The sequence below is a fragment of the Petromyzon marinus genome, chromosome 64 (assembly GCF_048934315.1).
Source record: "Petromyzon marinus isolate PM22_M1 ecotype Great Lakes invasive population chromosome 64, UKy_Petmar_22M1.pri1.0, whole genome shotgun sequence".
Lineage (NCBI taxonomy): Eukaryota > Metazoa > Chordata > Hyperoartia > Petromyzontiformes > Petromyzontidae > Petromyzon > Petromyzon marinus.
Genome location: NC_133730.1, coordinates 14,235,843 through 14,307,931, shown reverse-complemented (window position 1 = coordinate 14,307,931; position 72,089 = coordinate 14,235,843). Strand labels below are relative to the sequence as shown.

General features: G+C 42.6%; 1 protein-coding gene and 1 long non-coding RNA gene across 2 annotated transcripts; one reads left to right on the top strand and one right to left on the bottom strand.

Moving 5' to 3' along the window:
- Window positions 1-33,668: 33,668 nt before the first annotated feature.
- LOC142906384 (anoctamin-5-like) lies at window positions 33,669-52,546 on the bottom strand. The gene is made up of 15 exons (XM_076054041.1): window positions 52,536-52,546; window positions 52,391-52,504; window positions 51,813-51,947; window positions 47,063-47,168; window positions 46,244-46,304; window positions 45,070-45,215; window positions 44,329-44,403; window positions 42,810-43,035; window positions 41,252-41,418; window positions 39,792-39,889; window positions 38,799-38,929; window positions 37,625-37,830; window positions 36,736-36,941; window positions 35,416-35,521; window positions 33,669-34,161 (listed from the first exon to the last, which is right to left on the bottom strand). Exons 1-15 carry the CDS (start codon window positions 52,544-52,546, stop codon window positions 33,781-33,783), a joined length of 2,169 nt encoding a protein of 722 aa, XP_075910156.1. The 3' UTR covers window positions 33,669-33,780.
- A 12,099-nt stretch (window positions 52,547-64,645) lies between these two features.
- Window positions 64,646-66,637, top strand: LOC142906360 (uncharacterized). Its single transcript, XR_012930206.1, has 3 exons — window positions 64,646-64,742; window positions 65,507-65,642; window positions 66,037-66,637. It is a non-coding gene; the product is annotated as an uncharacterized LOC142906360 (long non-coding RNA).
- The last annotated feature ends 5,452 nt before the right edge of the window (window positions 66,638-72,089 follow it).

Below are 72,089 nucleotides of genomic sequence, written 5' to 3'. Positions count from 1 at the left end.
ATTACAACAGATTCATTATAACAGAACTCCTCAATAGTGTAGATCCTATCATCTACTATTTTACTCATTATCCACCAAAATAACTACTCTTTGGTTCTTTCGGTAAAGTCACGTAGGTAGGAAAAATAAAATAAAAAATAATATATCACGACCATAAATGACGTCACGCGATTTTGGACGATTTTTGACCCCCCCCCCTCGTCACACGGCGTCACAAAAAGTCAGACCCCCCCCCTCAAGTATGACGTCACAAAGCTCTGCCCCCCCCCCCCAAAACCATATTTTCATTTTGAAAATAAAACATGCTTCAAATCGCTTTAAACTATTGTCATTGTATTTAATGTGGCGCTGCACTCTGATGTTGTAGGAGAAAACATTTATTAAAAAGTCTATTTAACTAAATAGAACATGTTGTCTATATTTATTTAAAGTTGCGCATTTTGATGTGACGTCACATTTCTCAAACCCCCCCCCCCATCACAAATGTCTGACCCCCCCCCTCCCCAGGTGCGTGACGTCATTTATGGACGGCCCCCATCGCCTTAAAACGCGAACTCGCGCTGGCAAACTGAAACGCGGAACTTTTTTTGTTCAGCAGCGCGATCCTCCGCGAGATGTAATGAGTCGTCCTCGCGCTGTGAGTGAGTGTGAGTGAGACAGCATCGTCCCCCACTCCTCCTGATGTCGAGGGTAAATGGGCGAGGTTTAGACCTGTGACTCATGCAGCTGCAATGGCTGCTTTGTGTACGCGGTCCAGACCGCCCCAGAGACCCTGGCCGACAGAGGAGGCGTTCAGGATGGTTGAGAAAAAGCAACAAGCCCACTCTAATCGTCTACAGCATCCCACGTCAGAGAATGAGGAGGCTTACCGCAGCCTTCGGTCGGAGGTTCGGAGAGACGTGAGGCGCTGCAAGGATGGGTGGTGGTCGCGGGTTGCTGAGGAGATGGAGTCTGCCTCAATGGCCCGCGATCACAAATCCCTATTTAACTCCATTAAAAAAGTAACCTACAGCGCCACACCTATTACCATTGTAGGGGTAATCGTCACTCACCACTCTGTGGGCTGGTAGCTTCCCCTTATCGTCAATAGGGGGCGGAAGCGCTATCACGCCAGGGCTAATGTCCATGGCCCAAAAAGGGGCCAAGACAATAAATATCGTGTTGCCTCATCAGAAGTTTCTTCGTCAATTTATACCCACTACACCATCATTAGGGGAACGAAGGGTGATCCAATCTCCGACCCCCAGCGACAGGTGTGCAGATTTGCTGAGCATTTCTGTGAGGTCCTGGGGGAGGGGGAATCCCTCAGCCTGGAAAACATCATGGGACAAAGTGGGGATGACTCTGCTGAGGATGCGGTGCCTCAAATATTGGAGGAGGAAGTCACCCTCTGTGAGTGGCTGGCTGAGGTACCATCCGTTGAGGAAGTACTGAGGGCGATCCAGAGTCTGAGAACAGGAAAGGCACGGAGCAGAGATGATCTCCCAAGCGAAATGCTGAGGGAGGGTGGCGTTTGTGCGTAGACTGCCCTACGTGACATCATAACAACAGTCTGGGCCACTGGACGGGTTCCGCAGGATTGGAAGGATGCCCTGGCGGTCCCCCTCTTTAAGAAGGGGGACCGCACAGACTGTAACAACAACAGGGGCATCTAACTCCTCAGTGTGCCGGGAAAGGTCCTGGCAAGGATTATTCAACATCGCCTTGCTAGGTACGCTAAGGAGAGGCTTGCGGAGCCCCAATGCGGTTTCAAGAAAGGGCGGTCCTGCAAAAATGTCATATTTTCTGTCCGTCTGCTACAGCAGAGGTTGAGGGAATTCCAACTAGACCTACATCTCTGCTTTATTGACCTGGTTAAGGCCTATGATACCATCAGTAGGCCTGGGCTCTGGGTTGTTCTTCGTGCTTTCAGAGTCCCTGACCCTCTGCTCACACTCATTAAGGACCTTCATGATGGTGAGCAGACCCGAGTAAAACTACATAGCCGGGAGTCAGAGCCATTCCCTGCGACAGGGATGTCCTCTGGCTCCAACATTATTTAACATCTATTTCGACCACATAGTTCGTGAAGCCTTCAGTAGCTGTACCAGAGGAATTTACGTCTGGTACAGATACAATGGGAGGCTGATCGATGCCCAGTTGCGGTCAAGGGATGTCTCCCTATTGGTCAACCACATTATGTATGCCGACGACCTGGTAATTGCTGCTCATTCAGAGGAGGAGTTGGAGGCGCTGCTGCTGAAACTGGAGTGTGCCACTAAGAGGTGGGGCCTTACCATCAGCCCCACCAAAACGAAGCACCTGCCTGGGTATTTTGTGCCATCGGGCACTCTACCCCCACAACTCCCAATCGGTGATGGGGCAGTTGGGGAGAGAGTGGAGAGTTTTCCATACCTGGGCAGTGTGCTCATGATCGGCTCCGGTTTAACAGCAGAGGTCTCACTCCGAATTAGTCGAGCGGCATTATCTTTTCATCAGTTGTGTAACGTTGTGTGGAAGCTACCTGGTCTGTCGCTCCGCATGAAGCTTCGGTTCTTCTCGGCCACAGTCATTCCCTCCCTTCTGTACGCTTGCAAAACGTGGACCCCCCTAATGCAGCATCTTCACCGGTTAGAAACATTTAGGCTGGCCTGCCTACGATCAATCCTGGGTTTAACCAGGCTGGATTGTGTGAGGAGCTCACAAATCCTCGAAAGATCTGGACAAAGTCCCATCGGTGAGCTCCTCCAGCAGGCAAGGCTGCGTTGGCTGGGCCATGTAGCCCGCATGCCCAATCACCGCATGCCCAAACAGCTTTTGTTCGGCCGGATCGAGGGAGCTAAACGGGCGTGGCACGGACTAGAGAAGAGATGGAGTGATGTGGTACAGGAGGATGTGGAGCTGAGTGGACTTGCCAATGACTGGTACCAGCGGTGTCTCTACTGGGCAGTTGGAGGCAGTCGCCCTCCAACAACAACGGAGGGCGGAGGAGCGACGCTCAGAAAAACGAGCGGAGCGTCGGGTGGCTAAAGCTCAGCAAGTTGGCACAGTAGGGGGCACAGGTGGTGCATCAGCCAGTAATCTCAGTCATCTCAGTCAGTCGACCAGTGGCACCTGGGTCTGCCCCGTGACCTCCTGCCAGCCGGCGATCGACACTTCACGTAGCCTCAAGGTGCACATAGCCTGGCATAAGCGTCGTGGTGACGTCACCGCCACTTAGTGGCGCATGGCGGTTGTTGTTTTGAGACAGTAAGAGAGTGTGAGGTCGACTCAACCTCAGATGAGTACCTGGTGCGGTGTGTCGTAAACATTGCTACTGGGGGAGACAAAGGCCGCCGTGGAGGAGAATCCTAAAATAATTAAAGCTTTTATTATAATAAAAGCTTTGATTATAATATGATATTATAATAAAAGCTATACTAAAAGCTTTTTAAATTAAAAATACAAAAAAAATTGAAATAATGAAAGCTTTTATTATTTAAAATTTATTATTTAATTTTTTAATTGGCAGAATCTACACGCCATATTCTTGGTTCTTCAGGTAAAGTCACGTAGATTTGAAAATAAAAATAATTACATTTAATTTAAAAATATAAATTTTAATATTTAAACTAATAAAAGCTTTATCATTTTCAATTTATTATTTGAAATTTTTAAATACAAAAAAATAAAATACAAATAATAAATTGAAAATAATAAAAGCTTGTATTATTTTATAATAAATTGAAAATAAAAGCTTTTATTATTTTCAATTTATTATTTTAATTGTATTAACAGGTCCCTGCAGGGTGGGCTGGTAGGGCAAGTCTCTGCGCTGCCTATTGCTGATTTTACACCCAACAGCACGAGATTTCACTTCGTTAAAGTATTGAAAGGGGACGGACGGACACATTCATCTATTGCAGGCTGGTACACTCAGTTTACAACTTCGTTCCTACCAGTATTATGACTTTACCGAAGGAAGCAATAATCTGGCGTGTAGATGCTGCCATCTGCTGGCCACCATTGTTGGGTGTAGATTGTGACTTAAAACTTTCGTGACTTCAGGAATTCATATTCTTGGTTCTTTCGGTAAAGTCACGTCCATAGAAAATAAAAAAATATCAAATCAAATAAAAATGTGAAATTTTAAATAATAAAAGCAAAAAACCCACATTCATATTCTTGGTTCTTTCGGTAAAGTCACGGAGATAAAAAAAATACAATTTTAAAATAATCAATTGAATAAAAGCTTTTAATATTAGTTAAGCTTTTGTTATATTCAATTTATTATTTTAATTTTTAAATTGGCAGAATCTACACGCCATATTCTTGGTTCTTCAGGTAAAGTCACGTAGAATGGAAAATAAAAATAATTAAATTTAATTTAAAAATATAAATTTTAATATTTAAACTAATAAAAGCTTTATCATTTTCAATTTATTATTTGAAATTTTAAAATACAAAAAAATAAAATACAAATAATAAATTGAAAATAATAAAAGCTTGTATTATTTTATAATAAATTGAAAATAAAAGCTTTTATTATTTTCAATTTATTATTTTAATTGTATTAACAGGTCCCTGCAGGGTGGGCTGGTAGGGCAAGTCTCTGCGCTGCCTATTGCTGATTTTACACCCAACAGCACGAGATTTCACTTCGTTAAAGTATTGAAAGGGGACGGACGGACACATTAATCTATTGCAGGCTGGTACACTCAGTTTACAACTTCGTTCCTACCAGTATTATGACTTTACCGAAGGAAGCAATAATCTGGCGTGTAGATGCTGCCATCTGCTGGCCACCATTGTTGGGTGTAGATTGTGACTTAAAACTTTCGTGACTTCAGGAATTCATATTCTTGGTTCTTTCGGTAAAGTCACGTCCATAGAAAATAAAAAAAAATATCAAATCAAATAAAAATGTGAAATTTTAAATAATAAAAGCAAAAAACCCACATTCATATTCTTGGTTCTTTCGGTAAAGTCACGGAGATAAAAAAAAATACAATTTTAAAATAATCAATTGAATAAAAGCTTTTAATATTAGTTAAGCTTTTGTTATATTCAATTTATTATTTTAATTTTTAAATTGGCAGAATCTACACGCCATATTCTTGGTTCTTCAGGTAAAGTCACGTAGATTTGAAAATAAAAATAATTAAATTTAATTTAAAAATATAAATTTTAATATTTAAACTAATAAAAGCTTTATCATTTTCAATTTATTATTTGAAATTTTAAAATACAAAAAAATAAAATAGAAATAATAAATTGAAAATAATAAAAGCTTGTATTATTTTATAATAAATTGAAAATAAAAGCTTTTATTATTTTCAATTTATTATTTTAATTGTATTAACAGGTCCCTGCAGGGTGGGCTGGTAGGGCAAGTCTCTGCGCTGCCTATTGCTGATTTTACACCCAACAGCACGAGATTTCACTTCGTTAAAGTATTGAAAGGGGACGGACGGACACATTAATCTATTGCAGGCTGGTACACTCAGTTTACAACTTCGTTCCTACCAGTATTATGACTTTACCGAAGGAAGCAATAATCTGGCGTGTAGATGCTGCCATCTGCTGGCCACCATTGTTGGGTGTAGATTGTGACTTAAAACTTTCGTGACTTCAGGAATTCATATTCTTGGTTCTTTCGGTAAAGTCACGTCCATAGAAAATAAAAAAAAATATCAAATCAAATAAAAATGTGAAATTTTAAATAATAAAAGCAAAAAACCCACATTCATATTCTTGGTTCTTTCGGTAAAGTCACGGAGATAAAAAAAAATACAATTTTAAAATAATCAATTGAATAAAAGCTTTTAATATTAGTTAAGCTTTTGTTATATTCAATTTATTATTTTAATTTTTAAATTGGCAGAATCTACACGCCATATTCTTGGTTCTTCAGGTAAAGTCACGTAGATTTGAAAATAAAAATAATTAAATTTAATTTAAAAATATAAATTTTAATATTTAAACTAATAAAAGCTTTATCATTTTCAATTTATTATTTGAAATTTTAAAATACAAAAAAATAAAATACAAATAATAAATTGAAAATAATAAAAGCTTGTATTATTTTATAATAAATTGAAAATAAAAGCTTTTATTATTTTCAATTTATTATTTTAATTGTATTAACAGGTCCCTGCAGGGTGGGCTGGTAGGGCAAGTCTCTGCGCTGCCTATTGCTGATTTTACACCCAACAGCACGAGATTTCACTTCGTTAAAGTATTGAAAGGGGACGGACGGACACATTCATCTATTGCAGGCTGGTACACTCAGTTTACAACTTCGTTCCTACCAGTATTATGACTTTACCGAAGGAAGCAATAATCTGGCGTGTAGATGCTGCCATCTGCTGGCCACCATTGTTGGGTGTAGATTGTGACTTAAAACTTTCGTGACTTCAGGAATTCATATTCTTGGTTCTTTCGGTAAAGTCACGTCCATAGAAAATAAAAAAAAATATCAAATCAAATAAAAATGTGAAATTTTAAATGATAAAAGCAAAAAACCCACATTCATATTCTTGGTTCTTTCGGTAAAGTCACGGAGATAAAAAAAAATACAATTTTAAAATAATCAATTGAATAAAAGCTTTTAATATTAGTTAAGCTTTTGTTATATTCAATTTATTATTTTAATTTTTAAATTGGCAGAATCTACACGCCATATTCTTGGTTCTTCAGGTAAAGTCACGTAGATTTGAAAATAAAAATAATTAAATTTAATTTAAAAATATAAATTTTAATATTTAAACTAATAAAAGCTTTATCATTTTCAATTTATTATTTGAAATTTTAAAATACAAAAAAATAAAATACAAATAATAAATTGAAAATAATAAAAGCTTGTATTATTTTATAATAAATTGAAAATAAAAGCTTTTATTATTTTCAATTTATTATTTTAATTGTATTAACAGGTCCCTGCAGGGTGGGCTGGTAGGGCAAGTCTCTGCGCTGCCTATTGCTGATTTTACACCCAACAGCACGAGATTTCACTTCGTTAAAGTATTGAAAGGGGACGGACGGACACATTCATCTATTGCAGGCTGGTACACTCAGTTTACAACTTCGTTCCTACCAGTATTATGACTTTACCGAAGGAAGCAATAATCTGGCGTGTAGATGCTGCCATCTGCTGGCCACCATTGTTGGGTGTAGATTGTGACTTAAAACTTTCGTGACTTCAGGAATTCATATTCTTGGTTCTTTCGGTAAAGTCACGTCCATAGAAAATAAAAAAAATATCAAATCAAATAAAAATGTGAAATTTTAAATAATAAAAGCAAAAAACCCACATTCATATTCTTGGTTCTTTCGGTAAAGTCACGGAGATAAAAAAAATACAATTTTAAAATAATCAATTGAATAAAAGCTAAAGTCACGTTGTTTCTCTTCAACGTGACTTTACCGAAAAAACTAAGAATATGAATTACTGCAGTCACGAAAGCTTTAAATCAAAATTGAATAAAAGCTTTTAATATTATTTAAAAGTAAAGTCACGGAGATTAAAAAAAATACAATTTTAAAATAATCAATTGAATAAAAGCTTTTCATATTATTTAAGCTTTTGTTATATTCAATTTATTATTTTAATTTTTAAATTGGCAGAATCTACACGCCATATTCTTGGTTCTTCAGGTAAAGTCACGTAGATTTGAAAATAAAAATAATTAAATTTAATTTAAAAATATAAATTTTAATATTTAAACTAATAAAAGCTTTATCATTTTCAATTTATTATTTGAAATTTTAAAATACAAAAAAATAAAATACAAATAATAAATTGAAAATAATAAAAACTTGTATTATTTTATAATAAATTGAAAATAAAAGCTTTTATTATTTTCAATTTATTATTTTAATTGTATTAACAGGTCCCTGCAGGGTGGGCTGGTAGGGCAAGTCTCTGCGCTGCCTATTGCTGATTTTACACCCAACAGCACGAGATTTCACTTCGTTAAAGTATTGAAAGGGGACGGACGGACACATTCATCTATTGCAGGCTGGTACACTCAGTTTACAACTTCGTTCCTACCAGTATTATGACTTTACCGAAGGAAGCAATAATCTGGCGTGTAGATGCTGCCATCTGCTGGCCACCATTGTTGGGTGTAGATTGTGACTTAAAACTTTCGTGACTTCAGGAATTCATATTCTTGGTTCTTTCGGTAAAGTCACGTCCATAGAAAATAAAAAAAATATCAAATCAAATAAAAATGTGAAATTTTAAATAATAAAAGCAAAAAACCCACATTCATATTCTTGGTTCTTTCGGTAAAGTCACGGAGATAAAAAAAAATACAATTTTAAAATAATCAATTGAATAAAAGCTTTTAATATTAGTTAAGCTTTTGTTATATTCAATTTATTATTTTAATTTTTAAATTGGCAGAATCTACACGCCATATTCTTGGTTCTTCAGGTAAAGTCACGTAGATTTGAAAATAAAAATAATTAAATTTAATTTAAAAATATAAATTTTAATATTTAAACTAATAAAAGCTTTATCATTTTCAATTTATTATTTGAAATTTTAAAATACAAAAAAATAAAATACAAATAATAAATTGAAAATAATAAAAGCTTGTATTATTTTATAATAAATTGAAAATAAAAGCTTTTATTATTTTCAATTTATTATTTTAATTGTATTAACAGGTCCCTGCAGGGTGGGCTGGTAGGGCAAGTCTCTGCGCTGCCTATTGCTGATTTTACACCCAACAGCACGAGATTTCACTTCGTTAAAGTATTGAAAGGGGACGGACGGACACATTCATCTATTGCAGGCTGGTACACTCAGTTTACAACTTCGTTCCTACCAGTATTATGACTTTACCGAAGGAAGCAATAATCTGGCGTGTAGATGCTGCCATCTGCTGGCCACCATTGTTGGGTGTAGATTGTGACTTAAAACTTTCGTGACTTCAGGAATTCATATTCTTGGTTCTTTCGGTAAAGTCACGTCCATAGAAAATAAAAAAAAATATCAAATCAAATAAAAATGTGAAATTTTAAATAATAAAAGCAAAAAACCCACATTCATATTCTTGGTTCTTTCGGTAAAGTCACGGAGATAAAAAAAATACAATTTTAAAATAATCAATTGAATAAAAGCTTTTAATATTAGTTAAGCTTTTGTTATATTCAATTTATTATTTTAATTTTTAAATTGGCAGAATCTACACGCCATATTCTTGGTTCTTCAGGTAAAGTCACGTAGAATGGAAAATAAAAATAATTAAATTTAATTTAAAAATATAAATTTTAATATTTAAACTAATAAAAGCTTTATCATTTTCAATTTATTATTTGAAATTTTAAAATACAAAAAAATAAAATACAAATAATAAATTGAAAATAATAAAAACTTGTATTATTTTATAATAAATTGAAAATAAAAGCTTTTATTATTTTCAATTTATTATTTTAATTGTATTAACAGGTCCCTGCAGGGTGGGCTGGTAGGGCAAGTCTCTGCGCTGCCTATTGCTGATTTTACACCCAACAGCACGAGATTTCACTTCGTTAAAGTATTGAAAGGGGACGGACGGACACATTAATCTATTGCAGGCTGGTACACTCAGTTTACAACTTCGTTCCTACCAGTATTATGACTTTACCGAAGGAAGCAATATTCTGGCGTGTAGATGCTGCCATCTGCTGGCCACCATTGTTGGGTGTAGATTGTGACTTAAAACTTTCGTGACTTCAGGAATTCATATTCTTGGTTCTTTCGGTAAAGTCACGTCCATAGAAAATAAAAAAAATATCAAATCAAATAAAAATGTGAAATTTTAAATAATAAAAGCAAAAAACCCACATTCATATTCTTGGTTCTTTCGGTAAAGTCACGGAGATAAAAAAAATACAATTTTAAAATAATCAATTGAATAAAAGCTTTTAATATTAGTTAAGCTTTTGTTATATTCAATTTATTATTTTAATTTTTAAATTGGCAGAATCTACACGCCATATTCTTGGTTCTTCAGGTAAAGTCACGTAGATTTGAAAATAAAAATAATTAAATTTAATTAAAAAATATAAATTTTAATATTTAAACTAATAAAAGCTTTATCATTTTCAATTTATTATTTGAAATTTTAAAATACAAAAAAATAAAATACAAATAATAAATTGAAAATAATAAAAGCTTGTATTATTTTATAATAAATTGAAAATAAAAGCTTTTATTATTTTCAATTTATTATTTTAATTGTATTAACAGGTCCCTGCAGGGTGGGCTGGTAGGGCAAGTCTCTGCGCTGCCTATTGCTGATTTTACACCCAACAGCACGAGATTTCACTTCGTTAAAGTATTGAAAGGGGACGGACGGACACATTCATCTATTGCAGGCTGGTACACTCAGTTTACAACTTCGTTCCTACCAGTATTATGACTTTACCGAAGGAAGCAATAATCTGGCGTGTAGATGCTGCCATCTGCTGGCCACCATTGTTGGGTGTAGATTGTGACTTAAAACTTTCGTGACTTCAGGAATTCATATTCTTGGTTCTTTCGGTAAAGTCACGTCCATAGAAAATAAAAAAAATATCAAATCAAATAAAAATGTGAAATTTTAAATAATAAAAGCAAAAAACCCACATTCATATTCTTGGTTCTTTCGGTAAAGTCACGGAGATAAAAAAAAATACAATTTTAAAATAATCAATTGAATAAAAGCTTTTAATATTAGTTAAGCTTTTGTTATATTCAATTTATTATTTTAATTTTTAAATTGGCAGAATCTACACGCCATATTCTTGGTTCTTCAGGTAAAGTCACGTAGATTTGAAAATAAAAATAATTAAATTTAATTTAAAAATATAAATTTTAATATTTAAACTAATAAAAGCTTTATCATTTTCAATTTATTATTTGAAATTTTAAAATACAAAAAAATAAAATACAAATAATAAATTGAAAATAATAAAAGCTTGTATTATTTTATAATAAATTGAAAATAAAAGCTTTTATTATTTTCAATTTATTATTTTAATTGTATTAACAGGTCCCTGCAGGGTGGGCTGGTAGGGCAAGTCTCTGCGCTGCCTATTGCTGATTTTACACCCAACAGCACGAGATTTCACTTCGTTAAAGTATTGAAAGGGGACGGACGGACACATTCATCTATTGCAGGCTGGTACACTCAGTTTACAACTTCGTTCCTACCAGTATTATGACTTTACCGAAGGAAGCAATAATCTGGCGTGTAGATGCTGCCATCTGCTGGCCACCATTGTTGGGTGTAGATTGTGACTTAAAACTTTCGTGACTTCAGGAATTCATATTCTTGGTTCTTTCGGTAAAGTCACGTCCATAGAAAATAAAAAAAAATATCAAATCAAATAAAAATGTGAAATTTTAAATAATAAAAGCAAAAAACCCACATTCATATTCTTGGTTCTTTCGGTAAAGTCACGGAGATAAAAAAAAATACAATTTTAAAATAATCAATTGAATAAAAGCTAAAGTCACGTTGTTTCTCTTCAACGTGACTTTACCGAAAAAACTAAGAATATGAATTACTGCAGTCACGAAAGCTTTAAATCAAAATTGAATAAAAGCTTTTAATATTATTTAAAAGTAAAGTCACGGAGATTAAAAAAAATACAATTTTAAAATAATCAATTGAATAAAAGCTTTTCATATTATTTAAGCTTTTGTTATATTCAATTTATTATTTTAATTTTTAAATTGGCAGAATCTACACGCCACGTTGGTGGCCGGCAGGTGGCAACATCTACACGCCGAATTCTTGTTTTTTTCGTTAAACTCACGTAGATTTTAAAATAAAAATAATAGAATTTGATTTAAAAATACAAATAATAAATTGAAAATAATAAAAGCTTTCATAATTTTCATTTCTTAATTTTATTATTATTTTCTATCTCCGTTACTTTACCGAAGGAAGCAATAATATGGCGTGTAGATACTGCCATCTGGTGGCCAACAACGTTGGCAGGTGGCAGCATCTACACGCCAGATTCTTGGTTCTTTGGGTAAAATAGAAATAATAAAAAAAGTAAAAAAATAATAATTCATGATTTAGTATTTTTTCATTTAATTCTATTATTTTCATTTTCAAATCTACGTTACTTTACCGAAAGAACCAAGAATATGGCGTGTAGATTCTGCCAATTTAAAAAAAAATACAAATTAAAATAATAAATTTAAAATAATAAAAGCTTTCATTATTTTCCATTTATCTTTTGTATTTTTCATTTAATTTTATTATTTTTATTTTCAACCTACATGGCTTTACCGAAAGAACCAAGAATATGAATCTGGATTTTGATTATTATTTTCAATCTATTTTATTTTTTAAATTGGCAGCATCTACACGCCATATTCTTGGTTCTATCGGTAAAGTCACGTCGATAGAAAATAAAAAAAAAATCAAATCAAATAAAAAGTGTGAAATGGAAAATAATAAAAGCAAAAAACCCGCATTCATATTCTTGGTTCTTTCGGTAAAGTCACAGAGATAAAAAAGAAAATGAAACAAAATTTTGATTTTAAAATAATAAATTGAAAATAATAAAAGCTTTTATTATTTTCCATTTATTTTTTTGTATTTTAAAATTGGCAGAATCTACACGCTATATTTTTAGTTCTTTGGGTAAAGTCACGTAGATAGAAAATATAAATAATAAAAGAAAAGTAAAAATTTAAATAAAATTTTTAAAAATATTTATTTTATTTTATTGTTTCCCTTCTACGTGACTTTACTGAAAGAACCAATAATATGAATCACTGCAGTCACGAAAGCTTTAAATCAAAATATAATAATAACAATTCATGATTTTCATTTAATTATTTTCTTTTTATTTTCAAATCTACGTGACTTTACCGAAAGAACCAAGAATATGGCGTGTAGATTATGCCAATTGAAAAATTACAAATAAAAGTAATTTTATTATTTCCGATTTGTTTTGTATTTAAATTTATTTAATTATTTTTAAATCTACGTGACTTTACCGAAAGAACCAAGAATATGAATCTGGATTTTTGCTTATTATTTTCAATTTATTATTTTAATTTTTCAATTTGCAGAATCTACACGCCACGTTGGTGGCCGGCAGATGGCAGCATCTACACGCCATAATCTTGGTTCATCTTCTTTGGTTCTTTCGGTAGTGTTACGTAGCATGAGAATAAAATAATACATTGAAAAAAGAAAATAACACAATAAAATTCTCACGACGTTTCGGCCACAACACAAGCGGCCTTCATCAGGTGAAGGGACGAGACTGTCTGGAGGACAGCGCTGGAGCGAACAAAGCCAAGCTCAGATCGAGACCTTTAAGCTGTGTGAGAAGGAACAAAGCGCCTTGACAAAGGAATTAGCATTGAATTTAGCATTGAAATGGCTGAGTGATTAGCTTGTGACTGGTCACAGATATGGCTATGTTAAAGTCAAAGCATACACATCCACAGAGGCACCCCTTGACAAAGGAATTAGCATAGAATTTAGCATTGAAATAGCTGAGTGATTAGCTTGTGACTGGTCACAGAAATGGCTATGTTAAAGTCAAAGCATACACATTCACAGAGGCACCTAGTAAAAATCAAACAGGAAAATTTAGCATTGAAATAACTGAGTGATTAGCTTGTGACTGGTCACAGAAATGGCTATGTTAAAGTCAAAGCCTACACATCTGAGCTATTAATAGTAACTGGGTCAGTGTCTACTTCAAATATTGTTCAGGCTCAGGAGACTTCCAAAGTTATTCGTGATGTTATACATTTGGTTCGTTTTGAGCATAATCGCGACCTTATAAAATTATTACGTGATACACACGCTGAATATACGCACACAAACATCGTGTACACGTGTGTCGTGTCCTCTATTGTCCACATAGACGGCTTGTGCTGACGAGAGAACGATCTTAACGTACAATGTCGTGACATGTATCAGCCCTTTGTCGATCCAGAGTTTTGATAGAGGCCTCCCCCACACCATGTCGTTCGTGGGAGTTGTTTAACCATACTTCACCATGCCGGTCAATGCGGGTTTGGTGAAGTGAGGAGGCCCAGAAACTTGTATATGCAGATACGAGTTTGCCTGTGCTTGCATCTGCATAATTACATTCTCACACATCTTCAAGTGTAGTTTAATACTTCTAAAAATGCATTTATTCTTGAGGATTCCATAAAGTACTGTGGTAAAAAGGAAACAACTTGATTTGAATAAATTTCGATTTAAAGCTTTCGTGACTGCAGAGATTCATCTTCTTGGTTCTTTCGGTAAAGTCACGTAGAAGGGAAATAATAAAATAAAACATAATAAAATAAAATTCTCACGACGTTTCGGCCACAACACAAGCAGCCGTCCTCAGGTGAAGAAACAGAACTGTCGGAAAGACAGCGCTCCAATGAACACTGCTAAGCTTGGCAGCGTATTTTAAGCTGGGTGGGAGGAGCAGAGCGCCTTGCCAAAAGAGTTTACATATCAACAGAATAATTTAGCATTGAAGTAGCTGTGTTAATGTGATAGATTAGCAGGATGTTAAAGTCAGAAATTAGCATGTAACTGGGAGATTAGCATGATGTTAATGTGAGGAATTAGCATGTAACTGGTCACGGAAGTAGCTATGTTAAAGTCAGAGTTTACATATCAACAGAGGCATTTAGTATATTGACGCTAAAGAAGTGCAACTACCCAACTATCATACAATAAACCGATGTGAAAGAACTAAATATAAACTACATCAATATAATCAATGTACTCAATATATTCTCCACTAAGCTGAGCTACTAACAATAAGTTATTATACATTAAACTTCTATGTCGCAAAAAATATTATAATATGCCTCCAAATAATATTTTTATTATAAACTGGCATAGACAGACCACAACATTGAATTATACACTGAGTTACTATACACTACCCTATACGTTAGATTATAATAATATTAGACTTGTAATATTACACTATGTATTATTTTACCAACCCTACTGTATACCACACTGCTATATATTGACTATACAATTACGATACTATATATTACCAAATAAATTATATTAAACTTTACACTGAATACTTTGTTAAACAAGGAATGCTTTGAGCTTGTGGGTTGAATCCATCTGTGTGAAGTTGTGTTATTTCCCCATATGCAAGGTGGGGTCTCTCTGGGTTCCACTCACACAAACATCTCAATGCAATGGGACCTTTCTGAAAATGCAGTACTTAGACTCAATGAAGCTTTCCTGGGTAACTAGTTAACATTGTAATAATTAGCATGAGAGATAATGACGTTCAGTTATAAGGGCCATTAATAGTACTATACTGTATTTTTATTGAAGACTATTTTACGTAGTTGTTTGTAAAAAAAAGTGTCCATTCTCAAAACTTTTGACGGGCCCTCGTACAGAAATGATATTACAATCTTATATGGAGATAGCGAGTCAGAGTGTTGTGAATAGTGGAGTGAACGTGTGGTGCCATCATTATATTGTTGGTGTGTATATACAGAAAGGCCTATTTGGTGGGTAACATTAGGAAAATGGAGGTAGTTCGTCATTGTTGTTAAACAAAATCTTATATTCTTAGTTTTTTCGGTAAAGTCACGTTGAAGAGAAACAACAAAATAACAAAATATATATAAAACAATAAAAAAATTCTCACGACGTTTCGACCATAACTCAAACGGTCATCATCAGGTGTGTCGGTTTCAACGTGACTTTACCGAAAAAACTAAGAATATGAATTACTGCAGTCACGAAAGCTTTAAATCAAAACAAAATCTTATTTGGGTGGATAAGAGGAGTAAAATCGTACATGATAGGAACTGCAATATTGTGGAGTTCTGGTATAATGAGTTGTAGTATATATGAATCTTATGTCACCTTAAGTATGCCTGTGTGAGTACACTCGTGACACGGGTGTCATGCGCGTGACCTTTGTCTTTTGTTTCAGATGTGCGAGAGCAACTCCGCTGCGAGTCAAGGTGGTGCTGGGAGAATTGCCTTCACCATTGATGGCACTTCACCAGCACCCATCTCAACCCCACCTCAATCCGGTAGAATTACAAGAACGAAAAAACTTATCTCTTGTGACGTCTGTGGGAAAAAATTCCAGCTGGCATGGTGCCTAGAAGCCCACGTAAGAACGCACAAGGAGACCCGTGATCAATGGTGCGGCATATGCGGAAAAAGGTTTGATCAGCTAGGAAAATTAAAAAGGCATTTGAAGACCCATGAGAAGGATTACATGATAAAGGGTGCAACAGGCTTGGTGATTAACGGCAGTTTTGCCAATGCGGTGTTGAATCCACCGTCGCCCTATGAGATATGCTCAGTCTGCGGATTTTTAAGTCCTATTGAAATCCTGAAAACTCATGAAAGTCTTCACGCACAGTTCTTGTACAGACCGAAGCCTGAACATGATTACACTTCGACAAAAGATAGCGGCGTTAAGATAAATGACATGAAATCCAATTTTCTTGAATGCTTTGGCCTAGTTCCACGTCAACAAACTGCTTCACCAGTCAGTGAGAATAAACCATACGCTGCTCTCGATCCTATGACGAGCATGAAAGTGTTGATGGCCTTGCAGCAGAAGAAGAAGGAAAAGCGAAGTAGACCTAAGCCCATTAGAAGAAAGAAGACCACCACCAGCGTCACCAATTGCAGCAGTAGCAACAGCCAGAATTCGGACATCAAGAGGATGGACTGCACGGAAGCAAGAGGCTGCGTGGAGCAGAGCATCCCCAAGGTGGATGAACCCAACCTGGCACCTTTAGGTACGTCCTAGTAATGCACACACTACATTTCATTTGGATGTAATTCATAATTTCACAAATTAGTTAATGTATGCATATGTTGACCATATCTGTATGCCTGCGCTGAGGAGTCTAGAGATCTGATGTGGTGCTGCTCGGATGTTGGGTTAAACCGTGAAACTCTGGGTTTCAGTCACCGAGCCATGATTAAACTGGCTTCTCATTGATGGTCTTATCCAGTTACCAAACACTTCTTCCAGCAAACACTTCTGATGTCGCGTGATGTGTAGGAAATTTCAATAACCTCCTAGTGGATAAAAAACGGTCACGAAGGGATGTCATGAGTAGTGCAATGATATCTCCTTCCACGAGCTGTTCTCTTACATGAGGTGGTTCACTGCTGTGTGAGAGTTGCACAGGGATACTTCATCTCATGACATGGAGGCAACAGCACCATTGGAAGGAAACTGAGCAAAATACATTGCTTGACAAATTCCAAAAAGTATCTATTTCTTAACCGGGGTAAATTTTACTTAAACAAGTGGGTAAATTTAGGGAACATTTTTGAATGTATAGACCGAGTCATTTCCACAATGGGAATTTCCTCTTCATTGTACTAACACCTAACTTCCATGTGTATTTACTCGTTCTATTGCAGGTAATTATTGTGTAATTAATGAGCTGTAATAGAATAATCTGGCTCAACCACCTCAATGTTAATTATAGTTGTTGCTCTGCATCAACATCAACCACACGAAGAAGTGCAAAATGTTGGGGCTTCAAAATAAGCCCCAAAAATGTATTATGATATTTTTCAGGAAATCAGTATCTTGCTTTTCTACTATTTGTACGTATGTTGAACTTCTTTCGTACCATACGTAGCCAACCGTGCTAATCAAAGGTATTTGTTGCTGGCCATTTGGCATTTTGGGCCTTTGGGCCTGTGGTCATCAACCGTGATTGATAAAACGTCCCATATACATTGTAATGCTATGGCATCCACTGCATGGTGATAAATAAATTATGTATTAGCGCGTGCGTGTGCTCAACGGTGGATGTCTTGTGTTCCAGAGGAAAAGCCCTTCCCGTGCAGTGACTGCTCGTACGGAGCGACGCAAAAGTCGAAGCTCAAGAGACACGTCCTGAGCGTTCACCACGTGCCCTTCGATAGCGCGCTGGACTCCGACTGCCCCAAGAAGAGAAGGCGGCTGGCTGGGTGCCGAGACCACGGCTCAACTCTGGATTTGGAGCGCGCACGATGCTCACGGAGAACTCCCTGATGATTTATTTCATCCTGAGGCTGAGGTACCACGTGTGGGGCGATGAACGGAAGGTTTTGTGCAGCGGACATTTCCATGATGAAATTTCGTCACGTTCACTGCTGCGAGGTTACATCTATTGCCGTATATGTTTAGTCAATTGCTGTTTTTTCTGGTATACAATATATTTAATAAATTGTCCAAATTTCATAACAAAGGTTTTTGGGTTAGATCGTGTAAGTATAAATGTGTCATAACCCTACACCACCTGACACAGCCAATTAGTAAGGAATTTGTCACGTAAACAAAACTCCACTTAGTTACTACTTCAGCCCACCGGTGTTTTGGAGAGGAAATCCACAAGATGAGTACGACGTTTCACTGGTAATTACATCCAGCATCATCGGGCGATTTGCCAGAATAGTGAAGCCATCCACCTGCTTCCGGTCTTAAATAGAGAAAGGCGATGTCATCACTGAACCCATCAGGTGCAGAAATCAGAGGCGGGGAGGGGGATTATTGAAATTATATAATTGATTAGTAATAATTAAATTTGTATGTTTCCTCTATAAGTAATGATAAATGTGAGATGTCTTCTTCTTCCACGCGTCTGTTCCACTCACGTGGGGTCCGCCGTCCTTGCCACCTTCTCCACACCGCCCCGTCCCACGCCATCTCTCCCTCCGCTACTCGGGCCACCACGTTCGACCGCATCACCACATCGCCCCACGTCTTCTTCTTCTGCCTTCATCTCCTCATCTTACAATCACAATAACTTAATAATACGCTTCCAGGCCGCACTAAGCCTGTAGCTGTCAGAGAGGTTAAAATAATAACATTTTTCTCAGTTTCAATGAATTCTCAAATTAGTCTTGGCCAGTAATAATTAGTTTTACACAACATCTTCTTTGGTTCTTTCGGTAAAGTCACGTACAATGAGAATAAAATAATAAATTGATAAAATAAAATAACACAATAATATTATTTTATCAATTTATTATTTTATTCTCATTCTACGTGACTTTACCGAAAGAACCAAAGAAGATGAATCATTGCAGTCACGAAAGCTTTAAATCGAAATTTTACACAACACTTCATCGTTATCAAAATCAATTAAGTGTTCTTGTTGGCAAGCATGTACTGCAACTTCCAACAGTTATGTTTGAGAGTGTTTAATATTTATTTGGTGTTCTTTTAGTCTTGCGCTAATGTTACATCCCGTCTGTGCAATATAACATCTGCCACATAAGCAATTAATCCGATACATACCATCTGTTGATGACTTAGGCAATTCATCTTTAGTACAAGATACAATTTTTTGAATTTTGTGTACCGTGCCAAATCGTACTTAGATTTTTAGCTTTTTGCTTTTCCAAAAGTCGAGCTAATTTGTCAGTCACTCACACGATATATGGTATTTTAATTGTTTAATAACCTGATCACTTTCAGCAGTATTGCTGCTCGATGTTGGTTTGGCATTCACTGCTCTGTTAATTTGAGCATTATTGTAGAAATTCAATCCTAGATTTGAAGCTTTCGTGACTGCAAAGATCCATACTCTTTTGTTCTATTCGGTAAGGTCACGTAGGTAAAAAAAATAAAGCAATGAAAAAATCAAATAAAGCAATAAAAACAAATTATAATGCTTTCTTTTATTTGTTTACCTATGTTACTTTACCGAATAGAACCAAAGAGTATAGAAATTCAATCGTCGCATTTCTTTGACATGTTTAATCTCTCTCCTCAGACTTTCACCATCTGACACTGTTTTAGCCAGATGTATGAGCATCGTGATGAGAGAGGTTTTCTGTGCGGGGTGATGATCCGAATCTGCATTCAGATAGGCATCAGTATGCATTCCCTTTCGGTAGATGCTGTGTGTGTTATTTTACCATTTAGACTTCGTCCGATAAATCACCTCTCCCAAGGAAATAAGTATTTAGAGGCCACACCGGACCGGGTGGGGGGGGGGGGAGTTTATTGTTGTGTCTGTTGCTGCGAGCAGACGGCGCGCAATGGAGAGCTTGCTCAGAGCGGAGCTGGGCACGGACTCAGCGAGGACGCTGGGCGCTTCGGCCGGTGGAGGCTGCATCAGCACCGGGCAGAGCTACGAGACGGGGCGCGGACACGTGTTCACCAAGATCAACGCCAAGAGCGGGGCACCCTCCTCTACGCCTCCTCTACACCTCCTCTACGCCTCCTCACTACGCCACCTCAACACCTCACCTCCTGTACCCTCCTCTTTGCCTCCTCTACACCATCTTGCATCCTCGCCTCAACCTTCATTCAGTCAGCCCTGTATCACTTTTTTTTCGCTGCGACTACTAGCACCACCGTGGTGAATGTTGCAGTGAACTTCCCCTCGTTGATTCCCCCCTACACACACGTTAAGGGACTCGGTCTACCAGACACTTTGACCGCTTCGTCTCATCCACTCCGCGTTCAACCACCGCGCCTCACTGCAGGTCACAAGAACGCACTCAACTAAACAACTCGGTCACCCACTCATCCAGTCACTAACTCAATCACCCTATCACACACTCATCCAGTCACCCACGCATCCAGTCGCCCACTCATCCAGTCACCCACGCATCCAGTCACCCACGCAATCACCCTATCATCCAGTCACCCACTAACTCAATCACCCTATCACACACTCATCTCGTCACTAATTCAATCACACACTCAGCTAGTCACTCAGTCAATCATCCTATCACACACTCATCCAATCACCCACTCATCCAGTCACCCATTCATCCAGTCACCCACTCATCCAGTCACCCACTCATCCAGTCACCCATTCAATCACGCACTCATCCACTCACCCACTCATTCAGTCACCCACTCATTCAGTCACCCACGCAATCATCCTATCACCTACGCATCCAGTCACCCACGCATCCAGTCACTCACGCATCCGGTCACTGACTCAATCACCCTATCACTCACTCCTCCACTCGTTTACTCAAACACTCACCCATTTACTCACCCACCCACTCACCACCATGCAGGTCACCTCACTCTTCTTTTCAGATTAATCAGTTTGCACTGCTCCACTCTGGAATCCACACCCGGTCTTCCTGTTTTCCCAAACTCTTGCAACAATAAACTTGATCCATTTAAGAAACACGTTTCTTTGATCTTAATGATCTAATTACTCATTGGACAGTTATGTATTATAATTTTTTGTTGTTGCTGGCCGCTTGCCGTTTTGTATTGTGTGGGGTGTGCATCGCTGTCAACCCCTTATCAGTGCCTACCTTATTACAGACCAATTCAGACCTTGTTGGTCACCCCGTGCCCCTTATAAATCTCAACGTTCATCCTACAAAGTCCCATCACAAGGGAGAAACACACTCATTTTCCCCCAACAGAATGCGGGTAAACCGTGTGGGTTGGCGGCTATGGGTTTTGTTGTGTTTAGGAGTCCAAGTTATAGGACTGCACCATGGGTTGTGCGTGGTTCTCATTGGTGGGAGATTCCCTTCGCTGTGTTGCACGCCAGTGGCTGGGGGCTGCCTGGGGCCAGAGACGTGTGAGCCGGTCCCAATGTGCACCGGCAAACATTTACCGCCAGGTGGCCCCAGTGTTTATTGCCCGTCCACACGTGGATACCTGAAGCCCATGTCAATCCACTGCTGGATGAGTCCCGCAATGAAGATACAATCAGTACATCCACTTAGCTTTTGGACTCCACCTGTTCCATTGGCGGCTGAATGCGAATATAAATGTGCATACGTTAGAGACTGGTTAATGCGCATAGAAATCAAACCAATTGACCTACGACCTTTGCCCCATCAACTTTTGTAGAATTTTAGATGTGCATTACAGCTACTTTAGCCGGGTGGTTGTGGTGGCTATGTATGCCTGTAAACCACCACTACGTGGAGGTGAGGGTTGGTGGATTACAAAAATATTGCGACAACTCCCACCCCTTGGTCGTCAAGGAGGTAGAGAAGGCGGTGTCGAATAATGTGGACTCCGCCTGTTCCATCTGTAGATTTGTGATAGAGCGTTGGCCCCCCCATTTGCTTGGATTTCTCCAGGTGCTCCGATTTCCTCCCACATGTAAACACTCATTAATCTTGATTTGAAGCTTTCGTGACTGCAGGAATCCTTACTCTTTGGTTCTTTCTGTAAAGTCACGTAGGTAGAAAAAATAATAATGGATCACGACGTTTCTATCGCCACACAAGCAATCTCACTGAGTCTCAAGACTCTTGTTCAGGAGGGGCCTGCCACCTTTTAGCAGGAGTAATTTGGATGTTTGGCTAGTACCAGTTACATTGTATGTTGTTGTTGTTTTGCCATGGGAGTAAACCCATACAGAGAAAGGGACCATAATTATAAAAGCGAAGCCAGGCAGTCCTTCAGAAGATGTCATGCACGGGCGTGACCACTGCACCACCCTGCCGCCCAAACAAATGTAATTTAAATAATGTACAATACTGGCAAATAAACCCTATTAGTATCAACTGAATTTCTGGACAATCTGGCATGTGTATAGCTGCATCGGTGTTTCTAAAAGTCGTGTTCACATTGCCTGAAATTAATAATATAAATAACAGGTTTCCCACCTCTGGTTTCGTTTGACTTACCGGTTGTCCTCATTATGTGTGTCACAGATAATATGGCAAGGAAAATATTACGCAGCACGAGTTTCAGGATTAGGGCAATTATGGTGACACACGTGACCCCCTCTACACAAGTAACAGCTGAGAGTCAATGCTGTGGTGCTGTGCGATTGGTGCAAGCGACCCATCATCGTGTTTTGATGTTGAGCTGTTAAAATTGCACTGTTGTGGGGTGAGGTCAAGGCCGATGACTGCTTCCAGCGGTGTCAAGATCAGCATTTTGAAGAGGCTCGCAGAGGAAGATACTGGGCACTAGGGTGCAGTCTCTCTCCATGAACAACAGAGGGCAGAGGAGCGACACTCACAACAATTATTGGCGGAGCACAAGGCGTATAAAACACAAATTTGGAAGAAAGTTTACCTCGGGGAGTTAACCCACAACACCTGGGTCTGTCCCGCGTGTTCACACGATAACGCGTTTTCACTACAACGCGTTTTCTTTACTTTAGGGAACGCTTTTCGCACAACGCGGAACGCGCTCCGTCACAACGCGCTTTCTGAGCCACAGTGTGTCTCTTAGTTCTTGCAAGCTAAGCTGGAGTGAGTCTCTCTCATTAAGGCCACATGGCCACACTGTGTCTCTTAGTTCTTGCAAGCTAAGCTGGAGTGAGTCTCTCATTAAGGCAACATGGCCACACTGTGTCTCTTAGTTCTTGCAAGCTAAGCTGGAGTGAATCTCTCATTAAGGCCACATGGCCACACTGTGTCTCTTAGTTCTTGCAAGCTAAGCTGGAGTGAGTCTCTCATTAAGGCCACATGGCCACACTGTGTCTCTTAGTTCTTGCAAGCTAAGCTGGAGTAAGTCTCTCTCATTAAGGCCACATGGCCACACTGTGTCTCTTAGTTCTTGCAAGCTAAGCTGGAGTCAGTCTCTCTCATTAAGGCCACATGGCCACACTGTGTCTCTTAGTTCTTGCAAGCTAAGCTGGAGTCAGTCTCTCTCATTAAGGCCACATGGCCACACTGTGTCTCTTAGTTCTTGCAAGCTAAGCTGGAGTGAGTCTCTCTCATTAAGGCCACATGGCCACACTGTGTCTCTTAGTTCTTGCAAGCTAAGCTGGAGTCAGTCTCTCTCATTAAGGCCACATGGCCACACTGTGTCTCTTAGTTCTTGCAAGCTAAGCTGGAGTGAGTCTCTCTCATTAAGGCCACATGGCCACACTGTGTCTCTTAGTTCTTGCAAGCTAAGCTGGAGTCAGTCTCTCTCATTAAGGCCACATGGCCACACTCTGTCTCTTAGTTCTTGCAAGCTAAGCTGGAGTGAGTCTTTCATTAAGGCCACATGGCCATACTGTGTCTCTTAGTTCTTGCAAGCTAAGCTGGAGTGAGTCTCTCATTAAGGCCACATGGCCACACTGTGTCTCTTATTTCTTGCAAGCTAAGCTGGAGTCAGTCTCTCTCATTAAGGCCACATGGCCACACTGTGTCTCTTAGTTATTGCAAGCTAAGCTGGAGTGAGTCTCTCTCATTAAGGCCACATGGCCACACTGTCTCTTAGTTCTTGCAAGCTAAGCTCGAGTCAGTCTCTCTCATTAAGGCCACGTGGCCACACTGTGTCTCTTAGTTCTTGCAAGCTAAGCTGGAGTGAGTCTCTCATTAAGGCCACATGGCCACACAGTGTCACTTAGTTCTTGCAAGCTAAGCTGGAGTCAGTTTCTCTCATTAAGGCCACATGGCCACACAGTGTCTCTTAGTTCTTGCAAGCTAAGCTGGAGTCAGTCTCTCTCATTAAGGCCACATGGCCACACTGTGTCTCTTAGTTCTTGTAAGCTAAGCTGGAGTCATTCTCTTTTCGACATGTCTCACCAAATTCTGTAATAATAATGTTCCAGTTTCTCTATATGTTTTTTTAATTTAGATTTAAATAAATCTACATTTTAAAATCCACAATTCTGGCTGCCTCCTGATGATGCTGGTTGTAATTACTGGCGAAACGACGTACTCAGATTGTTAATGTTGCGGCTTTGCTCTCTAACACACAACCGGTGTGTTGTACTAGTAACGAATTGGCATGTTCTGTTTAAGTGACAAACCTTACTAATTGGCTGTGTCGGGTGGTGGTGGGTTTACCGACATATTTTTATATTTATGCAATCTTACCCAAAAAACCTGTATTATGTAAAAATACATTTATTTTCCTCCTTTCTTTTTGGACAGTTTCAAATCTCTAACGTCTTTCAAATTGTTCTGATGTACAGTGCTACATTTCAAATTACTGTCATGTTTGCAACGGGTTGTTTAAAATATATTTAAATGGTGTAGATTCACGTTTAAACTCGCTTCGAATCTGCATTCATCATTTTCTTCTTTAGCAGTCCGTAACCACAATTGGTACATCGATGCATGACCCATTTGATTATGGTTTGTTGGTCTTAATTTATCAATTAAAATGTTATTGAGTGTGCCAAATCCTAAAGAGTGGCGTTTGAGTCGACGTTATTTATTTTATATTCACATGTGAAACGCCTGTGCACATGAATGTAATCCAGTTACACACTCTCCTACTTGTTCATCAACTCTCTTCGTGGTGTAGATTTGATGGCTTGTATAGCAACCATAAACAAACACAACAAGTCCGGGTGACTCATGATCCATGATTCACGATGCCAGTGGGCCAGGTTTCACTCTCAACTCTCTACCTGTGTGGCATGAATAAAACGCACCTGTAAATTTGACCTGAAATGATTGCACAACAATTGCCCCGCCTTCATGCGATGTTTATCCTCCACTGTTTATCTGGCTTTGACCTGAATTATATAAAAGTGCGGCTCTGCAACTGCTGTAGAGTCACATTTGTAAAAACGCATTTTACGATATGAACAGCGCATTGAAAACGCGTACTATTTTATGTATTGTTTAACAAGTGTGTTTACAAATCCACACTGAGAAACACGATGATTGACAGAGGGGAGTAAATTATTTTTTAGATAGTGTATGTAAATAGAGCTACTGTAGGTAAGTAGTTTTCAGTTTTAAAGGCATAGTTTAACAAGACAACACTTGCCACCATCCTTCAAACCCATTGGTGAAAAAAGCAAAGTTTATGTTTACATTATAACACAATGTTAACATTATATATAATATATAATGTTTACATTATATATAATATATAATATAATGTTTATGCAAGAGCCGGGGACTTATGAGACCCCGGGGTCCCGCCATAAGGTTCATATGAATGGTTACCTAATAACTTTTGAAACACGGTAATCGCTGTGAAGTGCAGTTTCCAATTCTTATTGTTCACTCAATCTCTCTGGCCTTTCTATGCAATATGAAGAAGGGTCATTGCCCGAAACGTCGCTTATCGGATTTTTTTTCCCTTTTTCAAGGCCCCAGTGCTACTGATGCATGAATTTGTTTGGTATTTGAAATGATACGAAGGCTCAGCAAGTGATTCCTTGCAGACATAAACAGAAGCGATACGCGCCACCCCAGCCACCCATGTCACGAATCAATTGATTATCGCGATTGAGGGCTCGTAAATAAATTCTAGATTCAACGCCTTGTTTTAAAACGTGAACACAGCCGGCTCTAGTGACTGGAGTGGGTGCGTGTTGGACAATGTGAAACAATGACACGCAACGTATACAAATCTAAAACATAAATTCTTACGCACGCGATCCGGTGTGCATATCGCGATCTTCAGGATGAATGATCACGTCCGAATCAATGCGTCGTCGTTGCTCCCCTAGCATGCGCTCTGCGTAACCCGCTCGTGTTGTTGTTGTTGTTTGCGGCAGAGTTTAGGACCTTCGTGGCCAAGAGCCGCAGCTCCCGAGGCAAAGGAGTGATGGCACGCTTCAAGGTGCCGGACTTGCTGAAGCATCTCATGGAACGATACGGGGCTCCGGATATTCACGATCTGGGCATCCGTATCACCAGCATACCTCTGGGCATTTCCGTACGTGCCGTGCCTGCGTGTATGAGCGTGTGTGTGTGTGTGTACGTGTGTATGCATTGCGTCGCTTGTTGACTGCGAATTGTATTATTATTATTATTGGATGCCTCAAGTAGACTCTTTGGTTCTTTCGGTAGAGTCACGTAGGTATAAAATAAAATAAATCACGACGTTTCGGGCGCAACACAAGCGTCCGTCATCAGGTGGGAAAGCCTTGGTGTGCTGCTGAGGCAGACTGTTTTAAATGGTTTGAAATGTGTGTAGCCCATGGGTCATAAAGAAGTGGCCAGGGCTAGTGATGTTAACGTGAGAAATTAGCGTGTAACTGTAAGGTAGGAAAGCGGCCTCCTCCTCGATTTTACGTGACTTTACCGAAAGAACCAAAGAGTGTGGATTCCTGCAGTCGCGAAAGCTTCAAATCAAGATTGCCTCAAGTATGTATTGTTGTTGCCCTTGAGGGGGTTTACTTTCTGAATTAAATGCGTTCTGGAATTGCTGACACACAGCCACAACGTACGTGTTGCTGTGTTCACACCTGAGAGTGACACTGCATCAGCCTTTTACCAATATTCCCCCGCCCCTGCGTTTGCCTTACACGGCCACAATGCTGAGCTATCCTCAGTTGCTCAGGCACACAAGTTTCACACCTGTCTCCCTGTCAAGTGAATGTGGTGTATCCTTTTGTCATGCAGTCTGAGACAGACTTCCAACACGACTTCAGTTTTGGGGGTGCAGTGCTGTGACAAGAGCACTGAAGTAACTGCTCGTGTAAGTACATCATGTTAATATATATCGTATTGAAGGCTGAGGCCTATTTTACTTTACCGTTCCTTACAGAAATATTCTTTCCCGAGTCTTTGTGCATTTGTCGCTTGTTTCAGAGGTTCGCGATTCGATCCCAGGAGTCGCCCTAGTTAATATTGCGGGTGTATTATCCAAAACTGCATTTCTATATGCTTCACAAATAATGTAAAAAAAAAAATCCCGTGTTGTTATTAATGAATGAGGAGGACATGTGTGCCGGCGTCAGAATCAAAATTTGCAAATCTAAACAAGTACTCAGAAATGACTGGATTGGGTAAAACCACAAGTATATATGTTGAACTTCTTTCGCACTGTACGTAGCCAACTGTGCTAATCGGAGGTGTGGAGGGCAACAAACTGAACACAAAAAGCAGTTCTAAAGAAATTCTTTTCAATCTAGATTTAAAAGTGCATAGCTCCAATGGCTTCCTAATATCGGAAGAAAGAGCATTCCAGTTGGCCGCAGAAGCCCATCTGAAAGCGAGTGATGCGGTAACTGTCTTTGTTCGATGGCATGCCAAAAGCCACTGCTGCTAGGATGATCCACCAATCCCATCTCTCGATTGCAATCGTGCATTAGCAGCACACCTTGCATTCGCTGTTGAACCACTCGTCCATCACGTGTTCCATCATCGCAACTACAGCACTGCCCTGCACCTGTGGCCGCCACAGTTGCTAACATTGTGTTGTTTGTTGAGGTGATCGGCAAGGCCCAGAAAGGCGAGTGGGAGGTGATGGACCGTGGGCTGGCTCGCATCGAGTGTGACATCAAGCAGGAGGTGGAGGGCCGGCCACACAAGATCAAGAAATACCTGTTGGAGTCGTTCCCCTTGCCAGGGACGAGCGCCGATCTTCGCCGACAGTTCACGACACAGCCGGCGACCGAGATGGTGCTGCAGGTCTTCCAGAATGCCGAGGACATCTTTGTGAATAAGCTGAAGAAGGTGGGGCCCATGGCGTCTGGACTTAATGCAACAAAATTACCGTGCGAGAAAGTCCATGCATTTGCTTACATTTGTCAAAGATTTTCCATAATACATTTGTCCTCGGAATTATTTAATGAGTGATAATCGCCATACGTTTCAAGTCTGTGGATACTTCCACCATTATCAAAAAACTTTCTCTACCACTGAATTAACTCTCCTCTATAATATTTAGGGCCATCGCTTTCACAAAATTCAGTCACACGTTGAGACAAAAGTAAGGGGGGGGCATTGAAATTGGTCGGACATCTATGCATGTGTCACCTTCTATTTGTCCCAACAGAGTGATATGGCTGCAAGTGGTTTGGATCCTTTATTGTTTCCACCACCAGTGTGTGCAGGACTTCCTGGGGCAGGTGAAAGGGGACACGGTGGCCGGGAAGCTGTTTCAGTTGGCTCTGTGCTGTGGCTCCCTCGAGACTCCTCGCGACCTCGTGGTCAAGGAGAAACCGGCCGCGTTTCTCGGCAACATCAGCACTCCCGACACCAGACCGCCGCTTCTTCCGGGGAGTAAGGAGACAAACTTGCATATACAGTAGACTCTCGATTATCCGCGCTAATTACGGGGAAGATGGCTGCGGATGATAAAAAATCTCAGATGATCCAAAGATATCTATTTTCTGCGGATCTCTATGCCACAAACTAACGATCAACCGATCAATGCACGTGGTCGGTGATAAAACTTTCCTGCTCCCGAGCAGAAGACTCGGCCCTCTAAGTGGATAGCAGAGCCACGCCAATCACCATCAATCAAACTCCACCCACTGTTGTAAAGATATGCAACTACTGTACTGTCGAGGTGATCACGTAGATTTCGGATTCATGGGCGCACATATTTGCTCGATATAAGCACGTGACTTGTAACAAACATTTCCAAGAATTACAATGTATAACTATTTTTAGATTATTAATTTGGGCCTAAGGGAAAATCTATGAGTTATTAATAAGTTAAAATCTCATGTGCGTGGTTAATCCGCAAATCAGATAAACCGCACACGGATAATCAAGAGTCTACTGGATTGCACGCGCGCTGAATTGTCGTAGCTTCTCTAAACACCTTATTTCACATCTCGTATCGATTATTACTAATGCATTAGTAAGAGTTTGGCATATCACGACGCATCAGTTTGTCAGATCTACATCGAGATGACCCGGGTGGCTGAGAGAGATTATTAGCATTGAGCTGGAAACGCTGAGATCCTGGGTTCGAATCTGGGTAACCACCTGTGATTAAACTTGCTTTTGTCAAGTGCAGCCAGTTGATGGTCTCAGCTCGGTCATTAATGACTGTCAAAAAAACCCAAGACATACTAAATGGCTATGCACTTAATTTGACCAAGTCCAATATCGGCTCAACAGAGTGGGTGGGAATGTGCTTCCCTTTACTCTGTGGACCAGAGGTCACTAGAAGCAATGTCAGAGGTAGCTTTGTGATGTTCTCTTCTGCGGGCCATTCTCCAATAGGACGGGTTCCGCTGCTCCGTGAGAGATCCGAGTGGATACTCCGTCTCATTACACGATATCGAAAGCACAATCTGAATAAAATGTAGTTTCTTGTATTGTACATAGGGGGTCAGACCACGGAGGACCTTCAGAATGCTGAGTGTGATCTTGAAATTAATCCTGGACTGGTTCGGGGGATAGTTGAACAATTCGAATATTGGGGCGATATCGTCTTGCATACGGGTGCGAGAAGTCTGCCAGTGGTTTTTTTAGTCCATCTAGATTTTTGGGTTAGATCATGTAAACATGCACTCAATAATACGCTTTAATATGCACTATTTATGTGACCTAACCCAAAAATCTCTATTATGGGTAATATTGGTCGCGAAGGCCTTCGTGTTAAACTTGTTTTTTGAGTCATCTGGAGAGTGATGATGAAACTTATCGGGAGGCCGTAGATGAGACGTGGGGGGTGGGAGGGCAGAGAGAGAGTTGCAGTTGTTGAGCCTATTGGAGTGAGTTACAGCATCGTTGTCCTCTCCTACAATGGCATTGCTTGTCTCCTTCGCAGAGGCGGTAGCCGAGCATCTGGTCCGTCTGCTGAGCCACGCAAGTAAGATGGCAGAGCCCCTGGGCCTACCCGCGCTGTCACGCGTGGAGAAGCAGCTTGCCGAGCTTTTGACTCGCGCAACCTCCCCAACCTGGGCCTCGGCTCCTTCTTGGACATCCTCCATCGCAACGCACAGGTGCGTACGTGGCGTGCGTGAGCCCACCCGCCTCCAGCTGGTAAGAGGCAGTACAGCAAGTAGGTGTACGACACTGCCCGTGCAAAGTTTGAGTGTACTTATCGCCTCCGAGTGGCGCTCAATGTTAAGTTTGTTTCCAAAATTGTGCGCGGTAATATTAGTTTATTATTACCAACTTAAAACTCATTTGTCGATAACTCAAATACGTTTAAGCGTTATTCAATCACTGCCAATGCAGAGCACAACAAAGTGTCACGTAAGATGCATGGGTTTTCTCTTGTCACTCTTAAAAAATATCTGTGAATTTGGCAAACATCCCAAAGGTAGATATTGAAAATCACCGTTAAAATTGAGTGTACAGCGGTGACATTCAGATAAAATATATGATAACACTATATATGCAAAGTGGACGGGTGGCTCAGAGATCAAAGCGGTGCGTTGGCAATAATGAGATTCTGGGCTTGAATCTGGATTTTGACTGCTTGGGTTGAAACCGAGGTCTCAAGTCTTATCAAGTCGATCGTCCGAGCCCCGTCACCAGCGACTGCACAAAATTACAGTCTCATTAAACTTGGGTTTTGCACTTCATTTTCCTAATTCCATCTCTGAGATAACAATTTCAGCTTGACTCTCGTGCGCCGCACAATCTCATAACACAGCTAATGTGAAAGTGTTGGCTCCTATTGTGTACAAGATAAAAGGCCACCCACCGCATTTTATGACACAGGGCCTGCACGGCTATGCGAGATTTACGAATGGATGATTTATTTGTCTCTTGACATTACGCCGATAGCGCATTTGGAAAACTAAAATTGAGAACGAATTTTGTGTTAATTTGCAAACTTAAATCTGTATTATTTAATCAGTTTTCGTGCACTGCATTGTGAGATGCAGCTCCATGCGTATCGTTTAGCTTTAAGCCGGTGTTTGCCTTGCGGTCGCCTCGGTGTCAACCAACTGATATTGACGGATTTGTTGTGTCTGTGGTAGCTGTTGGAGGAGACTGGGGTTGTGATCTCCGTCCTGGGTGGATCTGGAGCCAGAGAGAGGAGCCGGAGAGCGGCAGCCCTCTCCCCGCGAGCGAGGAGTCGAGTAGCGGCTGCTCTCACTCGAGCGAGGAGTCCTTGAGCCCGCAGCCCTCTCGAGATCAGCCCTCCCCCGGGTGGGGAGCCGGGGGCCCGCGTCCCCCACAACTGACAACCTGTGTACCAACTGGCTGAGTGAGAGTTTGTGTGTATTTGAGCGTAATCGTGCCAGTGTTTAGCTGTACCAGGGAGTTTGATGCAGCAGAGTGTTTCGGTGTAGCAGGGTGTCTGGATTGTGCCGGCACACTATCCTTCTATCCGTAATGTCGTAGGGTGAGGTCCATTAAAAGTTTACTCGGACCCCAACCTGTCAAAGCGCCTAATCATGGAACGTGGTTCTCAACATCGTCCCTCACCCATGCTACGTACCTTTGAGACGTCCTGCTTTTACAAATGTTGATGAACTGGAGGGCAAAGGTCTGGAGGACCCCACATGGAGTCTGGTTTCTCACACCCAAGCCTCCTGTGACATTTCTGGAGGCTTCTCTGGGATCTTTGTCCCATTTATTGAGTGCGTATTTGGCTTACTTCTGGCTTCGTCCCAAGACGTCATCCAGTTGGGAAATACCCGAAGGTTGTGGGAGTCGCCCCGTGCTTCAGTTTATTTCCAACCCTCGCAATGGCCGGATGCTCACCAGCCGGAAGTCTTTTGCTGCATACACCACGACCGAGGTGTTGAGAGCAGCCATCTCGTGGCTGGTCGGCAATGGAGATGGTATTATCGATTAGGGGAGCGTGAGTCTGTGGCGTTGGTGGTGCTGCTGTCACGGAGGCGACACGAGTTTAGGAAATTCAGTTTTGTGGGTTTCCTGTAGGGAGCACTGAAAGATCCTCCCTTCCTCTTTCTCCACCCTTTGTCTGTTGTCTCCATGTCCCCGTTCAACTCTTTCTACGCCGCTTTCCTTGAATGTGCAGCCGCCTTTACGGCCTCCCCTCTCCCCTTCTCTCCACCTCCAACTCATCTCCGTCGTAATCTCCTCCCCTTTGTTCAGGCTCTTCCCTTTCTTCCTCAGTCTATGGATGGGGTTATTGTTTATCCGGCTCTTATACAAAAAATGGAGCTTATTTAGCCTTTGAATAGGATTTTGTTTTCTTTCGGTAGCGTGTTGCGCACCTAGGGAAGATCGAGCCACGCCACCGGTTCCCATTATCAAAATCTTTGTCAACTTGTCTCCCTCGGTAGGAATGCCTTTCCTTCTCCAGGAGGCAATTGTTTCTCTCTCTCACCTCCGTTATTTCTTCCGATGCGCTTTCTTAATCTCGCTTGCTGTGTGTCTCGACTCTATCATTCAACAAGGGCAAATTTTAAAATTTGCTTTTTTTTCCTCCACTGCTTTACCACTATACCTCCTGCGTGGGTACTCGGAGTTTCATCTAATGTACTATTTGATGGGTCGCTTCCACACAGCACAAAGGCGGTAGCTATCCGAACGGTAAATATTTCTTTCAATTTCGATAGATTCTCGAATTATTCTTGGCCAGCAGTAGCTAGTTTTGCACAGAACTTCAACATTAAAATCAACTGAGTGTCCTTGTTGGCACGTGTGCTCTGCTACTGCTGAACACGGGTGCCAACAAATAATACATTATTTAAATGCATGCCTATAAAGGGTACCATACTTCAATAGGGATTACCATTGGTACGGCTATTTTAATACACAATAGACAGGAAGGACAAGATCAAAATGCTCTCATTATGCACATGCATAATGTACGTTGACTCGGTAATCTCCCCCCCCCCCCCCCCACTTTGCGCGAGAGTGTCACAAATCTGGCTGTCGCCTGATGAAGCTAGTTGTAATTACTGGCAAAACGTCGTACTCCGATTATAAATGTTGTGGCTTGGCTCTCCAAAGTACCAGTGACGAATTGGCTTGTTCTGTTTCCGTGACAACCCTTACTAGTTGGCTGTATCGAGTGGTGGCGGGTTTTAACGACACGTTTATATATGTACGCGATCTAACCCAAAAAACACCTCTATGGATGATATTGGGCCCGAAAGCCTACGTGTTAAACCAAAATAAAAAAATATTTACAAAATAACAATAATTTCTAGTTTTCCTCATTCACATCGTGATTCGTATGAAAAGACATGAGATGATTGAGACATGTTAAATCATAAACTATTTATTAATATATATACAGATAGTCCTCGACTGCAATGTCCTTGTCCACAAGCAAACAGCGTTAGGATAGCAGCCTCCTTTAAAAGTCTGAGTAGATTTATATGCTGTAGAAGACAGTTGACGAATCCTCGCTGCTTGATTCCTCCTCGGATCCCTTCAGCAGTGAGTCGTCACCAGTCTTCTCTGCCTGCTCATTCTCCATGTGGCACCGCTGGGGTGGGTGCAATACGCCAGGAGACTCCTTATGCAGTGAGCAGCGAAGCAGGCCCATCTCTGCCTGCTCATCCTCAACGTGGAATTGAGGCGATGGCGGTGAGCTGGGGGCATCGGTGAGGAGGGTGTTACGGAGACGGCCCAGCTCTGCCTGCTGCAGAATCGTCTGTACGACGAAGCGCTCGCGGCGCATGCAGGCGCGCACATGGGATGGCGTGTCCGGGATGATGTATGCAATGCAGGCCTTCGTGAGTAACACCACGTGCTGCATACGTCCACACACAGGTAAAGGATTTTCAGTTTCAGGATTTGCATGTAAAGGGTGCTTACTAAATATAATATGGCAGCATCTCAAAGTGCTTTACATCTCAGGTCAACTATTCCGGGGACCTGCAGCCTAGGGATATTATATTGTTACGTCGTTTTTCCCAAATTAAATTAAGTCATTTGAGTAATTTTTGAACATTTGGCAAATTATACCGAGGCACTTTTTTTGAATTACTTAATGGATTTTTTACGTTCACTATGCAGCAGGCAACATTTATGATGTGCAGTTAATGCACCCACCGTATTCACCTGGGCAGCCGCAAATTACCGCAACAATCAGCAAACACTTACACTCGGCCATGTCACCACTACAAAGATTCCCTGTGTAGCCTTTCACAGACTGAGACAAGTGCATCTATGAAGGTTCGCACAGTGCCTGTGGGGGTGGTGTGCACGTTTATCTCGCCAGTGATGATTTTCACACACTTCATCAAGTACTAATTTTAAGACAGAATCAACTTAAAGGAAGCTCAACACTGGTTCTAATATTTTCCACTGTTGTTGGCTGTGGCCAGAAATAGTACTCCGGTCACACAGGATTGGTAGCGCAGTTCACAAACAACAACGCAGCCGCTCCCCTTCCCACAAGCACACATGCTTACGTGTGACAAATTGCATCAACAACATGAATCGTCTGCTGCATGATGAAAGTATTGTATTACCACTATTATTTGTGATCTCAGAAATACTGTGCAATTGTGAGGTGTAATAGCATTACTGGCATTATCTGTAATGACCCATTGACAATGATCACGGTTTGCTCTGCTGACCTTAACAACTGCTCACAGATGAGTCTATACGATGGTGCAGTAGTGTAAGGCTTTGCACACTAGACTTGCAATCCAGAGGTCACGGGTGTGAATTGATCTTTGGTCGTGGGAGTGTAAACAATGGTGAAAGTTTTTTTTTACATTCCACTGCCTCTATCCACCTAGCAGTGTAAATGGAATACATCCAGTCAATTGGTCGGCTGAGTTTGGTTCTGTCCAGTGTGGGAACTCCCACATCTTCCCAAGACGTCTGACCAGTGTGGAAGAGCAGTAAAAATACATCTTAAGGGTCTCTCTTGAGCTCCCTATAGCAGGAGCGCTTTTGCCATCAGTGACATGAGCAAGTAATTGGAGGGCTGTACCTTTATCTTTCAATGGGTTTATGAATGTGTGTGTGTCTGTGTGTGCATGTTGATGTGTACCTGCATGGCAATGACGAAGGCCAGCTTTGCCGTCAGTACTTGCCAGTACTGCTTGGTGACGGAGTAGGCTTGGGGATGATCCGGCGGGTAGCGATAACCTGGATACCTACACACGTACAACCACAAGCACGCATGGACTATATTGAGCAAAGTGCCTAGAAAGTAGAGTTGGCGCTAAATTGAACAAGTATGGTTGTGCACAAACGGTAAATGCGTTCACAGCCCTTAAAAAAATTCCGCTTCTGAAAGAGGGCCTTCCCACAACGTGCAGCTTGTGGGGGCTCTTTTGACAATGGTTCACGCTGGTCCATGCCAGGTTGGTGAAGGCAGGGAGTACAGATAATGGGAGAGCAATATAGCACAACTTTTAATTTTGCTGAACTACCCACTGCTGACAACCTAGCTCCACAGTCGCCTACTGCACCTGCATTGTGCATGGTGATCATCAATCTAAGCATGAACAAGGCTCAAGCCGGCTTGACTTCCGGAATCTAAGATCAGCTGTATTCGTGGTGATTTGATCATAGTCAAGTAAGGTTATATTAAATATCGATCAATATGGTTATATTGATTATAGTTGTGTATGCCAGCAATTCAAAAACGTTAGAGAAAAGGGTTGGTAGATCGCATCAATTTCTTAACTATCTGTGCTGAGGTGACCAGAAGATGGCTGTAGACCAAGTGGTTTCATGTCTGTGTGAACCTTTAAGCTTCATTTCAATATCATGGGTTCTCCAGGACCTCTTATTGCATCCCACATGCATAAAACCACCTTAAACTGGAATCCCAATGCACGGTCTGCCTGCAAAGGGATCTTGAGACTCAATTAAGCAGTCGTGGATCGATAGATAAATAAATAACATTACTCTTTAGCAAGGTAACAATGAGCTAGAATTTATATCAATCTATTATTATATTTCTCTAAGTGGGACTTTGGTTGTGAAGCCATCCCACCCGTACCCACTGCTCGCCCCCTCCAATTCCCCCCCCCCCACCCCCTTTACTGTCCCTGCCCACCACGCACACTCTTCCCCCAACCCTACCACAACCCCTTACTACCCAACTAAGCCAAACCCTGTGTCCACGGTAAGGGGCAGGGCATAAACAGAGGTGGGGCCTAGGGGAAGTGTGGGTCTTAAAAGGAAAGTCACGGAGTGAAAAGAGGAAGAGAACGAGCCTAATCAGGAAGGGGCGGAGCCAGGAGGACGCCACACCCAGAAGGATGTCGCATCTACCTGGACAACACACCCAGACATCAGTGCATCACATTTGCAGGGACGGCACCCCCGATAGCTGGGCATGACACTGAATGGCACAAACCTGCAGGTTGTGTGGATTGCCGGATCAAACCAGGCTGGCAGGATGTTGGGATAATTTTGCTCCTTGAAGTCGCTGATCTTGAAAATTGAAAAGCTGTCCTCCGTGTACCCATGCATTGTAGGCGAACCTGTGCCATACTCTGCTGAGTATCCATAATAATACACCAGGCGTGGGATGATGTCCGTTGTGAACGCCAAGATGCATGACTGTGGAATTAGCATACGGAGGCACAGCGATAGCGGTCACTTAGCATGCAATGATTTGACCAAGGCTTCTGAACATCTTACCTTGGCAATTACATTAATTTTCACAAATACAATTTGGGGGGTTGCTGCCAGAGTGAAATGGTTACCATATAAGGACTTGCAATCTGGCAGTCGTCAGTTCAGTCTCCTGACACAACAGTTGAAGCAATGGATCATTTTCTTAAATCTCCCCCACCTCTGTCCAATTAGCAATATAAATGGGTTCATCACTGTTTTAGCGCAGGTAATTCCACAACTTACAACATGTCTGGTCATCATGGAAGAGTAGGCCAAATACCGTGTAGAGGGGTTCTCTAGAGCTACCTTTAGTTGAGGCCCTTCTGCCAGCAGTGACATGAGCAAGCAATTGCAAGGCTTTACCTTTTGCGATTTTGGGAGAGAGTGGATAGGAGCGGTGGTGCAGTGATTCGTGCACTGCACTTTGAATTCAGCACACATGCAATTGACTTCCAGCTACGACTAACATCAGTGACAAGTGATACCCGAACCGCTCCTGGTCCCCCACTACACCTCTTCTCAAACCTGCCATGACCAGAATGGTGAAGTATGGTAAAAAGAACCCACACGGCTAACATGACATGTTATGTTGAGCGAGAAAGCGAGCGGACAATCTGGCGACTTACATTGGTGATTACAGAGAGGGTGGCAATGATACTCAGAATGTCGGCCCAGGCTCCAATTCCTCTTGCTCGCGAAACCACAGGCCTCCTCATCTTTGTTACGAGCTTCCACGCGTCGACCCGCACTTCGATGATGTTGTTCAGCAGTGCGAGCAATGGCGCAAGTGGAAATGATGCCACGAAGAGAGTGACAAACCCGAATTGGATAACTGGGGTATATTTTGAGAATGGGTAGGGGGGCAAGGATAGGATAATGAGTGAAACAGGATATAGACACACACTCTTAATGCTGTTATGTTGTGATTACTTTAAGCAAACAAAACATGTTTTCAATGCATTGAATGTGTTTTAGTCAAAGGAGACCCCAAAATATGATCACATTTTCGTATCATTTGTTCACAAATTATCGTGTCCATTACATTGGCCACTGAGATGCGACCAGCCACTACCATCTTTAATGCTCAGCTCTGGTTCACCTGGGTTTCTTTTGCACCATTTTCCACCACTAGGTGGCTATAATAACTAGATCACATCCTGTATTGAGGACTCCATTAACCGTACCACACATTTTTAGGCATATGCACTGTGGCTAAAATGCCAACAAATCACAGCAGTTAACCACAGTGGACATGATGCACAAGAGTTTTAAATAAATAGTAAGGGGGAGAAACGTCAACCCAAGCTGACCAATGTAGCTGCATTGGTTAGCAGACAAGAGGAGCAAATATGTGCTCCTATTGTTTCTAAAACTTAACTCCGTACATATGCACATACACGCATGCTCAAAGACAATTGTGTTACAGTATATCCATAGATTGGTGCCTATGGCCAAATCACCCAGTATGCGTCAGATTTAATCAGATCCCAGAAGTTAAGGAGAGCTGAGCCTGAAAATTGGTTGGATGGGTGACCATGCAATAGTTATTGTGGGGTTGTGAGCAGCATAGGACAGTGCAGCAAATTACATTGTTGTATTGTACATCTAAGCTCTTACATCTGTGCTCCCTGCCTTCAACAACCCGAAGTGTGGGTAATTTCCCTCCCACAACAATGTCCGACAGATACACAGGGGCCGTACACACATGCCTATATAGTCAAATGATACCCAATTGTGTGTTTTTTTATAATAAAGTAAAACGCGTTGACTCCATAGTGTGATCCTCTGAGCTCATTGTACCCATCTCGAGGTATTCATCAAAGAGTCCAAGTGGGCTCTGGGGCTGTAGGTCCATGTCTTGCTCCCAGCGCGTGTAGACAGCCTCAGGCCTTAGCTTGGCCCGACGCTGGGCCCACCAATTGCTGAACCATCTGGGGAATTGTGGAGGGAGGTACGCATGTGCAGACACAGAGACACCCTTACACACGTGCATATCCATTTGTTCATCAACACTAGGTTTGCTATTTCATAGCTTTCCACTGCGTTTTCAGGTTGTATCATGTGAATATCCCAAGCACGTGGAGCGAAACGTCAAGACATGCCAAACAATATGCGGTATGACACAAAACATGTCAGAGAGCTGTACAAAACAACTGCTAAAACCTAAGTAGTAGCTGTTTTTCATTTAGCCCGTTGTCAATCCACTACACTCTTTCAGTCATGGGAGTTGCTTGTCTAATATTATGAAACTATGTACGAAGCGTCTGATCGGAATATCGCATGATACTAACGAGGTGAACTTTGTCCACTTGACTGGTGTTCACTGCTTAACCAGTGCACACTGCTAACAAGCTGTCGACCCGACTTTTCGCTGAATGCGTTTTCACACAACACATTTGCATTGTAACATGGTTCTTATATTTGGGAAAACTTTTCACACAACGTGGAACGTGTCCATTATAATGTTGAATGCACACTGTTAAAACGCCGAACGCGGCCATTATAATGCTTTCCTGAGCAGTCGACGATGAACGACTGTCTTGAGTTGCGCGGCTGAGCAGTTTGATACAGGATGCCGAATGATACAGTAACACGGCAGCCTAGCCTGAGTTGTTTATCCCACTTTGGAATGACTGCAGGTTGAATGTACTGTGAAAATGTGATAACTCAGTAATTCCTTGCTTTGCGCGTTTTTTACTTCAGGCGGAAATTTTCAGGAACGCATCTACCGCGTTACACGAGGAAACGCCGTAATCAGACTTCACAGCTTTCATGTGTTCATGCGATACTTACGGGATGATGACCTCCTGAAAATTGCCAACCATCTGCTTCACTACCATGATGACAGTGAGTTGAGAAGTCAGTTCAAAGAGACAGCCGTTTGGGGGACACTGGAGGGGGGATGGGGTGGAGAATAGATTCAGGTTAAACACTGAAGATATGAAATATTGGGTAATACATATATGGATACCACACATCATTTCTAATGATCCTCTCACATTCTTCTCTTCAGTCAATTGCACACTGCAAAAGTGACGGCTCCATATGTTAGAGGGGACAGTGATTAAGAATATCAATATTCTCCAGATTATAAGAAACACTTTCCCCCTCCCCCTCATGTATTTTAAATAAAGAAAATGGTGGCGCATCTGATAATGTTTTGTTTGTTGTCCTTCCCCCACACATCCGATGCAGACTGTGTACGGTGCAAAATAAGTTCAACACACAACATGCATACTGCAGTTGGTGTTTAGTATCAGGTGAGTTTAATTCCAGAGCATCGTCTAGTAAATATAATAATCGTAAAACATGAAATTAAGTTGGTAGAAAACACAGAGGCACTTAAATAATAAGCTCTATTCTTTATCCTTTATGTGTATTGTTTTTGAGAGGATATCAATCAATGAATCGCCCTCGTGACGATTTTCTGCAAATCTGCAGCAGAAGAAGTAGGCACCTTAATATAACACCAAATATACTCATAATAATCATCTCATGTGTCAACAAGTCTGCCTTCAAACAGAAACATGAGCAACAGGGGCACATTTTGGGCAATGGACTTTCTTCCGAGCATAGACTGCAAATACTCAGGGTGACTCTGAATGGCAATTATGTAAATGTTAAACTACGTGTCATTAACACTGTCTTAATGACATTGATTTAACGTGTGCACAACGCAATGCTGCTTAATTCCTTACTCCAGAATTGGTTCTTGATATATTACGGGGCCGTTCTCTAACACAACGTGCTCCACTGCGCCACAGTGAGTCATAGGTAGTGGCTAAATATATCCTTGAGGGGGTCTGAAATACTGTACATTTTTAAGGATGATCAAATATATAATTTTAAATAAATGGCGTTTGATAAATACGGTATATAATTGAAAATGTCCAATGAGAGACCACAAGGGTAGTACTTGCAAAGTATGTGATAAACTAACACCCTCAAGTTAACTGGGTTACCAATTGCATCAGTCTAACACGTGTTCTGCTCGTGGTGACCTCGTGCTCTCTCAAGTCTGGTTTCGAAAACTTTTTTACTCCGGAGACTGTGTTAATGCTAGAGCTGGTGACCAGGTGTGAAGACAATGAGGCATTTTAGAGTTCCAAAAGAAAGAGTCCTTATTTCGACATTTCACCAACAGCACGGTGTGAAGACAATTGTTGGGAAAAATATCAACTACAAAAGTAAAACATAAAAATGTTGTACAAACAGCATAGAAAAGACAGGGCCAACCCCTCAGATCTACACACCTCCTCGATTCTCCATTTTCCAAAGTAAGTGTAGCTTCCGGGGAAGCCGATGAATTTCCCTTTGAAAAATGCAATGTAGAAAGACGCCGAGTAGAAGTTGACGAACTGAAATAAGAATTTCTTGAACGTCAGCCGATACTCATATTCTCCTTGCGTCTTGGGCATCTCTGTGGGTATGATACAAAGGCACACAGGGACACAGACATCAAACAGGGCAATCGGTTTTGATGTTACTTACATAGTTTCTGGCACACAGGCTACGAAAAGCCACTGATAATGATGCCGCATTGAGGAATAGCAACATTTCACAATGTGACGTGCTTTGATATCCATTAAAATGAATTTGAAGATCAAAAGTGAATTTCAAAGATGTTGCTGGGGAATGAGTGACAGTGGACAAGTTGTTTACCAGGTGTTGTTCACCACATTCACCCTGTGGAGTGTCCTTCAGTCTCCATTTGCAATTAAGCCATTTACACTGTCCGTATGATGTCTGAAAGCCAGTGCACTTGATTTTCAAATATCTTTAAGGTGTATTAAATTTCGATTTAAAGCTTTCATGACTGCAAGGATTCATTTTCTTTGGTTCTTTCGGTAAAGTCACGTAGAATGAGAATAAAATAATAAATTGATAAAATAAAATAACACAATAATATTCTCACGACACTTCGGCCACAACACAAGCGGCCTTCATCAGGTGAAGGGACGAGACTGTCTGGAGGACAGCGCTAATTATCATGGGTCACCTTTCAGAGGGGGTGCAGGCTTCAGCAGGATAAATTACTAATAAAGGGCTCAGTAGCGGGCAACATGACCAACACAAGCAGAGAGCTGTTTGCTGGCTAGAAGGTAGCAATGCAGCAGTGAGGGTCAGCCCACAATTACATTCAGTGATTCAATGGATCGAGAGGTGAAATCAGAGCGCTAAGTTGGCACCATTGAGATCCTGGGTTTAAATCCAGGCAGCAACCTCTGGTAACATGTGTTCTCAAGTGCAGTAAATTAATGGCTTCAGGACTATTACTAATGATGGCATTACATCTGTAACATACACCATTTGGTTCATCACTTAATTTGGTGAAATTTTAGTTGTGAGAATGAGCAATTTGACTGTTACGAGATTAACATTATATTCCGTAGCAGTGTGGATTGAAAAGTGCTTCCCTCTAATGTGTGAACCAGAGTTCACTTGAATGAAGGGTCTCAGAGGTAGCTCACTTCAAGGGCCATTTCATGACATTAAGGGTTGCACTGGTCTACAAGAGATCCCATTGGATACTTCATCTCAAGACACGATTCTGATAGCCCAATCGGAATGAAACTGGAGGAAAAATTTAACAGAGTTCTGACAAAAACAGGCAGTAGTTGAACAAGTGATTGGATGATGCACTGATGCTGCTATTCATGGCCTCATGGTGCAAGGTTAAAATCATGATGACATTTTACAGCGACAATATTTACCATGCACAACATTTATCCAATCTTCAAATTTACATGTGTTCTCTGGTGGCGTATAATAAAATAAACATATGCAAACCGTGATGGTGATGACACCTACCCAGATCAGTGAGGACGAGGGCCAGCTTGTCGTAACCTTTGTTGAGTAGTAATATGATTACGATGTTGAGGATGGAGGCCGTGATGGTGGTAACCATATCAGGTGTGAGTAGGGCACCGATCACCTTGATCTTGGTCACATGATTGGGGATACTCGAGGAGAGTATGCCAAAGATGGACAGGCGGTAAACAACCACACCCAAAATTGCAGCAAGAATCAGGAGGATCTGCCAGTAACACAAGAAACACAGAGGTGGGTGAGATTTACAGTCTTGTAGCTCTTTTCCACTGTATAACCAAGCCGTGAGTTAGCTGTGCCAAGCTAGCCTGGTGTGACTCAGGAGGTGCCAGTTCGTTTGTCTACTGCAGAACCAAATGACTGGCAAAACGTTGTACTCAGATTGTAGATATTGTGGATTTGCTGTACTAGTAACGAATTGGCATGTTCTGTTTACGTGAACAACTTTACTAATTGGCTGTGTCGGGTGGTGGTGGGTTTCATGGCATATATTTACGCGATCTAACCCAAAAAAAAATATTATGGATGATATTGGTCGCGAAAAGCTTACATGTTAAACAGAACCTGAGCTGTTTCGCTAACATCACACACAATGAACGTGTAATGGTAACGTCACTTGGTCAAATGTAGAAAATGATGCAATGTTATGAAAGGAATTACTATCCCTGGCCCTGCTAGACCTCGAGCCAGGTTCAGATGTGAAGTTGAGACCAAAAGCTACAAGGCCAAGGTGAGGCCAAGGCGGCAGCTTTTTAGGCCACAATCAGTGTCAAGGTCACTCAAGGTTGGGTGCGCTAGTATGAGGCCAGTGTCAAGGTCGGTACCTCTAAGAAACCTCCTCGGACTGAGGCCACACACTCAAGGCCAAGGAGCTGAGGACATGTTTTTCATCTGGCCTTAAGGCCGAGTACTGGTCTCGAGAAACCCAAATCGAGGTTGACAGGAGCAGGTGGATAACATGATATGGCTCATGAGGTATTCATTGCCTTGGGGCAGCAGTAGATATTTCAGGTGATTGGATTGACAAAGGGCTGTAAGTTATATGATTATGCATGTATCTATACCCCCACTTGTAATCACTCAATGGATCACACAGGAGGAACAACATAGTTTGAGAGCGATTCTGACTGGGGGAGCAGCGTGTGGAGGTTGGGATTGGGTCAAGTAAAAATATATATGTATAACCCGTATATGAATCAACTGCTGGATGGTGGCCTCCCCAAACCTGTGCAGGTTGTCAGGGTTATTTTCCCATACTTCACCATGCACACCAGTACAGGTTGGTAAAGGATGGAAGCATGAGAATGCAGTTCTCTGTTGGCCACAAGGTAGCTCTGCAGCAGCCTACAGTCCATTTTGTGCATGATGGTTACCGATTCGTGCAGTACCCAGGCTCAAAACCTGCTTCGCCTCCAAGATGAGGCACATAGCAGGTGACTTGACCATAGCTCACTGGATCAGGAGAAGGGGTTCAATGTTGCTGTTGAGTTGGCGGACTCACCCAGAACAACACCATGATCCCAGAGAGGCAGTAACGGAACCTCAGTATCCTCTTAGGCATATGAGGCTCCTCCTCCTGCACTCACAATGCACGGACATAGACGGAAAAGCATTTGTATATAGATTAGTCTGTAGGAGTGACCAATGTTAGTGTGAGCCGTTAAGGTTGACTGATGAACCATTATTTGTTTTCCCCACTACTAGTTAAGCATGCGATGATATAAAGGAATGGATTTGATGGTTCTGATGTCTGAGAGTTGAGCTGGCAGCGCTGAGATTCATTGGCTTGAATCCAGGCAGCTGCCTACAATTAAACTAAGTAGTAAGCCGATCAGCCTGGTCACCAATATTACATTTGTTTCTTTTCTTAATTTGGCCAAATTTCACCTTTCAGAATAAAAAAAGATTAGTTTGACCATCATGAACATTTCTTTGTAGCAGGGCTGATGGGAAAGGGACACCCTCTAGTGTGTGTTCACTTGAAGGGATCTTAGAAGTAATTATGTAACATCTGCTTGAGCAAACCTTTCCATAACATAGAGTTCCAAATGGACATTGTTTCATAACGATTCCGATAGTACAATCGGGATAATATTGGGAGGAAAACAAAATTGAGCAAAGGCCAACAAATATGTTAGAAGAAAAACTAGGAAAACAGTGAACAGTTAGACATGCAACATTACAAAACAGAGGTGTGTGTGTGCAATGAGGTAGTCGCCGTGGTGACAGCAAAAAGCATTACCATGGTGATGATGTTACATTTCGTGGTCGTGCAGCGAGCCAGGTACTCGGGCCGGATGGGGTCTCCTTCCTCCGCCGCTGCCGTCAGGTCCCAGCGGTACGCGAGCGATGCCTGGCGACGCTTCCAAAATTCCAGGAACACCGTGGCTGTTGCGACACACCACACGGGGAGGATTTACTTAGAAAAGTAATTTCACTATCGATTGCTCAAGGGTTCAAAGGTTACCTAATGTAGTCTGTTAAATGTAATGTTCAAAGTAACTTCATTAGTACTTTTTTTTCTTTCATAAATACCTTTATTGGCTTTTTTTGGTACATTGCCACAATTTTATCCCACTTGCACTGAGTGGCATGGCATGAGATTGAGTTTTCCTTTGGATCTATAACAGAGCAGTGCTGCTCTTCGTGTTACAAAACGTTACACAAAAGTGAATGTCACAGAGCTACCTCTGTGATCTCTGGTCCACACAGTAGGGGTAGCTCTTTCCCAAATGCTTTGCCACGGAGAGGAGCGTTTGTTACGTGATAGTCAAGCTAACATTTTTATTCTCAGAGCTGGAATGTAGCCTAATTAAGTACAGAACCAACTTTAACATTATAGATTTTTTGTATTTGTTGTGCAGATATCGGTGACTGAGTTGAGACCATCATTTTGCTATAATTGAGAAACTGGTTTAATCGCAGGTGGCCACTTTCATTTCAACACAGAATCTCAGCGGCGGCAACGCAGCACTCTGAACTCTGAGCCACCTGGCCACTTTGCATTTTTCATGGAATCGCCTTGGGGTACCGCATTCGTTGCTTGTTGCAGAGGTTCGTGGTTCAAATTATGTGGCTGCCCTGATTAATATTGCCCGTGTATTAATTACACAAAAATACACACCATCTGCTTCACAGTGGACATTAAAGATTATCGGTTATCATTCGTAAGAGTAGGACAATGTGTGCAAGTCATGGTCCAAATTTGCCCTCATTGAGCAGTGGGTTCATAATAGGACTGTCAGGATCACTGCATACGAACATTGCAAGACATGATGGTACTGTATATGGTTGTACGTATGTATGTTGAACTTCTTTAACACTGTATGTGGCCAAATGTGCTCATCATCATTGCACACATGTTGATACTTGTCACTGTGTCTGGACAATGTGTGCCAATGCTTAGCATCACTTACCCCAAAGTCCCATGAAAACTGCGAAGAATATGGTGACCGGATTTTCATACATGTGTGAAGTCTGCAACGGCACAATCAGAGGTGTTAGTCACAATTAAACCTTAAATCTTAGCATCCACGTCTTTTCAATATCAACAGCAGGAAAGTAATGATGCATCGATTGATTTTTAAGTTAAAATAGATTAATCACTCATGAAACATCCATTAAATTGTGGAGATGACAATGCTCTACAATGTCTGATATTATAGCGCTATTCATGTATCAAACAAATCTGTATAAATGTGACAGAAAGAGCAAAATAAGCAATGGGCAGTTCCATGATTGTGGACATACATTTCTGACACTTTAAAGTGAATAATCATTATTTCGGCATGACATGTCAACTAATTAGCACTGAAATTCAGATTTCAAAATACTTTGTCCACTTGTATTGATCGTGGAGAAATACTCATGAAATACATCGTGTCGGATTTACTCAGACAAAGTAACTTTTGCACTCCCGCTGGGATGTGACGATGCATTCATTTTCATGTATTTGTCTAACCATCGACTTAGTCCATTAAAATGCCCTATTTGCTAAAACTATAACTAACTACCTTAAAAATGATCACACGTGTATTATTAGTATAAAAAATTTTAACACCCACACGAATGGCAGCATAGTGTTTAGCATGATGTGCTGCAATCTAGTGATCATGGTTAATGTTAATGATACAATCTCAGCAACGTGAGTTGGCTTTGTGATAATGATGCACAGCACCAAAAACCAATAAGTATCCTTATTTAGAGGGAACATCGATGGTGTATTTGTGTGATACCTTCGCAGTCTCGCAGGTATCATTTAGCCTCCAAAAGGTGCATTTTTGGTCACACTGGGGACACATGACCAGGGATCCTCCGATGGTGTTGTTGCATATTTCTCCACTGCACACATAGACACGCACGAACATAAACACACTAATGGGCATAGTACACTTGGATGAGAAATATAATTTGCCTAAAGGTCATGCCACCTTTGAATGTGTCATACCCTCCCTTTAAACAAAGTCAGACTAAATTATGGGTTCCAACATCAAGCATTTTCCAAAGTAAAATGTATTTGCTGATTTCGATTTAAAGCTTTCGTGACTGCAATGATTCATCTTCTTTGGTTCTTTCGGTAAAGTCACGTAGAATGAGAATAAAATAATAAATTGATAAAATAAAATAACACAACAATATTCTCACGACGTTTCGGCCACAACACAAGCGGCCTTCATCAGGTGAAGGGACGAGACTGTCTGGTAGGACAGCGCTGGAGTGAAAGAGCCACGTTCAGATCACGGCCTTTAAGCTGTGTGAGAGGAACAAAGCGCCTTGACAAAGGAATTAGCATATAATTTAGCATTGAAATGGCTGAATGATTAGCTTGTGACTGGTCACAGAAATAGCTATGTCAAAAGTTAAAGCATACACATCCGCAGAGGCACCCCTTGATAAAGGAATTAGCATAGAATTTAGCATTGAAATAGCTAAGTTAAAGCATACACATCCGCAGAGGCACCCCTTGACAATGGAATTAGCATAGAATTTAGCATTGAAATAGCTGAGTGATTAGCTTGTAACTGCTCACAGAAATAGCTACGTTAAAGTCAGAGCATACACATTCACCGAGGCACTTAGTACAAATCAAACAGGAGAATTTAGCATTGAAATAACTAGGTGAATTTAGCATTGAAATAACTGAGTGATTAGCTAGTGACTGGTCACAGAAATGACTATGTTGAAGTCAAGGCCTACACATCTGAGCTATTCACAGTACTATATAGTGAACCAATAAAAAACTAAAATATAAATTACCTTAATGTTATCAATAAACTCTATATTCTCCAATCAGCTAAGCTACCAACAATAAGTCGTTATATATCACAATGCTATATGGCGAAAAAATGGGTGGATTCTTACCCTCAACTTTAGCACCACGGATAGCTACGGGCCCCGTTCAGACGGACGAGTTCGTCCATGGTCGGAACAGAGGAGGGGGAGAGAGACAGCTGCGAGGCGCTATTATACTCCATGTTGTAAAACCATACCATTAACCATGGTGTGAGAGGTATTAAGAGTCAATGCTGGCGAAAGAGCTGCGGTCTGAAGGTCATCGTAAAAATACAATTAATTAAGAACAGAAATGGTTTAAAACATCTTTCCAGTAGTTACTAAGCCAGAATCCATCTTCTCAGTTGAAATTGTCTCTGTGCTTGTATATGTGAATGGCCTCATGAACGAATCTCTCATGGTAGCCGGTTGGTTTGCAAAGAACCTCCGTCTTGGAGAAGTCAATGTCATGTGAGCCCACTGAATTATAACAGTGATCTGCCACGGCAGAGGAGTTCGTCCTACCGTGTTTCAAGTCTGCTTTATGTTCGCGGATGCGGTCCGAGATATGTCTTTTGGTTTCTCCAATGTAGCTACTACCACAGAGGCACTTTAGTTTGTAAACGCCCGGGTATTGTATGTCTGGAACAGCATCTTTTACAGATGGAACTAAATCACGGATTTTATGTACTGTGTTGAATCGGACCTGGATCTTGTGTTTATTCAGGATTTTGGAGATCTTTTTAGTGACCCCTGCAATGTAGGGTAAGGTGATGGTTTTGAGTGGCTCCACAAGAGGATCCTTCTTCATGACTGGAGTGATGGCTTTGCGGATTGTGTAGTCGGAGTAGCCATTAGCCCTGAGAGCCTGGTGTACGTGCTTGAGTTCACTGGTAATGTGTTCCTGGTCGGAAATGCATTGGGCTCTATGGTATAGAGTCTTGATGAGGGAGTTCTTCTGGAATGGATGGTGGTGGGAATCCGGTTTCAAGTAAGCATCTGTATGGGTAGCTTTCCTGTAGACAGAGTGGCTCATTGAACCATCATGTCTCCTTTTAATTAAGACATCCAAAAAGGGTAGTTTGCCATCTTTTTCGACCTCCATGGTAAATCTGATTGCTGGGTGTATGGAATTGATGTGGTTGCGGAATTGGTCTAGAGCAGGCTGGCCATGTGGCCAGATGACAAAGGTGTCATCAACGTACCTCTTCCATAAGGTCGGGCGTAGAGTGGTAGTCTGGATGGCGTCAGTTTCAAATTTTTCCATGAATACGTTGGCTACAACCGGAGATAGGGGGGAGCCCATTGGGGTGCCCTCAGTTTGTTTGTAGAAAGTTCCATTCCAGGTGAAGTATGTGTTGGTTAAGCAATGTCTCACCAGGGGGGGTACATCAGTATGCAGTCCTTGATGAACCAGGTCTTCAATGATAGCGATGGTGTCAGGTACCGGGACTTTGGTGAAGAAGGACACCACATCAAAACTGACAAGCAGGTCGATTGGGGACAGGGAAATGCCTTTGATTGTTGATACCAGGTGAGTAGAATTTAGTACCGCAGAGGTGGTTTTTCCAGTGAAAGGTCGCAGTATATCAGCAAGAAAACGTGCCAGTTTGTAGGTGGGGGAGTTGATAGTAGAGACGATGGGACGAAGGGGTGTATCTTCTTTGTGTATCTTTGGAAGGCCATATAATCTTGGTGGTCTGGCAGCAGAGGGTTTCAACGAGAACTGTTTGATCTCATCAATTAATGCTGTTGAATCAGAGATGATTTTGTTCGTTTTGGTGACCAGGCTGTTGGTGGGATCTCTTTTTATTTTTGTATAGCTGCCATCGTTGAGTAGTTCTCAACGATGGCAGCTACTATCAACTCCCCCACCTACAAACTGGCACGTTTTCTTATTGGTTCACTATATAGTACTGTGAATAGCTCAGATGTGTAGGCCTTGACTTCAACATAGTCATTTCTGTGATCAGTCACTAGCTAATCACTCAGTTATTTCAATGCTAAATTCGCCTAGTTATTTCAATGCTAAATTCTCCTGTTTGATTTGTACTAAGTGCCTCGGTGAATGTGTATGCTCTGACTTTAACGTAGCTATTTCTGTGAGCAGTTACAAGCTAATCACTCAGCTATTTCAATGCTAAATTCTATGCTAATTCCTTTTAACAATGGGTGCCTCTGCGGATGTGTATGCTTTAACTTTTAACATAGCTATTTCTGTGACCAGTCACAAGCTAATCATTCAGCCATTTCAATGCTAAATTATATGCTCATTCCTTTGTCAAGGTGCTTTGTTCCTCTCACACAGCTTAAAGGCCGTGATCTGAACGTGGCTCTTTCACTCCAGCGCTGTCCTACCAGACAGTCTCGTCCCTTCACCTGATGAAGGCCGCTTGTGTTGTGGCCGAAACGTCGTGAGAATATTATTGTGTTATTTTATTTTATCAATTTATTATTTTATTCTCATTCTACATGACTTTACCGAAAGAACCAAAGAAGGTATTTGCTGATGTTTAATTATAATTTTCGTTGATATCAGTGGTGTAACATCTCTATGTATTGATTTTCAGGGGTGTTTACAGCCCTTTTATCAATCGACTTCTGGCTGAGGGCCTCCCCACACCTCGTGGGTCATGAGGGCTATTTAATTCTAGTCATCCCACACTGGTCAGTACGGGTTGAATATGGGAAGCGAAGACTCCAGACACAGAGTACAGCAATGTATTTCCTGCACTTGCTCCCCGCTGTCCGTCATGCAGCTCCAAAGAGTCTATGTGTGTAAGTCGTATTATAAGGATACGTTTCACATTTAAACATTTTGGATTTGAATATTTTTTGCTTTTGATTTTCGGATTATTTACAATTCGTAAGAATGTACAATATATTCATGTGAACAAGAGTGACGAAACCCGATGCCACGTGATACGTGTCGTCGTGAGTGACGTCACAATGGGCGATGTCATGTTTTCTGAGCAATCCAAAACAATGTTTAATTTTCCCTGGATTGTCCGAAATATTGTAGCTAGGCTTGATTTTTTGGATTTACTTTTAGAAACAGAGACATTTGGAACATATATCCATATACAATATATTGAATGTACTATATTTGTACTGTATATGTATATAAACTGTATGAGATTGTATATATGTGCATATGTACTTTAATAGTGAAATGTTAAAGATGTGGCCCTGAAATTGCTTGCTCATGCCACTGCTGGTGGAAGGTCCTCCACTAAAGAATGCTCTAGATTGCCCCTCGAGATGATATTTGGCCTACTCGTCCATGATGGCCAGACGTCTTGGACACGGTGGGAGTACCCACATTTTACCCCATCACATCTGAACTGCCAATCATCTAACTGCGGTGTCTCCGTTTATACTGCTGAGCATATGTGGGATAACTGAAGAAACCTAGCCATTATTTCAGCTGCCATGCCAGGCGATCGCACTGGAAATCTATAAACTGCAATTCTAGAAATGTAACTATTACGCCATGGCAGCATCCCATGGGATTGTATATAAGTGTATATGTATGTCTATATGTACTTTACGTGTATATGTACTTGTGTATAGCCTTAGTAGGTGCTTGCTGATACTCATTGTTCAGTCTGTATTGCTATGCAGGAGATCTGTGTGAGTTCTACATCTGACACATGAGTGTATGTGTGTGTGTGTTTGTATGCATTTGTCTGTATGCATGTGTCGGGCCAGTACCTAGTGATGTCACGGTCATTGCTGAATACTCCAAAGAAAAAGGAGATCAGGCCGACGATTGCAGCGAAGATCAGCATCTTTGTGTAGAAGCCGAGCCATGCAAAATAGAGCCCCACTTGCTCCCCGAAGTATGACCTGTGCCGACAACATCACTCGCACACACAGCGCAAACATCACCAACCGCACATGGCACCAGTGGTGTAGCTATCGAATATGTAAGCAAGGACCATGGGCTGGAGGGAAATGTGAAGAGCAGGGAAGGCATGGGCAAATGCTATTCTGGAACTCCATTTCCCCAGCCGTCTGTGCTATCAACTCCCAGCTAGCATTCAAGTCCAGCCTTAGGACCTTTCTGGACAGGGCACGTCCCTAAGAGGTACGATGGCCTGTGGTCGAGACTAAGAATGATGTGGCAGTCAAGAGAAGGAATGCGTCTGAGAGGATGTGCACCACAGAGATTTAAGTAATGAAATCAGCATGTGTGCAGGAGCCACATGGATCGTTGCATCAAGAGACTGGGAGAGATGGCGAAGGCTTGGGGAAGTCTTCATCCAGCAGTGGATAGGGCATGAACTTACCGCACAAGGTCAAGAGGCTGCTCCTTGAAAGAGCGCCCGGCTCTCGCCCACTCCCGTCGCAGCGTGTTGCGGTCGCCCAGCGTGTTCGGGTTTTTGGTGGGATGAACAGACTCACTCTGACATGGGGAAAGCAATTGTTAGTCACAAACACTGCATGGACATTCACAAATTACCAGCTCCACCCCCCCAAAACTCTGCCGTGGTGCTGCTGTGGTGTAATGGTGTTGCACACTGCACTGGACTTGCAAAGTTAGAGGTCGCCCATTTGATTTCATGGGAACGACAGTTAAAACAATGACCACGTTTCTTAATCACGCTGCTTCTTCCCAGCAAGCAGTGTAAATGGGTGCACCCACAGTTAATCTATTGGTTGTTCACGTGTTGTGGGATGAAGTGTGGGTACTTCTAATTCTTCCAAAGACTTCTGTCCCACGTGAAATAGTCGGCCAAATACCCTTGAGAATGGCTCTCTAGAGTGCTCGTGGAGTCCTTTCCAATGCATGGATATTGAACTTCTTTTGCACCGTATGTAGCCAACCATGCAAATCAGAGGTGTGTTTAGTGAGCTGGGGAACCTGGACACCTATGCGGCGCATCTCTGTGGGACACTAATGTTAAGTATGTGGTAAGCTTTAGACTATGCTATAGCGTCCTATACAGGTGTGCAATTCAGGTGTCGTACCTGGGCCTCCCGTAGGGTGTCAGTGTGCCCTCCACCCCCTACCCCCCCAACAACTTACGTCATGCAGTGGATAGGCTGCAGTATAGCAGCCATTTTCAATCATTTGGTTGATATTTAATATGTTCGTGCTGTCTTGTGGCATGGGGTTTTGCAGCATGTAGTGGACCTGTGTGAGCACACATGACACACATGACAAACATAACATGCATGAAACATAGGGCTGGGTGGGTAAGCTATTATTGACTCACTCCACTCTGAAATGTTTCCCCCTCTCCAACCACCACCAGCCTACACAGTTATAATGGGCCCACAACTCTTATTGAGTCCCGACTCGGAAAGGTCCATAGAACACCCCAAAAACTGAAGCAGATATGTACCGATTTCAGCAAGTACAATATCCAGATTTCAAGGAGACATTTTATGCATGCTTTCCATGCACAAAGGCAATTTATTCAGAATACAATACTATCAAAACCCCAAATGCCCACAATATTGGCTTGACAGGATACCTGCTCACCAAGAACCATATCAACAGTAGTCTTTCATTCTTTTGTTGTGCAGGGGAGAGTGATTGAGGGGACGTGGTTATATAATGTGGGCAGGACTTACAAAGGGTGGGGCTGCTAGCTCACCATGTCTCCTGGTTAAGCATCCCAAAAATTTGGTAGCTTTCTCTACAGGGACACATATTACCACAACCCCTAAATCATAAATCCAGGCATTCTTAATAAACCATAATGATTTACACTTCTAACCACATGTCACTCAGAGATCGCAAGTTGCGATACAGAGCTGAAAACTTTAATTAAAATGATAAAAACACGACAAAACCCTATTAAATTAACATGTTTTTGCAAAAAAACCACCCCATTCTGGCATTATTTATACAGCATTATTGATACAAACGTACGATTTGGCTGCGTACGGCCGGTGGGATGAGGATGTCATGATCCTTTATAGGATAGATGTCCTGCTGCGAACGCCGGTAGGGTGCCGTGAAATAGTCCGGTTGTTTGGGCACGGCTCCCGGCTTCAGGTGGTGAATATTTCCCAGGTAGTGAAGAGGCCCACTGTCTGAGCCTGACACCTGGGGGAGGTCGCTCTCCTTGAGTGGCACCTGTTTGATTTTAAATGTATTAAACCCTTTGCCTCGAGCACATGGAATCATCATCAGCCAAAATCAGTCCACGAATGGATGAAGGTCTCCCCAAGTTGTTGCAATCTATACAAGTCCTATAATACAACAAGTCCGATAGTACAACAAGTCCTTTAATACAACAAGTCCTATAATACAACAAATCCTATAATACAACAAGTCCTATAATACAACGTTCTATACAAGTCCTATAATACAACAAGTCCTATAATACAACAAGTCCTCTAATACAAGTCCTATAATACAACAATTCCTATAATACAACAAGTCCTATAATACAACAAGTCCTATAATACAAGTCCAACAATACAACAAGTCCTATAATAATACAAGTCCTATAATACAACAAGTCCTATAATACAACAAGTCCTATAATACAACAAGTCCTATAATAATACAAGTCCTATAATACAACAAGTCCTATAATACAACAAGTCCTATAATACAACAAGTCCTATAATACAACAAGTCCTATAATACAAGTCCTATAATACAACAAGTTCTATAATACAACATTCAATACAAATCCTATAATACAAGTCCTATAATACAACAAGTCCTATAATACAACAAGTCCTATAATGCAACAATGAATATGCCAAAAGCCTCCACTGCATATCCCACCCACTCTTCAAGTTGTCCCACCAATATCCCCAGTCATGAGCACACGCACATGAGCCAATCTTATCTCGCCATCTCTATGATATACATCATCTTGGGCACGTTCTCTCCTTCTGCTGCCACTCCAATGTCATTTTCGGCCAGCAGACATCATCCCTTCAAGCAACGTGCCCTTCCCGAGCCCATTCACTTTTCTAAAAAGAGTCAATATGTTGCTAATATGCACCACAATCATCATCACAATCATCGGCATCATCATGATCATCATTACAATGACCATCAGAATCTTGCCTGGATGTGTAGAATCTCGGCATAGGTGGTGAGTGGGTTCCATGGCGCGTGTACTTTCACAAAGGTGGTGCGTCCGCTCACCGACTCCTAGTGGATGGCACGAAGTTCATCGTCAGACTCTAGATGAGTGCATTTAGTTGTATTTATTAGACTTTGTTTGACCAGGTGAGAGTTCAAGGGAACAGGATGGTCTCATTTGGAAGAGTGTCCACGGCCGCGTGGATTTTCGTGCTTGTGTCACGTGTTCTTAGCACCTCGTGCCGATCAACGTGTGGCACAACCCAAAAGCAAATTGCATAACGTACGTGCAGTTATCGAACACTTATTACTACAGTATAAATAGCTGGCATGCCACATTAAGGTGGAGACTGTTATACCCTCCAGTATAAATGGGTAAGCCACAATTAATCCATCTTAAGATTGTGCATGGTGGGGTAAAGTATGGGTATTCGCTATCTCTTTCAAGACGTCTGGCAAGCAGAGAAGAGTAGGCCATATACCCTCCAGCGGGGATCTTTAGCGCTCCTACTCAAGGAATGTATGCCAGCAGTGAAATTATGAAGCAATCACAGTCTAACACCTTTTTATTTGTATACAGTGTCTGTCATCTATAGCAGAGAGACACGCAGGAAACTTACCTCCTTGGGTTCAATCTCGAGATCTAGCCCCATCTTCATCAGGCTTGCCTGATATTCGGTCCTCTTCTTCTGTCAAACAAAATTTACCATCTGTGTTATACATTGTTCTCAGTTGTGTCACTGTGGGAGTCAAGTCAAGAGGTGAGGAAACTTCTTGAACTCTTACAGTGAGTAGAGCCTCACATGGGAATCAATCAGAGAACGGCTCTGCAAAGTAGCATCACTGAACTGCTTCAGTCGGTGTCACTTCAGCAGACCTTAATAAAATAAAAATTTGCACAGCTCTTTGTCAATCAACTCTTTGAGTTTACCTTATTTGTTACAGGGATGGTCTCACTTAGCTAGTTGCTTTGCTATTTTACAAGGGAGATAGATCCATTGTGCGTGGGTACAATAGCAACAAAATAAACAAAAACATCAATATTGCAGAGAATGCATACTGGGTACTTCAGCACTGTTATAATAGTTTTCCATTTGGCAGTTAGAATGTGGATATTACATATATCCTGTAAGTTATGTCTGGGTGTCGGTGTGTGCAATATGAAAGTGGTGTATTTATTGAGGAGTTGTGGATGGAGTGTGATACGTAACGATAATTGATTGTTGTTCGCCAAAGCAGTGAGGCGTATGGTTCAGGGTATGGATGTGCGAGTTGAGTGATGGGAGTCTAGCGTTCATTGACTAGCGTGGTCTGCAGTTGACGATACAGTTTGATAAAAGATGTATACTGTGGATTTAAAGACTCGTATGGAGGTGGCAGGGTGACTCAGCAGTCAGAGAGCTGAGCTGGCACCACTGCGTCAAACCTAGGTTTAGAGGCGTGTGGTGTTGCACGTGGGGAGGGGTGATAATGCTGGGTGCAGGAAGGTGGAGCATTATTTGTAGGTTCCTCGTTCTCACCTGATTGTTGATGGCGTCCTGAGAATGGACCTCATCATCGAACGCGAGGATGAAATCGATCCGACGGACTCCATCGCAAAAGTAGATAGTGTCCTACACGCAAAGGCAAGCACACACACGAATATGAGAGATGTAATAGCTTATGCATGAAATGTATATTTATTCATAAGCTCATGATACATGTATCAGGACATAAGTTAATCTGCTATTTGTATGCAAGTTGTTTATTGCTATGATGATGTACTTGTTTACCCAGGAAAACCTCAATGAGTTTACATTTTTATTTTCAAGGAGGGTCCTACCAAGTTCTGTTTTTTTGCAGTCGAGAACGAAGTTGCTTAGTTTAATTCCAATTGAATAATTTGCATGTATTTTTTCAGCATTGGTACGTTTGGCCAATACCAGTTACACTGTGTCATTTAGCTATGGGAGGAAACCAGAGACCTGGAGAAATGTGTACACAAAGCATCTAGCCCCTGTGCATTATACAAAAAACATCAGTATTTTCTAAAGTGCATTGTAGTAATGCTATCTTAAACCACCATCAAAATAAAGTTGAGCAAATGTGACAGACTAACAGCAGCAGTTATGCAGTGATATGCAACTGTGGACCGGTGTAATCCTCATTCGGACTCATCAGCACAGTATAGTCACCAAAACGCACTGCTGCAAAGGCTGCAAATCTATACATGAGGAGCAGCCATGTCTACACTTTGGGGCCCATTAGTTGGCGAATGCAAACAACAACTAAATCTGTAAATACCAGGAATCTCCCATCTTTGACATTAGCCAAGCTAATTTATAGGCAGTGCAAATCCACGTTGTGCCGCATCGTACCTGGGCCAGGGTAGATTGAAATGATGACGTCGAAAAGTCTTGCGGCACCGTTGAAGGCTGAGCCTCATGCCCCTCCGCTCCCTCCTCCTCATTCATTCTCTCCACGAGCTCTGCATAGGTAATGTGGGGGTAGAGGGTTCATTGCATTAGGGACAGGGGAGGCAGGTGCAGGGATGGGAATGTCGGTAAAGAACCGCACATGGTACTCATGTGTAAAGCTTTCTCATAAATGTCGACGCTGCTCCAGTGTGAGTACACCTGTGGTATAAAGTTGTATTACCATTAGGGGACTTTTACCCCATTGAATATCGTACACTTTAACAAAGCCGTGCCCAGCATGGTCAGACACAAACCAGGGCAAAAAATATTAGTTGGAATATGCAAAGTCATTTTTGCCCTGACAGCTTGTCAGCTATACTCTTTGGTTCTTTCGGTAAAGTCACGTAGGTGAAAAAAAATAGAAATAGAAATAAATCACGACGTTTCGAATGCAACACAAGCACTCAACCACAGCAAGGAAATTGTTTTACTGAAGTGGGAGAGAAACCAGGGTTAGGGCAGTTAAATAAGTCAGAGAGGGGGAGAGTGGGGGTGAATGGGGCGAGGAGTGCGAGCGCGGCAAGCGCTGCAGAGACGCTGAGAGTAAAAAAGAGGCAACATGATTACTGCCAAGATGGAAGCTTGTCAGCTTCTGCGAGAGCTTCCCCGTGGCCACACAGATCATGGTGGTTACTTGACCACATTTCAATTGAAGTCCTGTCGTCCCGACAGTTCTGTTCCTTCACCTGAAGAAGGCCACTTGTGTTGTGGCCAAAACGTCGTGATTTTTGTTGGTTTATTTTTTACCTACGTGACTTTACCCAATAGAACCAAAGAGTATGGATCCTTGCAGTCACGACAGCTTCAAATCCACATTTCACCACTCTGGTTAATGTGGGTTGGTGAAGACGTATAGTATGTATTGTACAACCAATTTTGATGGACTGCCCTTTGCTGCCCACCATGTAGCCCGACACCACACTTTTAGACCTGTTATGCACTATCCTGGCTCAAACCCTGCTGGGTTATCACGTTTTTTTTTATCACCGTGCCTCGATTCTTCCTCTTAACCTGCATTTTGTATCCACGGGATAACATGTGCAGTTTTATATGGACGTGCCAACAGTGCCTCCCACATTTCTATTGCCTGGTTCTCCACTGGCCGTTTTCCATGTTGCGCTAGAACCAAAAACCGGGATACGCTAACCTCACGCGGTGTCTGAATATGGCTTGGGGCCAAGCAGGGCCAGGGGCGGGGATAATGACGCGTACATTGTGCGTGACATTCGGTGAGTGCACGGTAAGGACACCAGCGCTAATCACACCAGTGGTTCTCAACCGTTGTTGGCTACCGGTGCCCCCCCTCGTTGTTGAATTTAGTTTAAACCGAGTAGCCCCCCCCCACTCCCCCCTTGACCCAACGTGGTTCTGAGAAATCAACGTGTGAATAATGAACGTCAATATTTTAACCAATTGTCCACTTTGTGAGAGGTATATCCTAACCAGCTGCTAGTAACTGCAAGCGAATAAAAACAAATTAAACGGACGCTCTGCACGCGAGACGTCATTAGTTCCCTGGCTGCTCTTGTAAACCCGCATTGTGTACGATCAGTGAGTTTAGAAAGTGCTTTCATATCGTTCCAGGTTACCACGTGGATACAAATTGTATCGTAGTTACTTTACATTGTCCGATTCATACATGACTATTCACCAATGACTCATGTCCGATATGATTTCACATATTTATACATCATCTCACGTACACCCTGGGGCATTGCCACATAGCCCCCAGGGGTCCGCGTACCCCCGAGTAAAAAAAAAAGAAAATTACTGCACTACACCACCCACATGCGTCTCGACGCGCTCGTCACACGTGACGTCCGTGGCACGGCTCGGGTTCCGCAGTGGAAACATAACTTGGTGCCTTGAGAGCCACACGGGGCTGGCTCGGCACTGCCCTGGCGCGGCTTGGTAGCGAGGTGGAAAATAATTCGCATCACGTGGAAATTTATAGCAGCCAAATAACTCTGAAAGCACGTTGATTCTAAATGTTAAAGGAACAACTGGAGGACCCAGGGAATAATCCACGCGGCCACGAGAAGACAGAGAGAGAGACACGCAAACTCCAAATATTACAGGCGTCACAATTTGGATCGAACTCACGGACTTCCTGCATACGAGGCGAGGGAGATAACATCTTGCGAGGGAGATAATATCTTGTCATGGAGATAACATCGTGTCAGGGAGATAACATCTTGTGAGGGAGATAATATCTTGTCAGGGAGATAACATCTTGCGCGGGAGATAACATCTTGCGAGGGAGATACCATATTGCGCGGGAGATAACATATGTACTCTTTGGTTCTATTCGGTAAAGTCACGTAGGGAAAAATAAATAAATAAAATGAACAACAATCACGACGTTTCGGCCACAAAACAAGTGGCCTTCATCAGGTGAAGGGACCAAAGAGTATGGATCCTTGCAGTCACGAAAGCTTCAAATCCACATTTCACCACTCTGGTTAATGTGGGTTGGTGAAGACGTATAGTATGTATAGTACAACCAATTTTGATGGACTGCCCTTTGCTGCCCACCATGTAGCCCGACACCACACTTTTAGACCTGTTATGCACTATCCTGGCTCAAACCCTGCTGAGCGTCCGATTAAAACACTGACGAGATCTCAATATTTAAAACTGGCCCAAAGCCCCGTCATAGCACGAACATTACACTTTACCTATCTCAACAAATGTGGACATCATGAATCTTTGGTCTAATCTCAGATCTTGTGAGTTATAACTCGGGAGCTCCTCATGCACAGCCAGCCAAGGATAACTCCCTGCTATAGTGACGTCACAGCAAAAGGGCGTGACGTCACCTAAATATGGGCGTGGTCAAAAGCGGCCCCATCCCCCGCTCTTCCCGACCTTGCTTCCCCCCTCGCCGAGGTTACCCACATGAACAATAATAATAAATCATAGATGTACATTATGAAAGAATCAATGATTTTTCACAAAACTGCTCCTGTACGGCCTTTTGCCAATCCCCTGCTGGAGAGCCTCTTGACGATCGCACGAATCGTGTTGGTTATTTGCACATACTTCACCATGCCGGTGAGTATGGGTTGGTAAAGGAAAAGGAGGAGCATTAACGTACAAACAAAAACCTATTTTACTAGAATGCCTTCTGCTTCCCATCATGTAGCCTGTAACACCTGGTATGCACTATCCAGGCTCCAACCTCCTTAACGTTAGATGGAGACATCTGGCACATCCCCAGCAGTTTTGTCCACAGGCTCAACATTTAACACAAACACACATCTCTAACACTAACGTTAAACTTTACCTATCTCGACGAAGGTAGACATCGTGAATCTTTGATTTTTTCTCGAATTCAGAGTCAGAAGTCAGGAGCTCCTCGCGTGCACAGCCAGCCCACGATAAAGTCCGACCCAGAATGATGTCACCGTGACGTGGGTTCAATATAGGCGTGGCCAGAATGTGGGTGTGGCCAACGGCGGCGGCTTCCCCGCCCCCCGCTGCCCCTCCCCGCAGGTTTCTCTCAACCCTCAGTGCGCATGCGCAGGCCGCGCGTCTCGGACATCGCCTTCAGCGGCCGTTGGCGACGCGGCGGTTGTGGCGGGAAAATTAATAAAAAAAACTTCTCCGAATAACCGCGACCTTTAACTACCCTCACGGATAATCCACACGGATCTCTGGACGGCAAGGCGAAGACGATCAATGGAATAATCTCCGGTGAGAGACGGAGAGAGATGGGCAGGCGTGAGGGCGAGCCAGGTTCAACTTTGTTGAACGCTGAGCGCAGAGTAAATGGGGTTTATACTCTTTGGTTCTATTGGGTAAAGTCACGTAGGTGAAAATAAAATAACAATTTTCACCTACGTGACTTTACCCAATAGAACCAAAGAGTATGGATCCTAGCAGTCACGAAAGCTTTAAATCTAGAATTGAATGGGGTTTGCTTCACTCAGCACGCGGCTTGGACACTTCGGTGTGCAAAGTGTTGTCTGGTTGTGCCGTGTAAAGGAGGAGGACATTCAGTAAATGTCGTTGGTTTGTTAATGGGAGTGTGTGGCGCGGTAATGGACTGGGTACGACTTACAACACAAGTTCTGCTCACATTGCACGCTAAGGGTTAGCACGGCGATTACTACGCGTGCATTTATTAGTTATTGTTCATGTTAAAAGTAGTATTGATTGTTAAGACAATAATGTTTAGTATTTGTAGGAGAATCATTTCAATATTGTACAGTATAGCATTGTCCTGCTGTGTGGCTCTCACGTGGCGAGCATCAGTGCAGCAATATTCAGTACGTGGTTGTAATGCACTTCTATAGCCCCCTGCCACCAGTGCAGCAATATTCAGTACGTGGTTGTAATGTACTTCTATAGCCCCCTGCCACCAGTGCAGCAATATTCAGTACGTGGTTGTAATGCACTTCTATAGCCCCCTGCCATCAATGCAGCAATATTCAGTACGTGGTTGTAATGTACTTCTATAGCCCCCTGCCACCAGTGCAGCAATATTCAGCACGTGGTTGTAATGTACTTCTATAGCCCCCTGCCATCAGTGCAGCAATATTCAGTACGTGGTTGTAATGTACTTCTATAGCCCCCTGCCACAAGTGCAGCAATTTTCAGTACGTGGTTGTAATGTACTTCTATAGCCCCCTGCCATCAGTGCAGCAATATTCAGTACGTGGTTGTAATGCACTTCTATAGCCCCCTGCCACCAGTTCAGCAATATTCAGTACGTGGTTGTAATGAACTTCTATAGCCCCCTGCCACCAGTGCAGCAATATTCAGTACGTGGTTGTAATGTACTTCTATAGCCCCCTGCCATCCATGCAGCAATATTCAGTACGTGGTTGTAATGTACTTCTATAGCCCCCTGCCATCAGTGCAGCAATATTCAGTACGTGGTTGTAATGCACTTCTATAGCCCCCTGCCATCACCAAACTCACACTGACCAGCGTGGTGAAGTATGGTAAATAACCCCTCCCCCTGGGAGCTGCATAGCATGGGACAGCTGTCAGCCAGCAATGGATTTAAAAAGGAGCTGTACTCCGCACACATTCTTATTCAGGGTAGGGTAAGGAACTTGGAGGTTCGGTACGCATAATGTGCTCGGAAAGTATTGTATTCTGTATGTGTGTTGAACCTCTTTCGCATCGTACAAAGCCAACCGTGCTCTTCGGAGGTGCGATAATATATAAATATAAGTAGTCATACTACTGTAATACCACTTAATATTTAGCATTCATTGTATTAGTAGTACGGTAATTTTTTTATATGCAGGTGTGCATGCCAAACGTTAACCAATGTTAAATGTTAAGCCTTCTCTTTTGAATACAGTGTGTTTTAAACATGGAGTTGTCTCCAGCTAATTCTTAAATGTATATCATTCATAATGTAGTAGTAGGCAGGTAGTGCATTTATGACACTTCAATTGTACATAGAGCTTGCAGGTGTGATGAAGGAAACCATGGGAAAGGCTGGAATTTTTGTTGAAAAAAGGACAACAGCCACAGTAGCTTAAGAGACCTAACGCGAAGTGGTCGACACTGGCCCATGCGATCGCGTTGCGACAGCGGACCCACTTTCCGCACACAGCAGCTCCTCATGGTGCCCCCCATACCAGGACCAGTGGTGACCTTGTAGCCACAGCCATTCCTCTCCCTGGCCCCATCCGGTCCAGGCATCCCAAATCGTACAAAATGTACTGCAACGGTGGTGAGACAAACAGCCCTTCGGGCGACAGCACGGTGACGGACACAAGCCCTCGCGGCAGCCTGGGCAGCACGCTGCTCCGGACCGGAAGCGGGGGCTAGCGCAGCCCTGTGGTGTGCGGAGAGCAGTGCTGCTCGTAGGCGAGCGGTGCGCTGGACGCCTACATCGAGGACTTTGAGCAGAGCGGAATCTGTGCGTCACCGCTACCCAGGATACGTGCAGAGCACAGCGCCGCGCAGCATGGCGGAGCGGAGACGCGCGGAGGAGAGGAGGATGCACAGTGTGGATGAAGGTGGGTTGCGCCTCTCGCCACGCGAGGAATCGCTCCGTGGTGCTTGCACTCGAGTGGCTATCGAGTGTGCAATGGTATTGAAGCTATAGTAATAGGTTTTTACCCTTTTATCTGGCACAAAAACTGACACCTTTATACAAGGGATCATGTTTGCAGTAACCACAACACAAGTAGTCAAAATGCAAACAAAAAAGACAACTCTGATAATATGCACTGTCCTTGAATTTGATTGGTCCATACCCGAGATGGCTTTTCTGAGATCCCAGTCTCCACTGGTGTTGGACCAGAAGACGCAAAAAGGCGTCTTCTTATTCTTAGCGTCTTCTTGTTTGCATTTTGACTACTTGCGTTGTGGTTATCGCAAACATGATCCCTTGTATAAAGGTGTCAGTTTTTGTGCCAGATAAAAGGGTAAAAACCTATTACTATATCTTGTTACTGGCAAAGGAGGTCTCATAAGGTATCGAAGCTAGTTGACTGGAGGGGGGATAATTGGAGAGGAGAACCCCATTTATTTGCTTGTACTGGGTGCTTGTCAATTATGCTATGCTATCATGAATGTAATGTAATTCCCCTAGAAAAAAACCCTTAATAAGGTCTAAAGATACATTTTCGTGAGAGTCCCACACTGGGATGCTTGGCAAATTCCATTAATGAGTTCATTTTATGTCAGAGAAAACTATCCACAGTAAGCACACGCATATGAGAGGATAGCATAGGTCTGAACAGATAGGTCGGAGCATGCATTTCTTTCTCCTGTCATCTTCCAGCAACTTCACTGATTATCGAGTTTGTAAAGTTTGTGAAATCTAAGTGATCCTCCAACCTTTGTGTCAAAATTTGCAGATCCTAGACTGGACACATCTGAAGTTTAAACAATAACAGCTCATGCACTGATTTATCCCATATTCTCACAAACTCCACAAACGGATAACATCATTAGTTACTGATGGTGCAAAGTAAGGCAACATTGCAGGATTGCCGTTCAGGGGTCAAGGAATCTAGGGGAGAGCAAATTCATTGTGTACCAGTAAAATGTCTGTGGGTCTTACATTGCAGGTGGCATGCTGCCTGTGGAGGACCTCATCTCGGGCACGTGCAGCCTCACTGCTGCGCTGCAGCGGTCATGGCTTATAGCCCGACGGTCAGTCTAACCACGGACCAGTTCCTAGAGGCGCCAGTTGACGGTTCCTCCAAGTCCTTGTTCCGCTCGCCTGGCGCCCACCGAGACCTCGCAGTGTCGCACAGAGGCAAGCGGTCATCTCTCGGGGTCACCGCGCACAGCCTCGGCGCATCATTGGTGAGGGGCAATAAGCCAACTGAACGGTTGAGCTCAACAGCGAGAAGCAACAAGGCCCTGATGCCATTAAATGAGTCGGCAAAGCCCAAAAATTATTTCTTTTCTAACCAGAAGAATGTTTTGTTGTACTTACGGAGCAGTGAAGCAACTAGGCGTGAGCACTTGCCGAACGGCGGCTGTGCGACAAGTACCTATCCCAGGTGGTTGACAAGCCAAAAGGATGAGCTGGATGTGTCGGGGATCACGAGCATTCCTGAGCTCAGGTACCCGGCCTGGCTGCGTGACTGCGATGTGGACTCCCAGACCAGCAGCCACGAGACGGATACCAGCACGAAGAGAGCAGGTGCCGCTCAGAGCCCGCAAAGCAGACCAAAGTACCCAGAGTGGCTCAAAGATTTGGACATCTCCGGCCTTACGAATGTAGCCAACGAGGAGCCCGTGTCAGAGGACCTTAGATCCCTAGGTGTGTGTGTGTATATATATATAGTCTGTATATAGCAGATGACATTTCATATGTTTTCAGGTACATATTCAGTCTTTTCTCACAGAGACGACTGAGCGGCCACCCATGTGGTTGTGACGTGCGATGCGTGATTCTTGATGCACAGCCTCATTGGAGGAGCTGCTGAGCAGGGCGCGCATGGAGTTGGAATCCCCCGGCTTGGAGGCCCCCTCCCCGGGCAGCTTCAACACGGACGTCTTCCTAGGGGCTGATCGTCCCTGGGAAAACCCCTCCACGCCATTGTGAATTTATCTTTATATTCACACTCACGCACAGCATAGAGGCTGCACCGCCTCTAAGTATGATGTCAGATTATGAATGTTATAAGCTAAGCAGGTAAGCCTTGTTATTACTTGGATGGGAGACTATTTGGTAATAGCATATATTATAGATTTTGGCTGCTAGGTAACCAGGAGTTAGTAATACAGCAATGGAATCTTGAATCTATATCCGGAGTTTTGCATTTTACTCCCTCTGTTTTCACCGGGTTCTCCGATTTCCTCTCACATACCACTCGCTGATGAAATTTGCAAAATATCACTGCCAAACCCGCCTGAGGCTTGGTGAGATTTTTCTGGCTTCCACCATGATAATAAGTCAACCAAGTAATTTTCTCTCAATCGTGTCTCTTCTCAGGGCCGTGTACCACCTGTCGCGTCTGAAAGAGCTGGTTGACACCATCAAGGAGAACAAGGATGGCTGCATTTTAAGGCGGTGGTCGAGGTTTGTACTCAGAAGGATACGTTTGCTTGGTCCTGCTAATTCATGGTTGTTAAACATCAATGGTACTTCAGGTGCTGTGGTGTGAATCGCAATTACTTGTGAACTTGTGGGGCCCATGGGGCACAGTAATTGCCCTGTTAATGGAAGTGCCACAACAAAGTATTGGAAAAATGTGATGAAGTTCGTTCAGGGTTGGAGTTAGTGAATGGTTGCAGCAGTATTTTGCACAGCAAATCCATGCAGACTCAAATGTCACTTGAAAGAGAACGGATATGTGAAAAATATTGTGAGCACAACTAAACTTATTTTGGTTTTATCCATTTTGGAAGGAGACTACTTTATTGGGAACATACATGCTAGTATTTGTGTAGTTATAAACATTTGGGAAATCACTGTAAAAGTACATTTGCTTATTTAGATTGCACTATACCTGTATTGTAAAATTTCAGAACCTTTTATGTAACTTGTAATCAATAAACCAAAGTTGCATATTGTATGCAACCCATGACTTGGATTGTTTTTATCATGTCTTGTTTAGCATGGTTGGTTATGTACAGTGTGAAAGAAATTCAACATACATTAAATATTTTCTGATATTTGAATGTTTATATTGTACATGTATATTTATTTTACAATAAATCTGAGACAAAGGCTTATACACATGGAATTGAAAATATTCAGCTATGATTTGTATTTCTCAAGTATTTTAAGAAAAGTCAGCGAGTCTCGTGACATGTCTTCACATTTGGGGGTGATGATTGTGATGGATATACAAGCATTAACCTGCTTACATTCCTAGAGTATGTAAGGTGAATTTGGGCATTCTGGGTGATTGGGTTTTAGGCCAAACACAGGCAGATGGTTGGGGATAGATGTTTTCAAGCATCTATTAATTATTCATCGGCATGTACTATCTTACTATGATGTAAAGTTCAAAGACATGGTTCATGAAGGGAATGGAATAAAAACTCAACTGTGCACAAGTATGGAGGAATTAATACTTGGAATTCAATGCAAAGATCTGGCCATATGGCGTTTACTGGGCACCAGGGTTGCCAAACAACACATGAAAGATGTGTATCAGGCACAGCCTCTGCATTATGAAAAAAATATCACTTCCTGAAGAAGTGCATTTTGCTTCTCCTGTCTTAGGTCACCAAAATAAATTAGAGCAAATGTGACTCGACTGACACAGGCAGCATTTATACTTGTGAAGTGTTCTCCTTCCGACGTGTGGTGTGTGTCGCACACACTGTCGAAGACGAGGTAGTTGCAGGAGACATCGTCTCTTTATTATCTTGTTCACACCAACTCCGGCCTCACTCGACCACGTTGCCATAGAGCCCGGCCTAGACACGACCCTGTCCGTGTTGCACCGACGGCGTCGACCGAGAAGGCCAGCTACTGTCTGGCCACGCAATGATTGGGCGAATGCGGTGGCAACGACAGCGACGACGAGACGAGTCCACTCCCAGAACCGGCAGCCCGGAGCTCTCGCTCTCCGCTGCTTATATTATATTCTATATTCTACTCGGCGCGGCTTGGCTCTGCCCTATCCACGCCTCCCTTCTCGAACCGACCAGAGGGTTCCAGAGGCTTCCCTATGAGGTCTTCCATGACCCTTGCCCCAATGCCTCTGCCCGGCCGGCATACCCGTATATATGCTCAACGGCGTGTGTGCAAACTTTCCACTGCAGTTGCCGCTGCTGGACAGCAGTCAGCGCTGTGTCACTACACTTGTATGAACACAAGAATTACATAATCATGTCTACACTTATATGTAATGGGCTGAGATAGGCGCACACAACTTCTTGGGAGGCAACACTATTTATTAACACCAACACATTACACTTAACATAAATTTCGATTTAAAGCTTTCGTGACTGCGGGCTAACACCAATCCCGAATATCCGCCCCCACAGCCCTTTAAATAATCTCCAATACAGCCCCCCAATCGGCTATGCGTGTATGAGTGACGTCCCTGCCCTCTAACCCCCGACCCCCCCGTCCCGCGCGTGCGATTGGTGTGTCGCTCTAAAACTGACTCCAAATCCCCGCCCCGCAGTCCTTTAAACAATCTCCATTGCCCTGCATCGGCGGCAACGCATGTGCGAAGGACGTCATTGCCCTCTGACCCCTGACCCCCCGTTCAGTTCGTGTGAGTGGTGCGCGGGGTTGTGTGAGCGGAGACATCGCGTTTGAGTGGCTGAGAAGCGACGGATTGATTCCAGGCAGCCACGTGCCAGCCCCGAGCTATGCCCCACAAACAGGACCCGTGGACCCGAGGGGCTGCGGCGCGAGGAGAGGAGCCGGAGAGCGGCAGCCCTCTCACCGCGAGCGAGGAGTCGAGTAGCGGCTGCTCTCACTCGAGCGAGGAGTCCGGAGCCCGCAGCCCTCCCGAGATCAGCCCTCCCCCGGGGGGGGGGAGCCGGGGGCCCGCGTCCCCCACAACTGACAACCTGTGTACCAACTGGCCGAGCGAGAGTTTGTGTGTATTTGAGCGCAATCGTGCCAGTGTTTAGCTGTACCAGGGAGTTTGGTGCAGCAGAGTGTTTCGGTGTAGCAGGGTGTCTGGATTGTGCCGGCACACTACCCTTCTATCCATAATGTCGTAGGGTGAGCTCCATTAAACGTTAACTCGGACCCCAACCTGTCAAAGCGCCTAATCTCGGAACGTGGTTCTCAACCTCTTACCTCACCCATGCTACGTACCTTTGAGACGTCCTGCTTTTACAAATGTTGATGAACTGGAGGGCAAAGGTCTGGAGGACCCCACATGGAGTCTGGTTTCTCACACCCGAGCCTCCTGTGACATTTCTGGAGGCTTCTCTGGAATCTTTGTCCCATTTATTGAGTGCAGATTTGGCTTACTTCTAGCTTCATCCCAAGACGTCATCCAGTTTGGAAATACCCGAAGGTTGTGGGAGTCGCCCCGTGCTTCAGTTTCTTTCCAACCCTCGCAATGGCCGGTTGCTCACCAGCCGGAAGTCTTTTGCTGCTTACACCACGACCGAGGTGTTGAGAGCAGCCATCTCGTGGCTGGTCGGCAATGGAGATGGTATTGTCGATTTGGGGAGCGTGAGTCTGTGGCGTTGGTGGTGCTGCTGTCACCGAGGCGACACGAGTTTAGGAAATTCAGTTTTGTGGGTTTCCTGTAGCGAGCACTGAAAGATCCTCCCTTCCTCTTTCTCCACCCTTGTCTCTACTGTCTCCATGTCCCCGTTCAACTCTTTCTACACCGCTTTCCTTGAATGTGCAGCTGCCTTTACGGCCTCCCCTCTCCCCTTCTCTCCACCTCCAACCCATCTCCGTCGTAATCTCCTCCCCTTTGTTCAGGCTCTTCCCTCTCTTCCTCAGTCTATGGATGGGGTTATTGTTTATCGGGCTCTTATACAAAAAATGGAGCTTATTTTAGCCTTTGAATAGGATTTTCTGTTTTCTTTCGGTAGCATGTTGCGTACATAGGGAAGATCGAGCCACGCCACCGGTTCCCATTATCAAAATCTTTGTCAACTTGTCTCCCTCGGTAGGAATGCCTTTCCTTCTCCAGCAAGCAATTGTCTTCTCTCTCTCCTCCGGTATTTCTTCCGATGCGCTTTCTTAATCTCGCTTGCTGTGTGTAACGGCTCTATCATTCAACAAGGGCAAATAAAAAAAATTGCTTTTTTTTCTCCACTGCTTTACCACTATACCTCCTGAGTGGGTACTCGGAGTTTCATCTAATGTACTATTTGATGAGTCGCTTCCACACAGCAGAAAGGCGGTAGCTATCCGAACTGTAAATTTTTCTTCCAATTTCGATAGATTCTCGAATTATTCTTGGGCAGTAGTAGCTAGTTTTGCACAGAATTTCAACATTAAAATCAACTGAGTGTCCTTGTTGGCACGTGTGTTCTGCTACTGCTGAACATGGGTGCCAACAAATAATACATTATTTAAATGCATGCCTATAAAGGGCAGCATACTTCAATAGGGATTACCATTGGTACGGCTATTTTAATACACAATAGACAGGAAGGACAAGATCAAAGGGCTCTCATAATGCACATGCATAATGTACGTTGACTCGGTAATCTCCCCCCCCCCCCCCCCCCCCACTTTGCGCGAGAGTGCCACAAATCTGGCTGTCGCCTGATGAAGCTAGTTGTAATTACTGGCAAAACGTCGTACTCCGATTGTAAATGTTGTGGCTTGGCTCTCCAAAGTACCAGTGACGAATTGGCTTGTTCTGTTTCCATGACAACCCTACTAGTTGGCTGTGTCGAGTGGTGGCGGGTTTTAACGACACGTTTATATATGTATGCGATCTAATCCAAAAAACACCTCTATGGATGATATTGGGCGCGAAAGCCTACATGTTAAACCAAAATTTAAAATATATACAAAATAACAATAATTTCTAGTTTTCCTCATTCACATCGTGATTCGTATGAAAAGACATGAGATGATTGAGACATGTTAAATCATAAAGTATTTATTAATATATATATACAGATAGTCCTCGACTGCAATGTCCTTGTCCACATGCAAACAGAGTTAGGATAGCAGCCTCCTTTAAAAGTCAGAGTAGATTTATACGCTGTAGAAGACAGTTGACGAATCCTCGTTGCTTGATTCCTCCTCGGATCCCTTCAGCAGTGAGTCGTCACCAGTCTTCTCTGCCTGCTCATTCTGCATGTGGCACCGCTGGGGTGGGTGCAATACGCCAGGAGACTCCTTATGCAGCGAGCAGCGAAGCAGGCCCATCTCTGCCTGCTCATCCTCAACGTGGAATTGAGGCGATGGCGGTGAGCTGGGGGCATCGGTGAGGAGGGTGTTACGGAGACGGCCCAGCTCTGCCTGCTGCAGAATCGTCTGTACGACGAAGCGCTCGCGGCGCATGCAGGCGCGCACATGGGATGGCGTGTCCGGGATGATGTATGCAATGCAGGCCTTCGTGAGTAACACCACGTGCTGCACACGTCCACACACAGGTAAAGGATTTTCAGTTTCAGGATTTGCATGTAAAGGGTGCTTACTAAATATAATATGGCAGCATCTTAAAGTGCTTTACATCTCAGGTCAACTATTCCGGGGACCTGAAGCCTAGGGATATTATATTGTTACGTCGTTTTTCCCAATTAAATTAAGTCATTTGAGTAATTTTTGAACATTTGGCAAATTATACCGAGGCACTTTTTGAATTACTTAATGGGTTTTTTACGTTCACTATGCAGCAGGCAACATTTATGATGTGCAGTTAATGCACCCACAGTAATCACCTGGGCAGCCGCAAATTACCGCAACAATCAGCAAACACACTCGGCCATGTCACCACTACAAAGATTCCCTGTGTAGCCTTTCACAGACTGAGACAAGTGCATCTATGAAGGGTGGCACAGTGCCTGCGGGGGTGGTGTGCACCTTTATCTCGCCAGTGATGATTTTCACACACTTCATCAAGTACTCATTTTAAGACAGAATCAACTTAAGGAAAGCTCAACACTGGTTCTAATATTTTCCACTGTTGTTGGCTGTGGCCAGAAATAGTACTCCGGTCACACAGGATTGGTAGCGCAGTTCACGAACAACTACGCAGCCGCTCCCCTTCCCACACGCACACATGCTTACGTGTGACAAATGTCATAAACAACATGGATCGTCTGCTGCATGATGACAGAGCGTATTGTATTACCACTATTATTTGTGATCTCAGAAATACTGTGCAATTGTGAGGTGTAATAGCATTACTGGCATTATCTGTAATGACCCATTGACAATGATCACGGTTTGCTCTGCTGACCTTAACAACTGCTCACAGATGAGTCTATACGATGGTGCAGTAGTGTAAGGCTTTGCACACTAGACTTGCAATCCAGAGGTCGCGGGTGTGAATTGATCTTTGATCGTGGCAGTGTAAACAATGGTGAAAGTTTTTTTTTACATTCCACTGCCTCTATCCACCTAGCAGTGTAAATGGAATACAT

Excerpts from the sequence above, each read along its gene's own strand:
- LOC142906384 (XM_076054041.1), bottom strand. Across the intron at positions 51,948-52,390 it reads CAGCCTCTTGACCTTGTGCG|GTCATACTTCGGGGAGCAAG; the intron begins GTAAGTTCATGC and ends TTGTCGGCACAG. Across the intron at positions 46,305-47,062 it reads ATACCTGCGAGACTGCGAAG|ACTTCACACATGTATGAAAA; the intron begins GTATCACACAAA and ends GTGCCGTTGCAG.